This window comes from Rattus rattus, chromosome 14 (assembly GCF_011064425.1).
Source record: "Rattus rattus isolate New Zealand chromosome 14, Rrattus_CSIRO_v1, whole genome shotgun sequence".
In the NCBI taxonomy this organism is placed as follows: domain Eukaryota; kingdom Metazoa; phylum Chordata; class Mammalia; order Rodentia; family Muridae; genus Rattus; species Rattus rattus.
The window spans coordinates 42,138,688-42,210,776 of NC_046167.1; the positions used below are offsets into that span (position 1 = coordinate 42,138,688).

The 72,089-nt window shown below is 39.5% G+C and overlaps 1 protein-coding gene and 1 pseudogene across 1 annotated transcript; one reads left to right on the forward strand and one right to left on the reverse strand.

The window, feature by feature from the left end:
- Positions 1-31,645: 31,645 nt before the first annotated feature.
- Positions 31,646-36,624, reverse strand: LOC116883208 (annotated as a pseudogene).
- Positions 36,625-67,905: 31,281 nt separating this feature from the next.
- On the forward strand, positions 67,906-71,487 carry LOC116883577 (urinary protein 3-like). The gene is made up of 4 exons (XM_032884758.1): positions 67,906-67,997; positions 68,821-68,937; positions 69,402-69,555; positions 71,319-71,487. Exons 1-3 carry the CDS (start codon positions 67,937-67,939, stop codon positions 69,527-69,529), a joined length of 306 nt encoding a protein of 101 aa, XP_032740649.1. The 5' UTR covers positions 67,906-67,936; the 3' UTR covers positions 69,530-69,555; positions 71,319-71,487.
- Positions 71,488-72,089: the final 602 nt, after the last annotated feature.

Genomic DNA, 72,089 nt, shown 5'->3' on the forward strand with positions numbered 1-72,089 from the left:
GGTAAAGATCTTTTCCCAATCTGTTGGTTGCCATTTTGTCCTAACAACAGTATACTTTGCTTTACAGATTTTTTGCAGTTTTGTGAGATCCCATTTGTCGATTCTTGATGTTAGAGCATAAGTCATTGGTGTTTTGTTCAGGAAATTTTCTCCAATGCACATGTGTTCGAGATTCTTTTCCATTTTTTCTTCTATTAGTTTGAGTGTATCTGGTTTGATGTGGAGGTCGTTGATCCACTTGGACGTAAGCTTTGTACAGGGTAATAAGCATGGATCGATCTACATTCTTCTACATGTTGACCTCCACTTGAACCAGCCCCATTTGCTGAAAATGCTATCTTTTTTCCATTGGATGGTTTTGGCTCCTTTGTCAAAAATCAAGTGATCGTAGGTGTGTGGGTCCTTTTCTGGGTCTTCAATTCTACTCCACTGGTCTATCTGTCTGTCTCTGTATTGATACCACACAGTTTTTATCACTATTTCTCTGTAATACTTCTTGAGTTCAGGGATAGTGATTCCCCTGGAAGTCCTTTTATTGTTGAGGATAGTTTTACCTATCCTGGGTTTTTTGTTAATCCAGATGAATTTGCAAATTGTTTTGTCTAACTCTATGAAGAATTGGGTTGGAATTTTGATGGGGATTGCATTGAATCTGTAGATCGCTTTTGGTAAAATGGCCATTGAACCATATCAATCCTGCCAATCCATGAGCACGGGAGATCTTCAACAAAATCATAGAAGAAAACTTCACTAACCTAAAGAACGAAATGCCCATAAACATACAAATAACCTACAGAACTCAAACTGCTCTTTTAAAGCACCAAGAACAATAGACCCAGAGTTGACAACCCAGAATGGGCCAGTCTATCCTCCAGTAATTGCTAATTCTAAAAATGTCCTACAGTGTAGCCTACAGTCAGTTTATAGAGTTATTTTTCTCATTTCAGGTATCCTCTTTTCAGATGACTATAGCTTTTGTTGAGTTGACATAAAACTATCCATGTAAACTTACTATTAAAAGTGTGGTGTTAATTTATATCTTTAATTCTTGTACCATACTTTCATGAAATTGGTTTCACCAGACTATGGTGCAGGACTGTTTATGACAGTAATAATGTCTTCTTAGCTAATTTTCCTCTGTTTATGAGGAAGTGACCTTTTCTATATTTTCTGATTAATATTTGGCTTGACATATTTTTAGATATCATCCTAAGAACACTTGATTTCTTCCTGGTCCATTTTTAATGGAATAATTTTTGAATCCTTTCACTTTAAGATGGTGTCTATTTTTAAAGCTAAGGTGAGTGCATGATAATTTGTTTTTTGTCCCATTCAGCCTGATTGTGTTTTTGACTGATAATTAAGGCCATTGATATTTAAGGTTACTTTTGAAAAGTTTGTTTTTATTGAAGTTATTTATCTAGATAATTATACTGTTTATGTTCTTAGTCATACTTTGTGTTTCCTTAGCTATAGCTTCCTTGTTTTCTATCTAGGTTTCTTGGCAGTGTTTTATCCTCCTTTTAGTCTGACATATGCTTTTTGTTTATTATTCTATTTGGTAGCATGAACGTGTACAGGGGCCCTAAATAAGAGGCAGACTAAAATTTCACTCAATAATGCACTTTATTCCATGCATCAGAATATGTATACTTTGAGTCTTAAGTAAAGACACCTGAAAGTCTATTTTATTAGATACTAGAATGGTTACCTCAGCTTTTTTCTTGAGACTATTTGCTTGGATAATCTTTTTCCAGTTCTTTACTCTTTGATGTTGTTCATCTTTCTATTGTGGAAAATTCTTCATTCTCCTTCAACTATGAAAGATAATTCCATTGGATACAGTAGTTTCTGTTGGCAAGTGTGACTTTCTAGACCATGAGGTGCATTGCTTCAGGGTCTTCTAGCTTTCAAGGTGGCCATTGAGAAATCACCAGTTTTTCTAATGTATTTTCCTCTATGTGTGACTAGTATTTTTCTCTTGCAATTTTTAATATGTCTTATTTGGTTTATATGTTTATGATTTAATCAGTGGTATTCTGTGGGAAAGTGTGTTTTGCTTGGTTGTTTTTAGTTTTTGGTTTTTAACGCCCTTTCCTACTTAGTGTTCTATGTGCTTCTTGTATCTGTATGAGTGTGTAATCATTTAGTTTCAGAATGTTTTTTCCTAGGATCTTGTTGAGCCTTTGCTAGGTGTCATCGAGTTTTCCCCCCATCTACACTTATTAATCAAACTTTTGTTCTTTTCATGCTGTCCCATGATTCTTACATCTTCACTTCCTGTGTATTAAACAATTATTTCTGTATCTTTGCTAGTCTGGTCTATTTACCCTATTTTATGTTCAAGTTCTGATATGGTATCTTCTATTTGATCCATCCTACATGTTAGATTTTCTTTTGAGTTTTCTAGTTGGTATATTTTATTTTTCAACTCCATGTTTATTCTAACTCGAATTCCAATCAATATTCCTCTCTATATATAGAATTTTGTTTTCAAATCCTATAATCACCCTGTCCTTTCAGTCTGTCTTATTTTTCTTTGTTCTTTTATGACCATTAGGCTTATGTTCTGTTTCAGTTCCTTCTGTTTAAGTTCATAGAGCTGTTTCTTTTTATCTTCGTTAAAGTTTTGAATTTCTTGGTTTAGTTTGTTATTGTTCATTTAATTTCCATGTGTGTATAATCATCAAGGTACTTCCCATTGGAGAACATTTTTATAGAACTAGTCAGCTTGGGCTAGGATATGTTATGTTGATTTTATTAAATTTTTTATATGTTCACAATGAAATCTGGGCCTGTGGACATCTTGTATTAGTTCTTTCTCTGATATGGACACAGGTAGGTGGGACAGAGCACAGGTTATGTGTTTAGGTTGGGCCTGAGAGTGGCTTAAATGAAATGAAATCATGTGGACCCAGGTGGCTAGACTGTCTTACAAGATATATGTCCTGGTCCAAACTTTGTGTTTGGAAATAGATAGGCAGAACAGAATGGACTAAGCCAGGGAAGTGGGTGAGGAGCCCAGTGATACTTAGGGTTTTGGTATGGTACTTCTACCATATATCTAACATAATTCAGACAACTAAGCAAGTTGCGTTCTTGTGCTGGGAGGACAGGTTGGATGAAATTCACAAGGGATCATTTCAGGTGGTAAGAGAGGCCTTGTATTGGCACATAGAATGTATTTAGGTCCAAAGACTGCAGGTTGTGTGCAGAGGAATCTCTTGATCAAAGCCTGGAGACTAGGTATAGGCACTGCATGGGGAATCCAGACTAGATCTGGGTTAAGGGGTTGGTATATGAATGAAATAATCTGCTGATTTCCCTGGATTGGCCATAACTCAAGATGTGTCAACATTTATTTTCCTTTTTTTTAATATATAAAGTTTTATTTTCAACACGAAATTTGTCCATTTTTTTCATCTTTATTATATTGGGTATTTCTTATTTACATTTCAAATGCTATTTCCTTTTCCAGTCTCCAGGCCAATTCATCCATCTTATCTAGTTTGGTGGCTGTATATGTATGGGCCACATGTGGGGTAGGGTCTGAATGGGTGTTCCTTCAGCCTCTATTCTAATCTTTGCCTCCGTATCCCCTTCTAAGGACATTCTTGTTTCCCAATTAAAGAAGGAGTGATGCATTCTCATTTTGGTCATCCTTCTTGAGTTACATGTGGTCTGCGCACCTTGGGTAATTCAAGCATTTGGGCCAATATCCACTTATCAATAAATGCATGCATGTGTGTATTTCTGTGATTGGTTTACCTCACTCAGGATGATATTTTCTAGTTTCATCCATTTGTCTATGAATTTCATGAAGTCATTGTTTTTGATAGCTGCATAGTACTCCATTGTGTAGATAGACCACGTTTTCTGTATTCATTCCTCTGTTATAGGGCATGTGGGATTTTTCCAGCTTCTGGCTATTATAAATAAGGTTGCTATGAACATAGTGGAGCATGTGTCTTTGTTGTATGTTGGGGCATCTTTTGGGTATATGCCTAACAGAGGTATAGCTGGGTCCTCAGGTAGTGCAATGTCCAATTTTCTGAGGAACCTTCAGTCTGATTGAAGCAGTCTGCAGTCTCACCAACAATGAGGAGTGTTCTTCTTTCTCCACATCCTCGCTAGTATCTGTTGTGGTTGGAGATTTTGAGCTCAGCCATTTTGACTGGTGTGAGGTGGAATCTCAGGGTTGTTTTGATTTGCATTTCCCTTATAATTAAAGATGTTGAACATTTCTTTAGGTGATTCTCAGCCATTCGATCTTCCTCAGTTTTGAATTCTATGACTACCTCTGAACCTCATTTTTAATAGGTTTTTTTGTCTTCCTGCAGTCTAACTTCTTGAGTTCTTTGTATATTTTGAATACAAGCCCTGTATCAGTTGTAGGATTGGTAAAGATCTTTTCCCAATCTGTTGTTTGCTGTTGTGTCCTAACAACAGTGTTCTTTGCCTCACAGAAGCTTTGTAGTTTTATGAGATCCCATGTGTCAATTCTTCATGTTAGAGCATATACCATTGGTATTTTGTTCAGAAATTTCTTCAGTGCCCATGTGTTCGAGATTCTTTCCCACTTTTTCTTCTATTAGTTTGAATGTATCTGGTTTGAGGTGGAGGTCCTCCACCCACTTGCACTTAAGCTTTGTACAAGGCAATAAGAATGGATCAATTTGCATTCTTCTACATGCTGAACTCCAGTTGAAACAGCACCATTTGTTGAAAATGCTATCTTTTTTCCATTGGATGGTTTTCGCTCCTTTGTCAAAAATTAAGTGACCATAGGAATGGGTTCATTTCTGAGTCTTCAATTCTCTTCCATTGGTCTATCTGCCTGTCTCTGTACCAACACCATACTGTTTTTATCACTATTGCTCTGTAATACTCCTTGAATTCAGGAGTGGTGATTCCCCCAGAAATCACTTTATTGTTGAGGATACTTTTATCTATCCTGGGTTTGTTGTTATTCCAGATGAATTTGCAAATTGTTCTGCCTAACTCTATGAAGAATTGCATTTGAATTTTGATGTGAATTGCATTGAATCTGTAGATCACTTTGGTAAATGTCATTTTTGCTATATTAATCCTGCCAATCCATGAGCATGAGAGATCTTTCCATCTTCTGAGATCTTCAATTTCTTTCTTCAGAGCCTTGAAGTTCTTATCATACAAATATTTCGCTTGCTTTGTGAAAGTCACAACAAGGTATTTTTTATTATTTGGGATTATTATGAAGGGTGGCGTTTCCCTAATTTCTTTCTCAGCTTGTTTCGTGTAGAGGAAGCCTACTCATTTATTTGAGTTAATTTTATACCCAGAACATTGGTTGAAGTCATTCATCAGGTTTAGTAGTTCCCTTGTGTAACTTTTGTGGTCACTCAAATGTACTGTCATTTAATCTGCAAATAGTGATATTTCGACGTCATCATTTCCAACCTGTATCTCTTTGACCTTTTTTTGCCCTCTGGCTAGGACTTAGAACTATATTGAGTGAGTAAGGAGAGAGTGGACAGCTTTGACTAGTCCCTGATTTTAGTGTAATTGTTTCAAATTTCTCTCCATTTAGTATGATGTTAGCTACTGGTTTGATTTATATGGCTTTTACTATGTTTAGGTATGGGCCTTGAATTTCTCTTCTAAGACTTTTATTATGAAGATGTCTTGAATTTTGTCCAATGTTTTCTCAGCACTTAATGAAATGATCATGTGGTTTTTATCTTTCAGTTTGTTTATATAGTGGGTTACATTGATGGTTTTCCATATATTATACCATGCCTTCATCTCTGGTATGAAGCCTACTTCATCAGGATGAATGATTGGTTTGATGTGTTCTTGGATTCTGCTTGCAAGAATTTTATTGAATATTTTCGTGTGAATATCATGAGCGAGATTGGTCTGAAGTTCTCTTTCTCTGTTGAGACTTTGTATGTTTTAGGTGTAAGAGTAATTGTGGGTCCATAGAAGGAATTTAGTAGCCTTCCATCTGTTTCAGTTTTGTGGAGTGGTTTGAATAGTATTGGTATGAGGTCTTCTATGAAGGTCTGATAGAATTCTGCATGGAACCCATCTGGATCTGGGCTCTTTTTGGTTGGGAGAATTTTTTTTTTTATTATTAACTTGAGTATTTCTTATATACATTTCAAGTGTTATTCCCTTTCCCGGTTTCCAGGCAAACATCCTCCTCCCCCCTCCCTTCTTTATGGGTATTCCCCGCCCCATCCTTCCCCCCTTGCCACCCTCCTCCCAACGATCTAGTTCACTGGGGGTTCAGTCTTAGCAGGACCCAGGGCTTCCCCTTCCACTGGTGCTCTTACTAGGATATTCATTGCTACCTATGAGGTCAGAGTCCAGGGTCAGTCCATGTATAGTCTTTAGGTAGTGGCTTAGTCCCTGGAAGCCCTGGTTGCTTGGCATTGTTGTACATATGGGGTCTCGAGCCCCTTCAAGCTCTTCTAGTTCTTTCTATGATTCCTTCAACGGGGGTCCTATTCTCAGTTCAGTGGTTTGCTGCTGGCATTCGCCTCTGTGTTTGCTGTACTCTGGCTGTGTCTCTCAGGAGCGATCTACATCCGGCTCCTGTCGGCCTGCACTTCTTTGCTTCATCCATCTTGTCTAATTGGGTGGCTGTATATGCATGGGCCACATGTGGGGCAGGCTCTGAATGGGTGTTCCTTCTGTCTCTGTTTTAATCTTTGCCTCTCTATTCCCTGCCAAGGGTATTCTTATTCCCCTTTTAAAGAAGGGTGAAGCATTCACTTTTTTATTATTTTTTATTATTAACTTGAGTATTTCTTATATACATTTAATGTTATTCCTTTCCCGGTTTCGGGCAAAGAATGGGTGTTCCCCTCCCAACCCTCCCCCCATTGCTGCCCTCTCCCCAACAGTCTAGTTCACTAGGGGTTCAGTCTTAGCAGGACCCAGGGCTTCCCCTTCCACTGGTGCTCTTACTAGGATATTAATTGCAACCTACGAGGTCAGAGTCCAGGGTCAGTCCATGTATAGTCTTTGGGTAGTGGCTTAGTCCCTGGAAACTCTGGTTGGTTGGCATTGCTGTACATATGGGGTCTCGAGCTCCTTCAAGCTCTTCCAGTTCTTTCTCTGATTCCTTCAACAGGGGTCCTGTTCTCAATTCAGTGGTTTCCTGCTGGCATACGCCTCTGTATTTGCTGTATTCTGGCTGTGTCTCTCATGAGCGATCTGCACTCACATTTTGATCATCCGTCTTGAGTTTCATTTGTTCTAGGCATCTAGGGTAATTCAAGCATTTGGGCTAATAGCCACTTATCAATGAGTACATACCATGTATGTCTTTCTGTGATTGGGTTAGCTCACTCAGGATGATAGTTTCCAGTTCCAACCATTTGCCTACGAATTTCATAAAGTCGTTGTTTTTGATAGCTGAGTAATATTCCATTGTGTAGATGTACCACATTTTCTGTATCCATTCCTCTGTTGAAGGGCATCTGGGTTCTTTCCAGCTTCTGGCTATAATAAATAAGGCTACGATGAACATAGTGGAGCACGTGTCTTTTTTATATGTTGGGGCATCTTTTGGGTATATGCCCAGGAGAGGTATAGCTGGATCCTCAGGCAGTTCAATGTCCAATTTTCTGAGGAACCTCCAGACTGATTTCCAGAATGGTTGTACCAGTCTGCAATCCCACCAACAATGGAGGAGTGTTCCCCTTTCTCCACATTCTGCCAGCATTGCTGTCACCTGAGTTTTTGATCTTAGCCATTCTCACTGGTGTGAGGTGAAATCTCAGGGTTGTTTTGATTTGCATTTCCTTATGACTAAAGATGTTGAACATTTCTTTAGGTGTTTCTCAGCCATTCGGCATTCCTCAGCTGTGAATTCTTTGTTTAGCTCTGAACCCCATTTTTTTAATAGGGTTATTTGCCTCCCTGCTGTCTAACTTCTTGAGTTCTTTGTATATTTTGGATATAAGCCCTCTATCTGTTGTAGAATTGGTAAAGATCTTTTCCCAATCTGTTGGTTGCCATTTTTTCCTAACCACAGTGTCCTTTGCCTTACAGAAGCTTTGCAGTTTTATGAGATCCCATTTGTCGATTCTTGATCTTAGAGCATAAGCCATTGGTGTTTTGTTCAGGAAATTTTTTCCAGTGCCCATGTGTTCCAGATGCTTCCCTAGTTTTTCTTCTATTAGTTTGAGTGTATCTGGTTTGATGTGGAGGTCCTTGATCCACTTGGACTTAAGCTTTGTACAGGGTGATAAGCATGGATCGATCTGCATTCTTCTACATGTTGACTTCCAGTTGAACCAGCACCATTTGCTGAAAATGCTATCTTTTTTCCATTTGATGGTTTTGGCTCCTTTGTCAAAAATCAAGTGGGTTGGGAGAATTTTAATGATTGCTCCTATTTATTTTGGAGTTATGGGGTTGTGTAAATGGCTTATCTGTTCCTGATTTAACTTTGGTACCTGGTGTGTATCTAGGAAATTTTTCATTCCCTCCAGATTTTCAAGTTTTATTGAATATAGTATTTTGTAGTAGGATCTGAAGAATTATTTTAGTATCCTCTGATTCTGTTGTTATGTCTCCCTTTTGATTTCTGATTTTGTTAATTTGGTCATACTCTCTCTGTCCTGTGGTTAGACTGTCTTAGAGTATTTCTATCTTGTTGATTTTCTCAAAGAACCAGCTTTTGGTTCTGTTGATTCTTTGAATCGTGCTTTTTGTTTCTACTGGTTGATTTCAACCATGAGTTTAATTATTTCCTGCTTTCTACAGCTCTTGTGTGTATTTGCTTCTTTTTGTTCTAGAGCTTTCAGGTGTGCTGTCAAGCTGCTGATATATGCTCTCTCCTGTTTCTTTCTGCATACATTCAGAGTTATGAGTTTTCTTCTTAGCCCAGCTTTCATTGTGTCCCATAAGTTTGGGTATGTTGTACCTTCATTTTCATTAAATTCTAAGAAGTCTTTAATTTCTTTCTTTCTCTTGTCCTTGAACAGGTTATCATTGAGTAGAGCATTGTTCAACTTCCATGTATATGTGGGCATTCTTCCCTTATTGTTACTGAAGACCAGCTTTAGCCCATGGTGGTCTGATAGGACGCATGGGATTATTTCTATCTTTCTGTATCTGTTGAGGCCTGTTTTATGACTAATTATATGGTCAATTTTGGACAAAGTACCATGAGGTGGTGAGAAGAAGGTATATCCTTTTGTTTTAGGATAGAATGTTCTATAAATATCTGTTAAGTCCATTCGTTTCATGACTTTTCTTAGTCTGTCTATGTCTCTGTTTAATTTCTGTTTCCATGATTTGTCCATTGATGAGAATGGGGTGTTGAAATCACCTACTATTATTGTGTGAGGTGCAGTGTGTGCTTTGAGCTTTAGTAAGGTTTCTTTTATGTATGTTGGTGCCCTTGTATTTGGGGCATAGATATTTAGGGTTGAGAGTTCATCTTGGTGGACTTTTCCTTTGATGAATATGAAGTGACCTTCCTTATCTTTTTTTGATGACTTTTAGTTGAAAATTGATTTTATTCGATAATAGAATGGCTACTCCAGCTTGCTTCTTCAGACCATTTGCATGGAAAGTTGTTTTCTAGCCGTTCACTCTGAGGTAGTGTCTGTCTTTGTTTCTGAGGAGTGTTTCCTGTAGACAGCAGAATGCAGGGTCCTCATTGAGTATCCAGTTTGTTAATCTATGTCTTTTTATTGGGGATTTGAGACCATTGATGTTGAGAGATATTAAGGAATAGTGATTATTTCTTCCTGTTATATTCATATTTGGATGTGAGATTATGTTTGTGTGCTTTTCTTCTCTTTGTTTTGTTGCCAAGACGATTAGTTTCTTACTTTTTCTAGGGTGTAGCTTGACTCCTTATGTTGGGATTTACCATTCATTATCCTTTGTAGTGCTGGGTTTGTAGAAAGATATTGTGTAAATTTGGTTTTGTCATGGAATATCTTTGTTTTTCCATCTATTCTAATTGAGAGTTTTGCTGGATACAGTAACCTGGGCTGGCATTTGTGTTCTCTTAGTGTCTGTATGACATCTGCCTAGGATCTTCTGGCTTCCATAGTGTCTGGTATGATTCTGATACGTCTGTCTTTTTATGTTATGTGACCTTTTTCCCTTACTGCTTTTAATATTCTTTCTTTGTTTTGTGCATTTAGTGTTTTGACTATTACGTGATGGGAGGAGTTCCTTTTCTGGTCCTATTATTTGGAGTTCTGTAGGCTTCTTGTATGTTTATGGCCATCTCTTTCTTTAGGTTAGGGAAGTTTTCTTCTATGATTTTATTGATGATATTTACTGATCCTTTTAGCTGGGAGTCTTCACTCTCTTCTACACCTATTATCCTTAGGTTTGATCTCCTCATTGAGTCCTGGATTTCCTGTATGTTTTGGACCAGTAGCTTTTTTTGTTTTACATTATCTTTGACCATTGTGTCAATGATTTCTATTGAATCTTCTGCTCCTGAGATTCTCTCTTCTATCTCTTGTATTCTGTTGGTGATGCTTGTATCTACAGCTCCTTGTCTCTTCCTTTGGTTTTCTATATCCAGGGTTGTATCCCTTTGTGCCTTCTTTATTGCTTCTATTTCCACTTTTAATTCCTTCACCTGTTTGATTGTCTTTTCCTGGAATTCTTTCAGAGATTTTTGTGATTCCTCTTCGTAGGCTTCTATTTGTTTATTTATGTTTTCCTCTGTTTCTCTAAGGGAGTTCTTTATGTCTTTATTGAAGTCCTCCATCATCATGATCAAATATGATTTTAAATCAAGATCTTGCTTTTCTGGTGTGTTTGGATATACAGTGTTTGCTTTGGTGGGAGAATTGGGCTCCAAAGATGCCATGTAGTTTTGGTTCCTTTTGCTTGGTTTCCTGTGCTTGCCTATCACCATCAGGTTGTCTCTGGTGTTACCTTGTTCTGCTATTTCTGACAAGTGGCTAGACCGTCCTATACACCTGTGTGTCAGGAGTGCTGTAGACCTGTTTTCCTGTTTTCTTTCAGCCAGTTATGGGAATAGAGTGTTCTGCTTTTGGGCATGTAGTCTTTCCTGTCTACTGGTCTTCAGCTGTTCCTGTGGGCCTGTGTCCTGAGTCCAACACACAGGTCGCTTGGAGCAGAAAAGTTGGTCTTACCTGTGGTCCCCACCTGAATTTGTTCATGGGGAGCTCCTTTTGAGCTCTCCATGAGGGCAGCAACCAGGAGGGCCTGTGCCGCCTTTTCCTGGGGCTTCCATGCACTGGGGTCCCAGATGGCATTAAGTGTTTTCCTCTGGAGTCAGAAATGTGGGCAGAGTATAGTCTCTTCTGACTTCCCAGGCGTGTCTGCCCCTCTGAAGGTTTAGCTCTCCCTCCCATGGGGTTTGGGTGCAGAGAACTGTTGACTGGGTCCCTTCAAGTCAGAGTAGTGTCTGGACCGCAGGGGACCTGCCTTCTCGAGTGCCCCTATCTTCTGGTTCTCAGAGGCCCTATACAGTTTCCTCTTGGACCAGGGATGTGGGCAGGGGTGGGCAGTATTGGTGGTCTCTCCTGCTCTGCAGTCTCAGGAGTGCCCACCTGTCCAGGTGGTGAGCTCTCTCCCCCAAGGGGTTTAGGAGCAGTGTGTAAATAAATATTATGAATTATAGAAAATTCCAAAGAACTGAAATATACAATTGAAGAAATGCTCTGTCTGCAAGATCAGATGCTGTTATTAGAAATTATTTCTCTGCATTATGTCTGCATTTTTTAGATATTTTTATAAAACAATAGTTTTTGTATAGTAGCTGCTGGGTACAACATACAATGAAAGGGACTGCCAGCAGTAGGCTGAGATGGAGACATCTCAGAACCCGCAGCATCTCCTTGTAAATAGGGTGTTGTCTGGGACCCTGAGATGCAGGAGACACATCAGTCCAGGGGACCCGCCAAATGAAATAAGAGGCTGCCTGGAGTAGGCCAGGAGGGAGACATCTCAGTAGCCTGCAGCACCTCTTAATAAACACTGGATGTTCCCATTTGTCCTAACCTTAGCCCTGGACAATGGCTGTATAGAATTCATTTGTGTGTGACTGCCATTCAGTTGGCCTTGGTGTGCATAATTGTTGTATTATATCAGACATTCCTACTTCTTTCTCATTCTTTTTTTTATGAAGTCTGTGAAACTAGATGTTCCTTGATGTTATGATTCTTAAACAATTTGAAATTGAGGCATAGGGACACAACAAAGCACAGCCCTAATGGCCCAGGTGCATGCTGTGTATTCTCATCTTGGAAACAATGTTTAGCCAGAGCGATCAGACAACAAAAGGAGGTCAAAGGAATACAAATTGAACAGGAAGAAGTCAAAATGTCACTATTTGCAGATGATATAATAGTATATTTAAGTGATCCCAAAAGTTCCACCAGAGAACTACTAAAGCTGATAAACAACTTCAGCAAAGTGGCTGGGTATAAAATTAACTCAAATAAATCAGTAGCCTTCATCTACACAAAAGAGAAACAAGCCGAGAAAGAAATTAGGGAAACAACACCTTCAAAATGGTCCCAAATAATATTAAATACCTCGGTTTGACCTTAACCAAGTAAGTGAAAATCTGTATGATAAGAACTTCAAGTCTCTGAAGAAAGAAATTGAGGAAGATCTCAGAAGATGGAAAGATCTCCCACGCTTATGGGTAGGCAGGATTAATATAGTGAAAAGATCCATTTTACCAAAAGCGATCTACAGACTTAGTCCAATCCCCATGAAAACTCCAATGCAATTATTCATAGATTTAGACATAATGATTTGCAAATTCATCTGGAATAATAAAAAACCCCGGGTAGCTAAAACTATCCTCAACAACAAAAGGAATTCCAGGGGAATCACCATTGCTGACCTCAAGCAGTATTACAGAGTAATAGTGATTAAAAACTGTATGGTATTGGTACAGAGACAGGCAGTTGGACCAGTGGAATAGAATTGAAGACCCAGAAATGAACTCACATACCTATGGTCAGTTGATTTTTGACAAAGGAGCAAAAACCATCCAATGGAAAAAAGATAGCATTTTCAACAAATGGTGCCGTTTCAACTGGAGTTCAGCATGTAGAAGAATGCAAATTGATCCATTCTTATTGCCTTGTACAAAGCTTAAGTGCAAGTGGGTGGAGGACCTCCACCTCAAACCAGATACATTCAAACTAATAGAAGAAAAAGTGGGAAAGAATCTCAAACACACAGGCACTGGAGAAAATTTCCTGAACAGAACACCAATAGCTTATTGTCTAAGATCAACAATTGACAAATGGGATCTCATAAAGCTGCAAATCTTCTGTAAATCAAAGGACACTGTCGTTAGCACAAAATGGCAACCAACAGATTGGGAAAAATTTTTTCTAATTCTACAACTGATAGATGACTAATATCCAAAATGTACAAAGAACTCATGAAGTTATACTGCAGAAAGACAAATTACCCTATTAAAAATGAGGTACAGAGCTATACAAAGAATTCACAGCTGAAGAATATTGCATAGCCAAGAAGTACCTAAAGAAATGTTCAACATCTTTAGTCATCAGGGAAATGCAAATCAAATCAACCCTGAGATTCCATCTCACACCAGTCAGGATGGCTAAGAGTAAAAAGCTGTGAGGATGTGGAGAAAGAGGAACAGTCCTCCATTGTTATTGGGATTGCAAACTGGTACAACCATTGTGGAAATCAGTCTGGAGTTTCCTCAGAAAATTGAGAATTGCAGGACCTGAGGACCCAGCTATTCCTCTCTTTGGCTTATAACCAAAAGTTGCTCCAACATACAACGAAGACACATGCTTCACTATGTTCATAGCAGCCTTATTTATAATATCCAGAAGCTGGAAAGATCCCAGAAGCCCTCTAACAGAGGACTGGATACAGAAAATGTGGTGCATCTACACAGTGGTGTACTACACAGCTATCAAAAAGAATGACTTCATAAAATTCACAGGCAAATGGAAAAAAACTAGAAAATATCATCCTGAATGATGTAACTCAATCACAGAAAAACACACATGGTATGCACTCATTGATAAGTCAATATTAGCCCAAATGTTTGAATTACCCAAGATGTACAGACCACATGAAACTGAAAAAGGATGACTAAAATGTGGATTCTTCACAGTTTCTTTAAAGAAGGAAGAAAAATACCCATAGGGAGTTATAGGGAGGCAAAGTATAGAGCAGATACTGAAGGAATGGCCATTCAGAGCCTGCATCACATGTGGTTCATACATCTACGGCCACCAAAACTAGACCAGATAGATGAAGCTAAGAAATGCAGGCTGACAGGATCCAGATATAGATCTCTCCTAAGGGACACAGCCAGAATATATCAAATACAGAGGTGAATGCCTGCAGCAAACTACTGATCTGAGAACCGGACTCTGGTTTGAGGAATTAGAGAAAGGCCTGAAAGAACTGAAGGTAGTTGAGACCCCTTTAAAAAAAACTATGCCAACCAACCAGAGCTTCCAGTGATTAAACCAGTACCAAAAGACTATACATGACTGACCCTGTGCTCCAACTGCATAGGTAGCAGTGAATAGACTTGTTGTGGCACCAGTGGAAGGAGAATCCCTTCATCCTGCCAAGGATGGATCCCCAGTGTACGAGATTGTTGTGGGAGGTATTAATGGGGGGAGTGGATGTGCAGGGGAAATCCAATCTATAAGGGGAGTTGGAAGGGTTAGGTGGCTGATGGACTGGTAACCAGGAAAGGGAATAACCTTTAAAATGTAAATAAGAAATACCCAATTTATCAAAAATGGAAGATAAAAATTAAAATAAAAATAAAATGGAAAGAAAGAAAACAAGAAGAAAAAGGTCCAAATGAATGCATTTGTAATTTATTTTAGAGTTCAGTGAAATTTTAGGGTTTTGAATTTTTTTCCAAATAGCTATTTCTAAAACCTTTCATTCAATAGTATCAGAACACATTTAATAGGCCTCATTTTTCATGAAATGTATTAGTTATTCTTCTGTTGACATGTTAAATATCCTGAACAATAGACAACTTTAAAAATAGAGTTCCTTTTTGCGTTTGGTTCCACAGAGATGGCTCTATCCTTCCATGGGGGCATGGATCTATCCTGGAAGTGGGGTAAGTGCAGTCTTGGCAGCAGGAAGTTGAGAGCTCCTTATCTTCAACATCTTTAATTTCAAGTTGAAGCACAGGGAAAATGGGAGAGTAGGGAAAAACTTTAAACTCTCAAAGTCCACCCTCCTAGTGACATACTTCCTCCAGCAGGGCTGAACTTCCTGTAACAGGGTCTGAGCCAATTGGATTAAATGTTCCAGTGCCTGAGCCAATGGGAGACATTTTCATTCACACCATCCAATGAAATGATTTTTCACTTTCTCCCTCCTAACAATGTAATTTCAGTATCTATTAAATTAAGAAACGTCCTTTAAAAAAAGAAACAGTGATTGCTTATATGAAAGTCCGTTCTTATTTTCTGCTCTTCATTTCTTCAAAACAAGCTACACACAGTACAAACCATTCTGTCTGCCCACCAACACTAGCCCCTACCACCTGTCAGGATCTGACTTTATAGGACGTCTACCAGGAAGGAGAGCCCCAGCATAAAAAATAGGATCCCATGGGAGTGGGATCTTAAGGTGAGCTGAAGCAGATCAAATTTCAAGACCAATCTCAGTTGGTCAAGCACCTACAAAAGCCAAGGCATGGAGAGGAAGCAACTGGGATTTCAGGCCAGGAAATGAGCAGGTAGCCTGGGGGGGGGTAAGTTCATTTAGTAGCTCTACATTCTTCACTGGCTCTACTCTACTCTACCATATAGCCATAGACCAGGTATTTCTGGCTTCCTTCCCACAAATGTTTTACCAATATTCAAGTGAGGATTTATGGTCATAAGATTAAAAGAATTCTGAGATAATGAGCCATGGAGGTGGGAGTACCACACACTTTGCCCTGATTATCCAGCAAGATGGAAATCTTTTCCATAAACCTGCTACATCTAGATATTAAATCTCCTGCCTCCATGTAAATGGTATGCACTGCTATTCTATACAACTCAAAAATTACAATATCAGATATTGCCTTTTTTCCTCCTTGCAGGCTTTAACTACTCTTTCTAAGCTGGATAGAAACATAGGGAACTATATGGAAGTATGTAAAAGCAGGAGATGAAAAATGGTTCCTTCATGATCAAGCTGTTTTCTATGTAAAATAGAAATGATCTCACTCTTTGAAGTCTGTATTCTGTATTTGTATCATACAGAATAGGAACAGTATCCAAGGTACGTTATGTAGAAAGCATGGTATGGGCTGAAGGTTTTGAATTTGTATGATTCTTGGTACATGATTCTTCAGTACAGCAGATGTCAGTACTGTGCTCCTTCAATATTAGCTGGAAAGAAGCTCCAACATAAGGAAAAACATGTGGGCAAGAGGGGATGCAGTTGAACTGGCAGAGGTGAATCCATAGCACTACACGGAAATGGGTGATAAATCCCAAATGTAAACTCAGCACTGAGGTAGAGGCCAGAAAATAAGTTCAAGGTAGTTACGGAGAATGTAAGAGACCAGTGTAGGCTAATATAACTCTACCTCAAAAAAATAATTAACTAAGTACGTAAGTGAATCATTGAATAAATAAGTTCACAGTAATGAAAAAATGCATAAAATAAGAAGAGACCAGCACTCAGAATCCACAAGTTGTGAAAAACAACAAACATTTTGTTTTTTCTTCTACAGAAAATAGTAGAATATTTATTGAAAAATGCAACCACTAATATTTTTAAAAGTAAATGCAAAGCAAAAAACACAGATCCAGGAAAACTGAAGAATCCAAATTAGGATAAATACTTAAAGCTATAATAGCCTTAACCTCGTGAAAATAAGTATAAAAACAGAAGATCAGCTTATTTGGTGATCAAAATCAGGAACTAAGCCAGGACTTTCATAAGAAACACTGGTAAAAGACAATAGACTGACAGATTTCAAATTCTGAAAGGTATAAAGGAAAAAAAATATAACAAGCATGCACACACACACACACACACACACACACACACACACACACTCACTCACTCACTCACACGTCCTCCAGTCAGAGCGCTACACCCACCAAATACAGTTTTTAACTAAAAGTAAAAATTTCCTATGCATACGATATATCAGCTTATCAATTTATTATCATAGACGTTGTTTCAGAAGTTTCACCTTACATGAAAGAGACCATGAAAACAAATGAAAATTGGGGCCCATATAAATTTAGAGAACAAATTGTAGAATGAAGATGAATATAGCAAACATGATTTCCCTCATTATTAGTTGTTCCAGAGAATAATTTCTAGTGAAAGCAAAACAATAAGGCTTAATCATGCTATGTGTAGCACATGCAAAATCAAATGCACAGCAACTGCAGAAAGAATACAAGGGCCTATAGGTTGTCTTCATTATGTAGTGTCACTGTATTCCTTCCACATTCCTCTATCTACAGTGCCACTGTAGTCCTGCCATAGAACTTCAAATGTAGCATTATGTAGCCCTTCCAAGTTACATTATCAACAATGTCAATATAGCTCTTCCACTCATCAGTCTAGTCCTTCATGTACCTGATAATTTGAATATGCATGCTATTAGAAGGGGGCATGACTGACAATAGTACAAAATCAGGCATACCTAATTTGCTCAATAGTAAAAATAAAATGTGATCTTGAAAATATTTACAGTTAAATAACGTAAGACAATGAATTTTTCTGTATTATTCTATAGAGTAAATGGCAAAATGGTACAAGGGTTGTAAAATTTTTTTATTTATTTTTTTATTACCTTGAGTATTTCTTATTTACATTTCGAATGTTATTCCCCTTCCCGGTTTCAGGGCCAACACCCCCCTAACCCCTCTCCCTTCCCTTCTATATGGGTGTCCCCTCCCCATCCTCTCCCCATTACCACCCTCCCCCCCAACAATCACGTTCACTGTGGATTCAGTCTTAGCAGGACCAAGGGCTTCCCCTTCCACTGGTGCTCTTACTAGGCTGTTCATTGCTACCTATGAGGTTGGAGCCCAGGGTCAGTCCATGTATAGTATTTGGGTAGTGGCTTAGTCCCTGGACGCTCTGCTATTTGAAGGGGACATGACTGAGAATAGTACAAAATCAGGTATACCTAATTTTCCCAATAGTAAAAACAAAATGTGATCTTGAAAATACAGTTAAATAACTCAAGACATTGGATTTCTCTGTATTATTCTATAGACTAAATGGCAAAATGCTACAAGGGTTGTAAATTTTAACTTTGAAATATATTTAGTTTTTTTTTGATGGTTTCAAAAATATTTTGGGGTTGAACTCAGGCTATCAGAACTAATAGCAAATACCTTTACCTAATGAACTATCTTACTGGTCATTTTAAAAACTGAGGGCTGATAAGATGATTCAATTGATACATTTGAATTGAAGTCTGACATCCATAATGCCAATAATTCAGAATCAGAATGGTGGAAAGGTAACACTGCTTTCTCCAAGTTGAACTCTGACCTGTAGACATGGGCACTTAAATATGCATACCAACACACATACAAATAAATAAGTGTAAAACAAACTGAACTGAAACTATCCAAGAAATCATATTGAACAGTGGAACCAGTTCAATGGTTCTATAGGCATATATATATATATATATATATATATATATCTATAGGCATACAATATATGTCAGACTACCCAATGAAAAACAGAGGTATATGTATCATGCAAAATAGGAACAGTATCCAAGGTACGTTATGTAGAAAGCATGGTATGGGCAGAAGGTTTTGAGTTTGTATGATTCTTGGTGACATATTCTAGGGCAATAACTGAATGAGCATCTCTGTGGGATGATGTCACAGGTGAGGCAGGTATAAGATAGAATGAGTTCTGTCATTGGACAAGAAGGAAGGATGGGCAGGAGAAAAATTTGAGGGAAGGGGAGGAGACTGGAAAAGAAAGGAGGAAAAGACAGGAGGAACAGGAGAAGCCACCACTGAAAGAGAACATATAGACTGATGTTAAGATTCCACGCTGTTACTTCACAGGTTGTTATGAATGTTCTAATTTTTTTTTTTTAAGAAAGGCAGCTTGCATTGAATCTGTAGATCGCTTTTGGTAAAATGGCCATTTTTACTATATTAATCCTGCCAATCCATGAGCATGGGAGATCTTTCCATCTTCTGAGGTCTTCTTCAATTTCTTTCTTCAGAGGCTTGGAGTTCTTTTTTTTTTTTTATTAACTTGAGTATTTCTTATATACATTTCGAGTGTTATTCCCTATCCCGGTTTCCGGGTAACATCCCCCTCCCCCTCCCCTTCTTTATGGGTGTTCCCCTCCCCATCCTCCCCCCATTGCTGCCCTCCCCCCAACAATCTAGTTCACTGGGGGTTCAGTATTAGCAGGACCCAGGGCTTCCCCTTCCACTGGTGCTCTTACTAGGATATTCATTGCTACCTATGAGGTCAGAGTCCAGGGTCAGTCCATGCATAGTCTTTAGGTAGTAGCTTAGTCCCTGGAAGCTCTGGTTGCTTGACATTGTTGTACATATGGGGTCTTGAGCCCCTTCAAGCTCTTCCAGTTCTTTCTCTGATTCCTTCAACGGGGGTCCTATTCTCAAATCAGTGGTTTGTTGCTGGCATTCGCCTCTGTGTTTGCTGTATTCTGGCTGTGTCTCTCAGGAGTGATCTACATCTGGCTCCTGTCGGCCTGCATTTCTTTGCTTCATCCATCTTGTCTAATTGGATGGCTGTATATGTATGGGCCACATGTGGGGCAGGCTCTGAATGGGTGTTCCTTCAGTCTCTGTTTTAATCTTTACCTCTCTATTCCCTGCCAAGGGTATTCTTGTTCCCCTTTTAAACAAGGAGTGAAGCATTCACATTTTGATCATCCATCTTGAGTTTCATTTGTTCTAGGCATCTAGGGTAATTCAAGCATTTGGGCTAATAGCAACTTATCAATGAGTGCATACCATGTGTGTTTTTCTGTGATTGGGTTACCTCACTCAGGATGATATTTTCCAGTTCCAACCATTTGCCTACGAATTTCATAAAGTCATTGTTTTTGATAGCTGAGTAATATTCCATTGTGTAGATGTACCATATTTTCTGAATCCATTCCTCTGTTGAAGGGCATCTGGGTTCTTTCCAGCTTCTAGCTATTATAAATAAGGCTGCGATGAACATAGTGGAGCACGTGTCTTTTTTATATGTTGGGGCATCTTTTGGGTATATGCCCAAGAGAGGTATAGCTGGGTCCTCAGGCAGTTCAATGTCCAACTTTCTGAGGAACCTCCAGACTGATTTCCAGAATGGTTGTACCAGTCTGCAATCCCACCAACAATGGAGGAGTGTTCCTCTGTCTCCGCATCCTTGCCAGCATCTGCTGTCACCTGAGTTTTTGATCTTAGCCATTCTCACTGGTGTGAGGTGAAATCTCAGGGTTGTTTTGATTTGCATTTCCCTTATGACTAAAGATGTTGAACACTTTGTTAGGTGTTTCTCAGCCATTCGGCATTCCTCAGCTGTGAATTCTTTGTTCAGCTCTGAACCCCATTTTTTAATAGGGTTATTTGTCTCCCTGCTGTCTAACTTCTTGAGTTCTTTGAATATTTTGGATATAAGCCCTCTATCTGTTGTAGGATTGGTTAAGATCTTTTCCCAATCTGTTGGTTGCCGTTTTGTCCTAACCACAGTGTCCTTTGCCTTACAGAAGCTTTGCAGTTTTATGAGATCCCATTTGTCGATTCTTGATCTTAGAGCATAAGGCATTGATGTTTTGTTCAGGAAATTTTTTCCACTGCCCATGTGTTCCAGATGCATCCCTAGTTTTTCTTCTATTAGTTTTAGTGTATCTGGTTTGATGTGGAGGACTTGATCCACTTGGACTTAAGCTTTGTACAGGGTGATAAGCATGGATCAATCTGCATTCTTCTACATGTTGACCTCCTTGAACCAGCACAATTTTCTGAAAATGCTATCTTTTTTCCATTTGATGGTTTTGGCTCCTTTGTCAAAAATCAAGTGCCCATATGTGTGTGGGTTCATTTCTGGGTCTTCAATTCTGTTCCATTGGTCTATCTGTCTGTCTCTGTACCAATACCATGCAGTTTTTATCACTATTGCTCTGTAATACTGCTTGAGTTCAGGGATACTGATTCCCCTTGAAGTCCTTTTATTGGTGAGGATAGTTTTAGCTATCCTGGGTTTTTTGTTATTCCAGATGAATTTGCAAATTGTTCTGTCTAACTCTTTGAAGAATTGGATTGGTATTTTGATGGGGATTGCATTGAATCTGTAGATCACTTTTGGTAAAATGGCCATTTTTACTATATTAATCCTGCCAATCCATGAGCATGGGAGATCTTTCCATCTTCTGAGGTCTTCTTCAATTGCTTTCTTCAGAGTCTTGAAGTTCTTATTTTTTTTTATTAACTTGAATATTTCTTATATACATTTGAGTGTTATTCCTTTCCGGTTTCGGCAAACATCCCCTCCCCCTCCCCTTCCTTATGGGTGTTCCCCTCCCCACCCTCCCCTATTGTCGCCCTCCCCCAACTGTCTAGTTCACTGGGGTTCAGTCTTAGCAGGACCCAGGGCTTCCCCTTCCACTGGTGCTCTTACTAGGATATTCATTGCTACCTATGAGGTCAGAGTCCAGGGTCAGTCCATGTATAGTCTTTAGGTAGTGGCTTAGTCCCTGGAAGCTCTGGTTGCTTGGCATTGTTGTACATATGGGGTCAAGCCCCTCAAGCTCTTCCAGTTCTTTCTCTGATTCCTTCAACGGGGGTCCTATTCTCAGTTCAGTGGTTTGCTGCTGACATTCGCCTCTGTATTTGCTGTATTCTGGCTGTGTCTCTCAGGAGCGATCTACACTTCTGCACTTCTTTGCTTCATCCATCTTGTCTAATTGGGTGGCTGTATATATATGGGCCACATGTGGGGCAGGCTCTGAATGGGTGTTCCTTCTGTGTCTGTTTTAATCTTTGCCTCTCTCTTCCCTGCCAAGGGTATTCTTGTTCCCCTTTTAAAGAAGGAGTGAAGCATTCACATTTTGATCATCCGTCTTGAGTTTCATTTGTTCTAGGCATCTAGGGTAATTCAGGCATTTGGGCTAATAGCCACTTATCAATGAGTGCATACCATGTATGTCTTTCTGTGATTGGGTTACCTCACTCAGGATGGTATTTTCCAGTTCCAACCATTTGCCTCTAATTTCATAAAAGTCGTTGTTTTTGATAGCTGAGTAATATTCCATTGTGTAGATGTACCACATTTTCTGTATCCATTCCTCTGTTGAAGGGCATCTGGGTTCTTTCCAGCTTCTGGCTATTATAAATAAGGCTGCGATGAACATAGTGGAGCACGTGTCTTTTTTATATGTTGGGGCATCTTTTGGGTATATGCCCAAGAGAGGTATAGCTGGGTCCTCAGGCAGTTCAATGTCCAATTTTCTGAGGAACCTCCAGACTGATTTCCAGAATGGTTGTACCAGTCTGCAATCCCACCAACAATGGAGGAGTGTTCCTCTTTCTCCACATCCTCGCCAGCATTTGCTGTCACCTGAGTTTTTGATCTTAGCCATTCTCACTGGTGTGAGGTGAAATCTCAGGGTTGTTTTGATTTGCATTGCCCTGATGACTAAAGATGTTGAACATTTCTTTAGGTGTTTCACAGCCATTCGGCATTCCTCAGCTGTGAATTCTTTGTTTAGCTCTGAACCCCATTGTTTAATAGGGTTATTTGTCTCCCTGCGGTCTAACTTTTTGAGTTCTTTGTATATTTTGGATATAAGGCCTCTATCTGTTGTAGGATTGGTAAAGATCTTTTCCCAATCTGTTGTTTGCCGTTTTGTCCTAACCACAGTGTCCTTTGCCTTACAGAAGCTTTGCAGTTTTATGAGATCCCATTTGTCGATTCTTGATCTTAGAGCATAAGCCATTGGTGTTTTGTTCAGGAAATTTTTTCCAGTGCCCATGTGTTCCAGATGCTTCCCTAGTTTTTCTTCTATTAGTTTGAGTGTGTCTGGTTTGATGAGGAGGTCCTTGATCCACGTGGACTTAAGCTTTGTACAGGGTGATAAGCATGGATCGATCTGCATTCTTCTACATGTTGACCTCCAGTTGAACCAGCACCATTTGCTGAAAATGCTATCTTTTTTACATTGGATGGATTTGGCTCCTTGTCAAAAATCAAGTGACCATAGGTGTGTGGGTTCATTTCTGGGTCTTCAATTCTGTTCCATTGGTCTATCTGTCTGTCTCTGTACCAATACCATGCAGTTTTTATCACTATTGCTCTGTAATACTGCTTGAGTTCAGGGATAGTGATTCCCCTGAAGTCCTTTTTTTATTGTTGAGGATAGTTTTAGCTATCCTGGGTTTTTGTTATTCCAGATGAATTTGCAAATTGTTCTGTCTAACTCTTTGAAGAATTGGATTGGTATTTTGATGGGGATTGCATTGAATCTGTAGATCGCTTTTTGGTAAAATGGCCATTTTTACTATATTAATCCTGCCAATCCATGAGCATGGGAGATCTTTCCACCTTCTGAGGTCTTCTTCAATTTCTTTCTTCAGTGTCTTGAAGTTCTTATTGTACAGATCTTTTACTTGCTTGGTTAAAGTCACACCGAGGTATTTTATATTATTTGGGTCTATTATGAAGGGTGTCGTTTCCCTACTTTCTTTCTCGGCTTGTTTCTCTTTTGTGTAGAGGAAGGCTACTGATTTATTTGAGTTAATTTTATACCCAGCCACTTTGCTGAAGTTGTTTATCAGCTTTAGTAGTTCTCTGGTGGAACTTTTGGGATCACTTAAATATACTATCATATCATCTGCAAATAGTGATATTTTGACTTCTTCTTTTCCGATCTGTATCCCCTTGACCTCCTTTTGTTGTCTGATTGCTCTGGCTAGAACTTCAAGAACTATATTGAATAAGTAGGGAGAGAGTGGGCAGCCTTGTCTAGTCCCTGATTTTAGTGGGATTGCTTCAAGTTTCTCTCCATTTAGTTTAATGTTAGCCACTGGTTTTGCTGTATATGGCTTTTTACTATGTTTAGTATGGTCCTTGAATTCCTATTCTTTCCAGGACTTTTATCATGAAGGGGTGTTGAATTTTGTCAAATGCTTTCTCAGCATCTAATGAAATGATCATGTGGTTTTATTCTTTCAATTTGGTTATATAATGGATCACGTTGATGGTTTTCCGTATATTAAACCATCCCTGCATGCCTGGGATGAAGCCTACTTGATCATGGTGGATGATTGTTTTGATGTGCTCTTGGATTCGGTTTGCCAGAATTTTGTTGAGTATTTTTGCGTCGATGTTCATAAGGGAAATTGGTCTGAAGTTCTCTTTCTTTGTTGGGTCTTTGTGTGGTTTAGGTATAAGAGTAATTGTGGCTTCATAGAAGGAATTCGGTAGTGCTCCATCTGTTTCAATTTTGTGGAATAGTTTGGATAATATTGGTATGAGGTCTTCTATGAAGGTCTGATAGAATTCTGCACTAAACCCGTCTGGACCTGGGCTCTTTTTGGTTGGGAGACCTTTAATGACTGCTTCTATTTCCTTAGGAGTTATGGGGTTGTTTAACTGGTTTATCTGTTCCTGATTTAACTTCGGTACCTGGTATCTGTCTAGGAAATTATCCATTTCCTGCAGATTTTCAAGTTTTGTTGAATATAGGCTTTTATAGTAAGATCTGATGATTTTTTGAGTTTCCTCTGAATCTGTAGTTATGTCTCCCTTTTCATTTCTGATTTTGTTAATTTGGACACACTCTCTGTGTCCTCTCGTTAGTCTGGCTGGGGTTTATCTATCTTGTTGATTTTCTCAAAGAACCAACTTTTGGTTCTGTTGATTCTTTCTATGGTCCTTTTTGTTTCTACTTGGTTGATTTCAGCTCTGAGTTTGATTATTTCCTGCCTTCTACTCCTCCTGGGGTATTTGCTTCTTTTTTGTTCTAGAGCTTTTAGGTGTGCTGTCAAGCTGGTGAAATATGCTCTCTCTCCTGTTTCTTTCTGCAGGCACTCAGCGCTATGAGTTTTCCTCTTAGCACAGCTTTCATTGTGTCCCATAAGTTTGGGTAGTTGTACCTTCATTTTCATTAAATTCTAAAAAGTTTTTAATTTCTTTCTTTATTTCTTCCTTGACCAGGTTATCATTGAGTAGAGCATTGTTCAATTTCCACGTATATGTGGGCATTCTTCCCTTATTGTTATTGAAGACCAGCTTTAGGCCATGCTGGTCCCACAGCACGACATGGGATTATTTCTATCTTTCTGTACCTGTTGAGGCCCATGTTTTTGACCAATTATATGGTCAATTTTGGAGAAAGTACCATGAGGAGCTGAGAAGAAGGTATATCCTTTTGCTTTAGGGTAGAACGTTCTATAAATATCCGTTAAGTCCATTTGGCTCATGACTTCTCTTAGTCTGTCTACGTCTCTGTTTAATTTCTGTTTCCATGATCTGTCCATTGATGAGAGTGGGGTGTTGAAATCTCCTACTATTATTGTGTGAGGTGCAATGTGTGTTTTGAGCTTTAGTAAGGTTTCTTTTACGTATGTAGGTGCCCTTGTATTTGGGCCATAGTTATTTAAGATTGAGAGTTCATCTTGGTGGATTTTTTCCTTTGATGAATATAAAGTGTCCTTCCTTATCTTTTTTTTGATGACTTTTAGTTGAAAATTGATTTTATTTGATATTAGAATGGCTACTCCAGCTTGCTTCTTCGGACCATTTGCTTGGAAAGTTGTTTTCCAGCCTTTCACTCTGAGGTAGTGTCTGTCTTTGTCTCTGAGGTGTGTTTCCTGTAGGCAGCAGAATGCAGGGTCCTCAATGCGTATCCAGTTTGTTAATCTATGTCTTTTTATTGGGGAGTTGAGGCCATTGATGTTGAGAGATATTAAGGAATAGTGATTATTGCTTCCTGTTATATTCATATTTGGATGTGAGGTTGTGTTTGTGTGCTTTTCTTCTCTTTGTTTTGTTGCCAAGACGATTAGTTTCTTGCCTCTTCTTGGGTATAGCTTGCCTCCTTATGTTGGGCTTTACCATTTATTATCCTTTGTAGTGCTGGATTTGTAGAAAGATATTGTGTAAATTTGGTTTTGTCATGGAATATCTTGGTTTCTCCATCTATGTTAATTGAGAGTTTTGCAGGATACAGTAAGCCTGGGCTGGCATTTGTGTTCTCTTAGGGTCTGTATGACATCAGTCCAGGATCTTTTGGCCTTCATAGTTTCTGGCGAGAAGTCTGGTGTGATTCTGATAGGTCTGCCTTTATATGTTACTTGACCTTTTTCCCTTACTGCTTTTAATATTCTTTCTTTATTTTGTGCGTTTAGTGTTTTGACTATTATGTGACGGGAGGTGTTTCTTTTCTGGTCCAATCTATTTGGAGTTCTGTAGGCTTCTTGTATGCCTATGGGTATCTCTTTTTTAGGTTAGGGAAGTTTTCTTCTATGATTTTGTTGAAGATATTTACTGGTCCTTTGAGCTGGGAGTCTTCACTCTCTTCTATACCTATTATCCTTAGGTTTGATCTTCTCATTGAGTCCTGGATTTCCTGTATGTTTTGGACCAGTAGCTTTTTCTGCTTTACATTATCTTTGACAGTTGAGTCAATGTTTTCTATGGAATCTTCTGCTCCTGAGATTCTCTCTTCCATCTCTTGTATTCTGTTGGTGAAGCTTGTATCTACAGCTCCTTGTCTCTTCTTTTGGTTTTCTATATCCATGGTTATTTCCATGTGTTCTTTCTTGATTGCTTCTATTTCCATTTTTAATTCCTTCAACTGTTTGATTGTGTTTTCCTGGAATTCTTTCAGGGATTTTTGCGATTCCTCTCTGTAGGCTTCTACTTGTTCTCTAAGGGAGTTCTTCACGTCTTTCTTGAAGTCCTCCAGCATCATGATCAAATATGATTTTGAAACTAGATCTTGCTTTTCTGGTGTGTTTGGATATTCCATGCTTGTTTTGTTGGGAGAATTGGGCTCCGATGATGCCATGTAGTCTTGGTTTCTGTTGCTTGGGTTCCTGTGCTTGCCTCTCGCCATCAGATTATCTCTAGTGTTACTTTGTTCTGCTATTTCTGACAGTGGCTAGACTGTCCTATAAGCCTGTGTGTCAGGAGTGCTGTAGACCTGTTTTCCTGTTTTCTTTCAGCCAGTTATGGGGACAGAGTGTTCTGCTTTCGTGTGTGTAGTTTTTGTCCCTCTACAGGTCTTCAGCTGTTCCTGTGGGCCTGTGTCTTGAGTTCACCAGGCAGGTCACTGAAGCAGAAAAGTTGGTCTTACCTGTGGTCCCGAGGCTCAAGTTCGCTGCTGGGTGCTGCTGCAGACGGGTTCTCTCTTGTGGCAGCAACCGGGAAGATCTGGCGCCGCCTCTTCTGGGAGCCTCCGTGCACCAGGGTTCCAGATGGCCTCCGGTGTTTTCCTCTGGAATCAGTAATGTGTGCAGAGAGCAGTCTCTTCTGGTTTCGCAGGCGTGTCTGCCTCTCTGAAGGTTTAGCTCTCCCTTCCACGGGATTTGGGTGCAGAGAACTGTTTATCCGGTCTGTTTCCTTCAGGTTCCGGCGGTGTCTCAGGCAGGGCTCCTGCCTCACCTGGGCCCTCTCCCACGGGAGCCCAGAGGCCTTATACAGTTTCCTCTTGGGCCAGGGATGTGGGCAGGGGTGGGCAGTGTTGGTGGTCTCTTCCGCTCTGCGGCCTCAGGAGTGCCCACCTGACCAGGCGGTGAGAGCGAAGTTCTTATTGTACAGATCTTTTACTTGCTTGGTTAAAGTCACACCAACATACTTTATATTATTTGGGACTATTATGAAGGGTGTCGTTTCCCTAATTTATTTCTCGGTTGTTTCTCTTTTGTGTAGAGGAAGGCTACTGATTTATTTGAGTTAATTTTATACCCAGCCACTTTGCTGAGGTTGTTTATTAGCTTTAGTAGTCCTCTGGTGGAACTTTTGGGATCACTTAAATATACTATCATATCATCAGACAATAGTGATATTTCGACTTCTTCTTTTCCTATCTGTATCCCCTTGATCTACTTTTGTTGTCTGATTGCTCTGGTTAGAACTTCAAGAACAATATTGAATAAGTAGGGAGAGAGTGGGCAGCCTTGTCTAGTTCCTGATTGTAGTGGGATTGCTTCAAGTTTTTCACCATCTAGTTTAATGTTAGCAACTGGTTTGCTGTATATGGCTTTTACTATGTTTAGGTATGGACCTCGAATTCCTATTCTTTCCAGGACTTTTATCATGAAGGGGTGTTAAATTATGTCAAATGCTTTCTCAGCATCTAATGAAATGATCATGTGGTTTTGTTCTTTCAGTTTGTTTATATAGTGGATTATGTTGATGGTTTTCCGTATATGAAACCTTCCCTGCATTCCTGGAATGAAACCTACTTGACATGGTGGATGATTGTTTTGATGTGTTCTCGGTCTTGGTTTGCCAGAATTTTATTGAGTATTTTTGCGTCGATATTCATAAGGGAAATTGGTCTGAAGTTCTCTTTCTTTGTTGGGTCTTTGTGTGGTTTAGGTATAAGAGTAATTGTGGCTTCATAGAAGGAATTCAGTAGTGCTCCATCTGTTTCAATTTTGTGGAATAGTTTGGATAGTATTGGTATGAGGTCTTCTATGAAGGTCTGATAGAATTCTGCACTAAACCCGTCTGGACCTGGGCTCTTTTTGGTTGGAAGACCTTTAATGACTGCTTCTATTTCCTTAGGAGTTATGGGGTTGTTTAACTGGTTTATCTGTTCCTGATTTAACTTCAGTACCTGGTATCTGTCTAAGAAATTGTCCATTTCCTGCAGATTTTCAAGTTTTGTTGAATATAGGCTTTTGTAGCAAGATCTGATGATATTTTGAATTTCCTCTGATTTGTAGTTATATCTCCCTTTTCATTTCTTATTTTGTTAATTTGGACACACTCTCTGTATCCACTCGTTATTCTTGTTAAGGGTTTATCTTTGTTGTTGATTTTCTCAAAGAACCAACTTTTGGTTCTGTTGATTCTTTCTATGGTCCTTTTTGTTTCTACTTGGTTGATTTCAGCTCTGAGTTTGATTATTTCCTGCCTTCTACTCCTCCTGGGCATATTTGCTTCTTTTTGTTCTAGAGCTTTTAGGTGTGCTGTCAATCTGCTGACATATGCTCTCTCCTGTTTCTTTTTGCAGGCACTCAGAGCTATGAGTTTTCCTCTTAGCACAGCTTTCATTGTGTCCCATAAGTTTGGGTATGTTGTACCTTCATTTTCATTAAATTCTATGAAGTCTTTAATTTCTTTCTTTATTTCTTCCTTGACCAGGTTATCATTGAGTAGAGCATTGTTCACCTTCCACGTATATGTGGGTGTTCTTCCCTTATTGTTATTTAAGACCAGCTTTAGGCCGTGCTGGTCTGATAGCACACATGGGATTATTTCTATCTTTCTGTACCTGTTGAGGCCCGTTTGTTGACCAATTATATGGTCAATTTTTGAGAAAGTACCATGAGGACCTGAGAAGAATGTATATCCTTTTGCTTTAGGATAGAATGTTCTGTACATATCTGTTAAGTTCATTTGGTTCATGACTTCTCTTAGTCTGTCTATGTCTCTGTTTAATTTCTGTTTCCATGACCTGTCCATTGATGTGAGTGGGGTGTTGAAATCACCTACTATTATTGTGTGAGGTGCAATATGTGTTTTGAGCTTTAGTAAGGTTTCTTTTACATATGTAGGTGCCCTTACATTTCGGGCATAGATATTTAGGATTGAGAGTCTGGAGGTTCCTCAGAAAATTGGACATTGAACTACCTGAGGATCCAGCTATACCTCTCTTGGGCACATACCCAAAAGATGTCCCAACATATAAAAAAGACACATGCTCTACTATGTTCATAGCAGCCTTATTTATAATAGCCAGAAACTGGGAAGAACCCAGATGCCCTTCAACAGAGGAATGGATACAGAAAATGTGGTATATCTACACAATGGTATATTACTCAGCTCTAAAAAACAATGACTTTATGAAATTCATAGGCAAATGGTTGAAACTGGAAAATATCATCCTGATGTGGTAACCCAATCACAGAAAAACACACATGGTATGCACTCATTGATAAGTGGCTATTAGCCCAAATCTTGAATTACCCTAAATGTACAGAACACATGAAACTCAAGACGGATGATCAAAATGTGAATGCTTCACTCCTTCTTTAAAATGGGAACAAGAATACTTTTGGCAGGGAGTATAGAGTGAAAGATTAAATCAAAGGCAGAATGAACAGCCATTCAGAGCCTACCCCACAGGTGGCCCATACATATACTGCCACCAAATTTGACAAGATGAATGAAGGAAAGAATTGCAGGCCGACAGGAGCCTGGATGTAGGTCTCTCCTGAGAGATACAGCCAGAATACAGCAAATACAAAGGCAAATACCAGCAGCAAAGCACTGAACTGAGAACAGACCCCCTTTGAAGGAATCAGAGAAAGGACTGGAAGAGCTTGAAGGGGCTTGAGACCCCATATGAACAACAATGATAACCAACCAGAGCTTCCAGGGACTAAGTCACTTCCCAAAGGCTATGCATGGACTGACCCTGGACTCTGACCTCATAGGTAGCAATGAATAGCCTAGTAAGAGCACCAGTGGAAGGGGAAGCCCTTGGTCCTGCTAAGACTGAACCCCCAGTGAATGTGACTGTTGGGGGGAGAGCGGTTTAAGTTACATCATCTGGGTCCTAGTCATCTCTTAGCCCACCTTCCTTTCATTGGGCCCAAGTCTCCCAACTCCCAGATCATCTCTAAACTAGGTAAGGTCTTCTGTGTTGCTCATTTGGTTTTGCACTCCTTATTAGGCCACTGAGAAGAGTGGCTCTGCCGCAGTTGACATAGAAGAATTCTTTTGCATGGATACTGTGCCCAAAATCCTTGTGATCTCACTCTCCTTCAGTCACTGGTGAGAGAAGTGGGCCTCATGGTTAAGCCTTGAAAGCCAAGGCAGAGCCCCCTTGCTACCCCTCAGGGCAGAGGCCACCAGGACAGCGGCTTTTTATTCTAACCCATCTTCTTCCTTTCCCTCCCACACAACCATCCCTCTTTTCCTCCACCAACCTCCTTCCCAGCCAGCACTCGGTGGGGTTCATCTTTGCCAGGCTACCTGAAGGAGCTGCCAGCCCCCAGAGCAGATCCACAAAACAAAACAACTATTGGCAAGCACAGAAAAGAAGAAAATCACAAAATTCAGGGTTGTCTTTGTCTACAAATAATTGCAGCTCCTAGAAGAGGAGAGGTTGTTTTCCACATGAAGTTGGACATTCTCTTGTGGTTAGGATAGTTCACCTCACCTCTCCGCACTGACTTCCCTGTCTCCAAGAACATAGCAAGAATACCATGTGTACACACACAGAGGTGCTCTTTATGGGTATGCCTCTATGCTGTTTGTTGGCATAACTTCTTGGGGAGAAGGAACTAGGTGTAAGAGAAGTGTCCCTTCTTGGGGCTTTCTATTTACCAAAGTCCTGTGCACACATACATATACAGGTAAGAGTGTGCATGAGCACATGGTGCAAGCACACACATTGACACACACTAGATTATAAGGGAGGGTGAGGGTCAGACTCTCTAGGCCTGGGCTGGGCTCTTGCTGGAGTAGCTCAGACAGGGGTGACAGAGAGCAGAGGGTTGTAGATCCTTTTCCCATCAGCTGAGTGGGCACCATGTGCCAGCATCTCCTTGATGGTGATCCAGTGGTCCAAAATCTTCTTGTTTCACTTCTTCATGGTCTTACAGTGGCTCAGTGCAATGCTGTTGAGCTTAGGTTTGCTGTCGCCATTCTGCTGCTCCCTTAGACACTCCAGATAGCTCTGCATCATGAACTCACCATGCTTCCTTTGCTCCGGTGCTCGAATAAGGTGTTGCTTCCTCTCTTCTTTGCTCCAGTAGCGGCCCATCTTCATCACATTTACTGCATCATCATCAGTGGTCATACCACTGCACTCCTCTCGGATCTTCAGGCCTCTGGCCTTCAGCAGCTGATCTTGTACAGGCCGCTTGGCCACATAGTGGGTCCCATCACTTAGCACCTTCACTTTCCACTCCATGCGTGGTGCTTCTACAGCTGCAGCCACCACCCCGCCCACCCGAGGACCACTAGCCAAGCTCAAGGAGCCATGGCTCAGATCCTCCAGGGTATGTGGCGGGGCCAACTGCACACAGCTATGGTACTGCTCGAACTCCTGGCCACGGTGGCGCCTGAAGAGGTAAAGGCTACCTTCAGGGCTCACACGCTCCAGAGAAACACTTGTCTTGGTGCTGCGGCAGACATGCTCTTCTGTGTGTTGTCTACGACCCCCTTCAGGATCCCGGAAAGTTATCGGAACTTGGCTGGGCTCCCTGGTGAAGGAGCACCCTTTAGGTGGGTGGTGACAGGAGGGCCAGAAGGGGTCCGGTTCAAGTTGGAATTGGTACCAGCAGATCGCTTCAGGGGGCTCTCAGGTAGAGGTTCCACAAGCAGTGGAGTGCTGTGGCAGCTCTCTCCAGTGTTGTAGGCTCTGGTGCTATCCTTGTCTGATTTCTCTGGCAGTTCAGAGATATCAGATAGCTCATGCTTTTTGGGCTCACTGGCTGCCAGGTCATAGGGACTCTCCTCTTCCAGCAGCCAGACCTTCATAAAGGGCTCCCGCAACTGCTGCATCTTCTGTGCCCACAAGATATTGCGACACTTGAACTCTAGGTGCTGAAGCTCTTCCTCCAGCAAGGCCATCTTATGGACTAGGCTCTCATTGCGTTTGATATCTAGGGCACTGTTGCCACTGGAGGCCCGGGAGAAGAAGATACCCAGCTGGTTGCCATTTTCCAGGTGGCACTTGATCTCCAGCAGCTCCCCGTAGCGTTCATACTCCTCATCAGTGAGCCCAGGCAGGTCAGCCACTCCCAGCCCTGCCCCCTCAGCTAGCAGAGAATTATGCTGAAGTAGAAGTCCCTGCTCTGTAGGGCATCCCCTTGTAGACCGAAGTTGCGCAGGCTTCCAGGGGTGTTGGTGGTGCTGTGAGGTTCATCCCTGAGCAAGTCATGTTCAGAGCTCTCTTCTTTGTGGGTACTCCCATTAGTCTGGCCTACCCCGCTGTCCAGGTCCTGGCTGTTGCTCAAGCCAGGACCCCCATCAGGAGCCCCCTTCTCATCATTTCCAGTCTTCTGGGCAGAGGGGTTCTTAAGGGGTGGATGTGTACAGGATGTGTATGATTAGGTGGGCAATGTTATCTTATCAATTAGATCAAATGTTTTTGTGTTGTATGTTTTTTCTTGTGCAGATTTAAGTGTAAGAGAGTGTGTGGCAGCTAATCGGGGCTGCCAAGGACTTGGGGTGTGTTTCTGTCCTGGAAACGTCCCTTGGGAATTAGATAGCTAGAGAGATTTCTGTCAGGCTCAGAGAGAGGCCTTCAGCAGTGTGATATTGGATGGAGCAGAGCGGATGAGATGCTTTGCTCACTGAGTCAAAGATATCTACCAGATATCTTGGAACACTGTGGTGCTGGCCCTAGAGCGGGTCAAAAAGACTGCTTTATTTTTATAATATTACAACAACACATCTTGGAAAAATATTTTCAGTAAATATACTAAACAAACACTTATGTTTTAAAATGTACATATTCACATTGTGACCTAGTCATAATTCTAAAGCTTTTAAATGTCCACCTAAAATGTAAAGAAACCTTTAAAAAGATCTTTGGAATGGGATCACTAACAACATTTCCTCCAAACAGCACTGTGAACATTTTCTTAGGAGGATGAAAAATATAAAAATAAATATCTGAAACACCCCCCAATTTTAAAAATTATGGAATTTACTATGGAAAGCAAAGCTAAATAGTGGAGGTTTCCAGAAGTATAAAGAATCACTTGTGTGTGAACACAGTGGAAAAGGACACGGTGGTGTATGAGCACCTTCACCTGTGTTGTCTCATCTTCGTCACTTGATGGCACTGAGGATGTCTGAGAGATTTTGTAAGCACAATTCTTATTTTATGACACAATTAGCCTGTGTTGTCTCTGTCTTATCCATGGTTTAAGACATTAATGCATTTTAACAGTTGGCATATTGTTAACAGATGGGGAAGTTTTCTTGGGGTGGAAGTATCAAACTAGGAATGTTTGTTTGAGAGATGTACTTTTTTCCTTGATTCCTTTCAATTTTACTCAGTTCTTCTGCTTCCCAAATGCCATGAGTTTAATAACTATGTTCTCCTGCATCCTTCCATCATGGTGGTAGAAACCTCTGAAATCATGAAATAAAATTCTTTTATTCTTTCATTGTTTTACTCTGGTTACAGTCATGGAAAGCTGTCTCACATGTGCCCTGTGTTGTCTGAGTAAGAACGAAGTGAGATGCTGGAGCTCTTGTTTGCTGGTCAGCCTGACAGAAAAGGTAATGCAGAAGTAAAGCTGGTCTGTTATATTCACAGGGAAACCACCCCTATTTACAATATTTATCAGATAAGACACATGTGTTACAAAAGGTAACAATAAAGGGAGGAAGGGGAGAGTGCACATGTAAGAGCAATGGCTAATCCTGTTTGTAACTTGACTATATCTGGAATGAATTCCAATCCAGATTTGGAGGGCTCAACTGTGATCCAAATCTCAACTGTGATCCAAATCTTGAGCCTGGGAGACACACGTTTTTGACTTTGACATATGCCTGAAGATATTGAGGAATAGAGGCTATGAAAAGCTTAGGACCAGTCAAGGTAGTACATGCCTTTAATCGCAGGAGATTAAGGCACTGAGATCTTTGAGTTCAAGGTCAACCTAGGGCAAAACAAGGACCAGAACCAGGATGTGGTGGTACATACCATTAATCTGGACTACACCTGTTGAATATTTACTTAAGTATATTGATAGAAGGAAGATTAGCTCTTCTTCATCTGCTTGCATTTACTTTCCACAATCTGTTGGAATCTACAGGAGACCAGATGAAACAACTAGCCTTGTAGGACTAGGAAACTACTAGATTCTTGGACTTCTCATTCGCAGCTGTCTGTAAGTCATCCTAACAAATTCCATTTCCATATAGAGACTATCTATTAGTTCTGTGACTCTAAGAATCCTGATTAATACAGTAAATGGTGAAAGTATGCGTTAAGAAATGTAAAGAATCCAGAATCCTAGAAATGGAGAGTGACAATTCACCTGTCAATTACCAAAACCTGATGCTAAGCCAAGGCAGGTATCAGAATCTACACAGTTGTAGATATTGATGGTCTCACATCATTTGGCTATAAGGTACATGGATGGGTTAAAGGCTTACTTAAGTACAACACAGAAAGCAAGTCTTAAGCCTTTAAATCCTGTTACATAAAGATTGGTCATTATAACATACATATTCCCTATTCAGATTTTTGTTATAAAAATCCTTAGTGAAATTTGAGAGTAAATAATCTATAAACCATGATTTCATTCATCAATCTGGTCATGAAGACCACCAAGAGAATCCTCCCTGCCCTCCAGTTATTTTCTCAGAACTGGATTATTGTCCTGACCTACAGTTATTTGCAATCAATTCCAGAAACAGAAGAATTCTTTCCAAATTTTACATGGAGTAACATTCTCCCATGCTCAACATCTTTTCCAAAGATCACAGAGAACTTTATGTCTCATGGACATGCAAGAATACCCTAAAATCTCCAAGGACTTACATACCCATTGAGACTATCCATTAGAGATGCTTCTGATCTTTTGTAGGTTTACAGGTACTTAACTCCTGTTTTACAAATCCTGGAAGAATTGATCAGTTCAAAGTGAATACGATTTAGTGTTGAAAGGATGAAACTGAGTGTATGAGGTTCATTTTGAGCCCAGCTTCAAACACTGTACAGGAACTGAGCCCATGGCTCTGTATAAGAAAAAAAATGAGGAGAGAAGTCGGATGTATATTGAACTTACCTCTGCAGGGAAATCATTACCTTTGACTCTTAAACAGGATGGTTTAAGTAGGACAAACATCTTTCCCCAACCTAAATCAAGGTAATGGACACACTTTAAGGGTGAAAATAGGAGATGTGATGCAGCCTGCTTGAGCTGGCCCTATAGGATTGGACAGTTCCTCCATTTTTCATCATCCTATTAAGAACTCTTCTTGCCCACCTTTTATACTACATTTAGTGCAGGAACAAGTAAGTTAAATAAAAAGTGAAAATGTAGTATAAAAGAAACAAAATGAGGAGAAAGAAGATAAGCAATTTGACAGTGACTAGGAACAGGAAAAAGAGAAAAGCACTATGATTGTCATATCAGTGGCAAGGGCAGAAGGAGAATGTACAGGTATGGAAATGAAGAGTTCATTTAAACATAGTCAAATCCCATCTATTGCAGATCTCCCAAAAGCACAAAACATAATCTGTATGTTTACTCACAAGCACTGGTTCCTACCATCTGCCATGAACTCATTTCCAGGAAGTTCACCAGCAGAGGCTCCAAGAAGTAATTTCTTATTATACTGAGATTCTAAAACTGGAGAGTAGCAGGGAGAAGACAGAGAACTCAGGAAGTAGCATGCACAGGCAAGGAAGGAAATGCAGTGGGATCCCAGGCTACGGATTGAGCAGTTTGCCTGGAAAGAATCCAGATTCCTCATTGCTACTTTGTGACCCAGTAGGATATATTCTTCTGGCTTCTTTCCCATGGGCTTTATTGTCAGATTTGTGTGTGAGATACTCAAAGAATTGTGAAATCTAGTGAATGATGAATGCAGAGAATAAGTGCAAAGGTCTAATCTAGAAGCAAAGCAAAAAGAGAACAATAATCAGAACCACTGATGGAACCAAGCCAGAGACAATATCAGGCAGTGGTCAAGAATAGTCCTCAGAACCAGAGATGACAAGAATATAATTATGCATAATAGCAGTCATATATCTCTCAAAAGATAAAAAGCAAAAAAACAAATGGTGGAATAATGAAAGGATACTGAAAGCTACAAGAGGAAGGAAAAGAAATGGTCTATTTATCAAAAAAGTGAGCACATGAGAATAGTGTGTGATTATTCCACAGAAACTTTAAAAGAGTGAAGGTTCTAGAAGATGTATGCCAAGTTCTAATACATAAGAACCATTACACCAAACAAAGCTACCTATTAAAATTGAAGGAGAAACACATTTTTCAATGATAAATACTGACTAGTTAAATTCTACAGAAGATATGAGAAGAAATACATCATTCTGAAGAGAAGGAAAAACACACCAAGCACACACATGGAAATTACAATGCCAAGATGGTTAATAAAAATGTATATCCCTGCACCCAAATCCCAAGGGGGAGAGGGATGGACCTTCAGAAGTGCAGACACTTCTGAGGAATCAGAGGAGACTATCCTCTGCCCACATTCTGGACTGAAGAGAGAATCACCCAGTGACAGCTGTGCCCTTGGGCACAGGGACCTAGGAGCAGTCAGGGGCAGGACGCTTCTGATTTCTGCCAGCACCAAGAACAGAAAGACAGTTACCAGAAGCACCTACACACCTGAGAGCAGAGGTAAGACCAACTTTTCTGCTCTAAGTGACCTGACTGATGGATTCAGGACCCACAAAGGCAGAAGTCATAAGGGACAGGGCACTTCCAGTTTCTGGCCATGCCTGGAACTGAATTGATTTCATTCCACAATTCCCTGCTCCCAAATGCCATGGGCGAAAGAGATGAACACCCTGAAGTGTGGACCATTCTGAGGCTGAAGGACAGACTGCCTCTTCTGCCCAACTTTGCCCACATCCGTGACCCAAGAGGAAATTGCATAGTGCCTCTGAACATAAGACTAAAGGAGCAGTGAACAGCAGGAGCCTGCTGTTCCGATCTGCTCCTGGAGCTGAACTCAACTGGTCAAACAGCTATGTGTACCAAAATCCCATGGCGGAGAGAGCTGGATCCTCAGAAATTCAGACACTCCTGAGAAATCAGAGGAGACTACTCTCTGCCCATATTCACCACCCAAGAGGAAATCACCTAGTGCCATCTGTGCTACCTATGCACAGGAACCTAGGAGCAGTAAGGGGCAGTATCCTTCAGATTCCTGCATGTGCCAAGAGCTGAATAACAGTTACCAAGAGTGCCTACACGCCTGAGAGCAGAGTACTCTAAGTTCCAGGTGAAAGAATGCAGGAAAGGAGGTTTACAGGAGTGTTGACATAGAGACCTACAGAAGGGTCAATCCACTGTCAGAAATGGCAAGACATGCTGACACCAGAGAAAACCTGATGGTGAGAGGCAAGCATAGTAACCTAAGCAAAAGAAACCAAGCCTACTTGCCATCATCAGAGCCCAGTTTTCCGAACAAAGCTAATATTAAATATCCAAAAACACCAGTAAAGCAATATTTAGATTTAAAAATTACATTTTATGATGATGAGGGAGGACTTTAAGAAGGATATAAATGGCTCCCTTAAAGAAGTACAGGACAATACAAGTAAATACACAAAAGCCATTAAAGAGCAAACACAAAAATCCCTTAGAGAACCCCTTAAAGAATTATAGGAAAACACACCCTAACAGGTGAAGAAATTGAATAAAACCATCCAGGATTTTAAAATGGAAATAGAAACAATAAAAAAGCACAAAGGGAGGCAAGCCTTGAGATAGAAAACCTAGGGAAGAGATCAGGAGACAAAGATGCAAGCATCACAAACAGAATACAAGAGATAGAAGAGACAATCTCAGGGACAGAAGATGCCATAGAAAACAACGACACAAACATCAAAGACAATGTAAAATACAAAAAGCTCATAGGCCAAAACATCCAGGAAATCCAGGACACAATAAGAATATCAAATCTAAGGAAAATAGGTATAGAAGAGAGTGAAGACTCCCAACTTAAATATCCAGTAAATATTTTCAACAAAATTACAGAAGAAAACCTCCCTAATCTGAAAAAGGGATGCCCATAGACATAAAAGAAGCCTACAGAACTCCAAATAGATTGGACCAGAAAAGAAATTTCTCCCATCACATAATAGTCACAACAAAAAATGCACAAAACAGAGTAAGAATTTTAAAAGCAGTAAGGGAAAAAATGTCAATTAACATATAAAGGGAGACCTACAAGAATTACACCAGACTTCTCACCAAGAGAGTATGAAAGCCAGAAGATCCTGGGCAGATGTCATACAGACCCTGAGAGAACACAAGTGCCAACCCAAATTACTATATCCAGCAAAACTCTCAATTAAGATAGATGAAGATAGAGATAAGGGCACAGAAGCAGCAGATCCCCTGCGTGTGAGACACTGCCAAAACCTGAAGGGATGGACTGAATAAACAGTTCTCTGCACCAAAATCCCATGGGAGGGAGAGGTAAACCTGCAGAGAGGCAGACACACCTGGGAAACCCGAAGAGACTACACTCTGCCCACCTCTCTGACTCCAGAGGGAAACATCAAACTCCATCTGGGACTCTGGTGCACAGGGGCTCCCGGAAAGGGCGGCACACGTCCTCCTGGTTGCTACCCCCGTGGAGAGCTCATAAGCAACAACCCACGAGCTAACTTGAGCCTCGGGACCACAGGTAAGAACAACTTTCCTGCTCTAAGCGACCTGCCTGGTGCACTCAGGGCACAGGCCCACACGAACAGCTGAAGACCTGTAGATAGGAAAAACTACATGCCCGAAAGCATAACACTCTGTTCTCATAACTGGCTGAAAGAAAACAGGAAAACAGGTCGACAGCACTTCTGACACACAGGCTTATAGGACAGTCTAACCACTGTCAGAAATAGCAGAACAAAGTAACACTAAAGATAATCTGATGGCAAGAGGCAAGCACAGGAACCCAAGCAACAGAAACCAAGACTACATGGCATCATTGGAGCCCAATTCTCCCACCAAAGCAAACACGGAATTTCCAAACACACCAGAAAAGCAAGATCTAGATTCAAAATCACATTTGATCATGATGCTGGAGGACTTCAAGAAAGATATGAAGAACTCCCTTAGAGAAACAAAGGAAAACATAAATAAACAAGTAGAAGCCTACAGAGAGGAATCACAAAAATCCTTGAAAGAATTCCAGGAAAACACAATCAAACAGTTGAAGGAATTAAAAATGGAAATAGAAGCACTCAAGAAAGAACACATGAAACAACCCTGGATATAGAAAACCAAAGGAAGAGACAAGGAGCCGTAGATACAAGCATCACCAACAGACTACAAGAGATAGAAGAGAGAATCTGAGCAACAGAAGATTATATAGAAATCATCTACTCAACTGTCAAAGATAATGTAAAGCAGAAAAAGCTACTGGTCCAAAACATACAGGAAATCCAGGACTCAATGAGAAGATCAAACCTAAGGATAATAGGTATAGAAGAGAGTGAAGACTCCTAGCTCAAAGGACTAGTAATTATCTTCAACAAAATCATAGAAGAAAACTTCCCTAACCTAAAAAAAGAGATACCCATAGGCATACAAGAAGCCTACAGAACTCCAAATAGATTGGACCAGAAAAGAAACTCCTCCCGTCACATAATAGTCAAAACACCAAACGCACAAAATAAAGAAAGAATATTAAAAGCAGTAAGGGAAAAAGGTCAAGTAACATATAAAGGCAGACCTATCAGAATCACACCAGACTTTTCGTCAGAGACTATGAAAGCCAGAAGATCCTGGACAAATGTCATACAGACCCTAAGAGAACACAAATGCCAGCCCAGGTTACTGTATCCTGCAAAACTCTCAATTAACATAGATGGAGAAACCAAGATATTCCATGACAAAACCAAATTTACACAATATCTTTCTACAAATCCAGCGCTACAAAGGATAATAAATGGTAAAGCCCAACATAAAGAGGCAAGTTACACCCTAGAAAAAGCAAGAAACTAATCATCTTGGCAACAAAACAAAGAGAAGAAATGCACACAAACGTAACCTCACATCCAAATATGAATATAACAGGAAGCAATAATCACTATTCCTTAATATCTCTCAACATCAATGGCCTCACCTCCCCAATAAAAAGACATAGATTAACAAACTGGTTACTCAATGAGGACCCTGCATTCTGCTGCCTACAGGAAACACACCTCAGAGACAAAGATAGACACTACCTCAGAGTGAAAGGCTGGAAAACAACTTTCCAAGCAAATGGTCTGAAGAAGCAAGCTGGAGTAGCCATTTTAATATCAAATAAAATCAATTTTCAACTAAAAGTCATCAAAAAGGTAAGGAAGGACACTTCATATTCATCAAAGGAAAAATCCTCCAAGATGAACTCTCAGTCCTAGACATATATGCCCCAATTAAAAGGTCACCTACATACGTAAAAGATACCTTACTAAAGCTCAAAACACACATTGCACCTCCCACAATAATATTAGGTGATTTCAACACCCAACTCTCATCAATGGACAGATCATGGAAACAGAAATTAAACAGAGACGTAGACAGACTAAGAAAAGTCATGAACCAAATGGACTTAACAGTTATTTATAGAACATTCTATCCTAAAGCAAAAGATATACATTCTACTCAGCTCCTCACGGTATGTTCTCCAAAATTGACCAAAGAATTGGTCAAAAATCGGGCCTCAACAGGTACAGAAAGGTAGAAATAATCCCATGTGTGCTATCAGACCAGCACGGCCTAAAGCTGGTCTTCAATAACAATAAGGGAAGAACGCCCACATATACGTGGAAGTTGAACAATGCTCTACTCAATGATAACCTAGTCAAGGAAGAAATAAAGTAAGAAACTAAAGACTTCTTAGAAATTAATGAAAATGAAGGTACAACATACCCAAACTTATGGGACACAATGAAAGCTGTGCTAAGAGGAAAACTCATAGCTCTGAGTACCTGCAGAAAGAAACAGGAGAGAGAGCATATTTCACCAGCTTGACAGCACACCTAAAAGCTCTAGAACAAAAAGAAGCAAATACACCCAGGAGGAGTAGAAGGCAGGAAATAATCAAACTCAGAGCTGAAATCAACCAAGTATAAACAAAAAGGTCCATAGAAAGAATCAACAGAACCAAAAGTTGGTTCTTTGAGAAAATCAACAAGATAGATAAAGTCTTAACCAGAATAACGAGAGGACACAGAGAGTGTGTCCAAATTAACAAAATCAGAAATGAAAAGGGAGGCATAACTACAGATTCAGAGGAAATTCAAAAAATTATCAGATCTTAGTATAAAAGCCTATATTCAACAAAACTTGAAAATCTGCAGGAAATAGACAATTTCCTTGATAGATACTAGGTACCAAAGTTAAATCAGGAACAGATAAACCAGTTAAACAACCCCATAACTCCTAAGGAAATAGAAGCAGTCATTAAAGGTCTCCCAACCAAAAAGAGCCCAGGTCCAGACGGGTTTAGTGCAGAATTCTATCAGACCTTCATAGAAGACCTCATACCAATACTATCCAAACTATTCCACAAAATTGAAACAGATGGAGCACTACTGAATTCCTTCTATGAAGCCACAATTACTCTTATACCTAAACCACACAAACACCCAACAAAGAAAGAGAATCTCAGACCAATTTCCTTTATGAATACCGACGCAAAAATACTCAATAAAATTCTGGCAAACCAAATCCAAAAGCACATCAAAACAATCATCCACCATGATCAAGTAGGCTTCATCCCAGGCATGCAGGGATGATTTAATATAAGGAAAACCATCAACGTGATCCATTATATAAACAAACTGGAAGAACAAAACCACATGATCATTTCATTAGATGCTGAGAAAGCATTTGACAAAATTCAATACCCCTTCATGATAAAAGTCCTGGAAAGAATAGGAATTCAAGGCCCATTCCTAAAAATAGTAAAAGCTACATACAGCAAACCAGTTGCTATCATTAAAGTAAATGGAGAGAAACTTGAAGCAATCCCACTAAAATCAGGGACTAGACAAGGCTACCCACTCTCTCCCTACTTATTCAATATAGTTCTAGAAGTTGTAGACAGAGCAATCAGAAAACAAAAGTAGATCAAGGGGTTACAGATAGGAAAAGTAGAAGTCGAAATATCACTTTTGGCTGATGATATGATAGTATATTTAAGTGATCCCAAAAGTTCCACCAGAGAACTACTAAAGCTGATAAACAACTTCAGCAAAGTGGCTGGGTATAAAATTAACTCAAATAAATCAGTAGCCTTCCTCTACACAAAAGAGAAACAACCGAGAAATAAATTAGGGAAACGACACTCTTCATAATAGTTCCAAATAATATACAGTACGTCGTTGCGACTTTAACCAAGCAAGTAAAAGATCTATACAATAAGAACTTCAAGACACTGAAGAAAGAAATTGAAGAAGTCCTCAGAAGATGGAAAGATCTCCCATGCTCATGGATTGGCAGGATTAATATAGTAAAAATGGCCATTTTACCAAAAGTGATCTACAGATTCAATGCAATCCCCATCAAAATGCCAATCCAATTCTTCAAAGAGTTAGACAGAACAATATGCAAATTCATCTGGAATAACAAAAAACCCAGGATAGCTAAAACTATCCTCACCAATAAAAGGACTTCAGGGGGAATCAGTATCCCTGAACTCAAGCAGTATTACAGAGCAATAGTGATAAAAACTGCATGGTATTGGTACAGAGACAGACAGATAGACCAATGGAACAGAATTGAAGACCCAGAATGAACCCACACACCTATGGGCACTTGATTTTTGACAAAGGAGCCAAAACCATCCAATGGAAAAAAGATAGCATTTTCAGCAAATGGTGCTGGTTCAACTGGAGGTCAACATGTAGAAGAATGCAAATCAATCCATGCTTATCACCCTGTACAAAGCTTAAGTCCAAGTGAATCAAGGACCTCCACATCAAACCAGATTCACTCAAACTAATAGAAGAAAAACTAGGGAAGCATCTGGAACACATGGGCAGTGAAAAAAATTTCCTGAACAAAACACCAATGGCTTATGCTCTAAGATGAAGAATCGACAAATGGGATCTCAGAAAATTGAAAAGCTTCTGTAAGGCAAAGGACACTGAGGTTAGTACAAAACGGCCATCAATAGATTGGGAAATGATCTTTACCAATCCTACAACAGATAGAGGGCTTATATCCAAAATATACAATGAACTCAAGAATTTAGACCGCAGGGAGACAAATGGGGTTCAGAGCTAAACAAAGAATTCACAGCTGAGGAATGCCAAATTTCTTAGAAACACCTAAAGGAATGTTCAACATCTTTAGTCATAAGGGAAATGCAAGTCAAAACAACCCTGAGATTTCACCTCACACCAGTGAGAATGGCTAAGATCAAAAACTCAGGTGACAACAAATGCTTGTGAGGATGTGGAAAAAGAGGAACACTCCTCCACTGTTGGTGGGATTGCAGACTGGTAAAACCGTTCTGGAAATCAGTCTGGCGGTTCCTCAGAAAATTGGACATTGAACTACCTGAGGATCCAGCTATACCTCTCTTTGGCATATACCCAAATGATGCTCCAACATATAAAAAAGACACGTGCTCCACTATGTTCATCGCAGCCTTATTTATAATAGCCAGAAGCTGGAAAGAACCCAGATGCCCTTCAACAGAGGAATGGATACAGAAAATGTGGTACACGTATAGAATGGAATATTACTCAGCTATCAAAAACAATGCCTTTATGAAATTCATTGGCAAATGGTCGGAACTGGAAAATATCATCCTGAGTGAGGTAACCCAATCACAGAAAAACACACGTGGTATGCACTCATTGATTATTGGCTATTAGCCCAAATGCTTGAATTACCCTAGCTGCATAGAACACATGAAACTCAAGACGGATGATCAAATGTGAATGCTTCATATCTTCTTTAAATGGGGAACAAGAATACCCTTGCCAGGGAATAGAGAGGCAAAGATTAAAACAGGGACAGAAGGACCACCCATTCAGAGCCTGCCCCACATGTGGTCCATACATATACAGCCACCCAATTAGACAAGATGGATGAAGCAAAGAAGTGCAGGCAGACAGGAGCCGGATGTAGATTGCTCCTGAGAGACACAGCCAAAATTCAGCAAATACAGTGGCGAATGCCAGCAGCAAACCACTGAACTGAGAACAGGACCCCCGTTGAAGGAATCAGAGAAAGAACTGGAAGAGCTTGAAGGGGCTTGAGACCCGCATATGAACAACAGTGCCAAGCAACCAGAGCTTCCAGAGACTAAACCACTACCTAAAGACTATACATGGACTGACCCTGGACTCAAACCTCATAGATAGAAGTGAATATCCTAGTAAGGTCATGAGTGGAAGGGGAAGCCCTTGGTCCTGCTAAGACTGAACCCCTAGGGAACGTGATTGTTGGGGGGAGGGTGGCAATGGGGGGAGGATGGGGAGGGGAACACCCATAATGAAGGGAAGGGGTTAGGGGGATGTTGGCCTGGAAATCGGGAAAGGGAATAACACTTGAAATGTAAATAAGAAATACTCAAGTTAATAAAAAAAAAGATAGATGAAGATACCAATATAGTTCATGACAAAACCAAATTTATACAGTATCTTTCTACAAATCCAGCTCGATAAAGGATAGTAGATCAAAAACTCCAACACAAGTAGGGAAATTACACTGTAGAAAAAGCGAAAAAGTTATATCCTGCAACGAAACCAAAAGAAGAGAGACACACAAACATAATTCCACCTCAAACAACAAAAATAACAGGAAACAACAATAACTATTCCTTTATACCTCTTAAAATCAATAGACACAATAGACATAATTCCACAATAAAAAGACATAGACTGAACGACTTCATATGTAAAGAGGACCCAGCATTTGGCTGCATACAGAAAACATAACTCAGAGACAAAGACAGACAGTAACTCAACGAAAAAGGCTGGAAAACAACTTTCCAAGCAATTGATCAAAGAAAAAACCTGGAGTAGCCATTCTAATATCCAATGAAATCAACTTTACATCAAAAGTTATCAAAAAAGATAAGGAAGGATACTTCATATTCATCAAAAGTAAAACACACCAAGATGAACTCTCAATCCTAAATATCTATGCTCCAAATGCAAGGGCACCTACATTCATAAAACAAACCTACTAAAGCTTAAGGCACACATTCTACTGCACACAATAATAGTAGATTTCAACTCCCCACTCTCATCAATGGACAGAATATGGAATCAGAAATCAAAAAGAGACATAGAGAAAGTAACAGAAGTTATGAACCAAATGGACTTAACAGATATTTACAGAATATTCTTCCTAAAACAAAAGGATACACCTTCTTCTCTGAACCTCACTGTACCTTCTCCAAAATTGACTGTATAATAGGCCACAAAAGAGGCATCAACTACTGCGAGAAGATAAAATAATCCCATGCAACCTATCACATCATCATGGACTAATACTGGTCTTCAAGAGTAATAAAAATGACAGCAAGCCCACATATGCATGGAAGTTGAACAATGCACTACTCAGTGATAACTTGGTCAAGGAACAAATAAAGAAAGAAATTAAAGACCTCTTAGAATTTAATGAAAAGTAAAGCACAATGTATCCAAAGTTATGAGACACCATGAAAGCATGGTGAAGAGGCAAAATCATAGCTCTGAGTGCCTGCAAATAGAAACAGGAGAGAGCACACATCAGCAGCTTGGCATCCCAACTAAGAGCTCTAGAACAAAAAGAAACAAATACACCCAAGGGGAGTAGACATCAGGAAATAATCAAATTCAGGGCTGAAATCAATCACATGGAATCAAAAGGACTATTCAACAATCAACAAAACTAGGAGTTGGCTCTTTGAGACAAATCAAAAAAATAAAAACATCCTTAACCAGGAGAACCAGCGAGCACAGAGAATGTATCCAAATCAACAAAATCAGAAAAGGGAGACATAACAACGGGATCTGAGGAAATTAAAAAAATCGTCAGATCATAATACAAAAGTGTATATTCAACAAAACTTGAAAATCTGGAGGAAATGGACAATTTTCTAGACAAATATGAGATATCAAAGTTTAATCAAGAACAGATCAACCATCTAAACAACCCCATAAATCCTAAAGACATAGGAGCAATTATTAAAATTCTCCCAACCAAATAGAGCCCAGTTCCAAATGGGTTTAGTGCAGAATTCCGTCAGAACTCCATAGAAGACCTCAAAACAATGCTGTCCAAATTATTTCACAAAATAGAAACAGAGTACTACCAAATTCCTATTGTGAATGCACAGTTATGCTTACACTCACACCACACAAAGCCCCAACAAAGAAAGAGAACTTCAGACCAATTTTTCTTATTATTTACATATTATCAAGCAAAAATACTCAATAAAATTCTCACAAATGGAATCCCAGAACACATCAAAACAATCATACATCATGAACAAGTATGCTTCATCTCATGGATGAACAAATCCTTCTTATATATGGAAATCCATCAATGAAATCTTCTATATAAACAAACTCAAAAAGCACATGATCATTTCATTAGATGCATGGAAAGCACTGTACCAAATAAAACACACCTTCATGATAAAAGTCCTGGAACGTCGAGGAATTCAAGACCCATGGCTAAACATAGTAAAAGCAATATATAGACAAACAGTAGCTAACACAAAACTAAATCAAGAGAAACTTGAACAATCCCACTAAAATTAGGGACTAAACAAGGCTGCCACTCTCTCCCTACTTATTCAATGTAGTACTCAAAGTACTAGCCAGAACAATCGGACAAGGAAAGGATGTCAAAGGGATAGAAATTGTGGAAGAAAAGAAGTCAAAATATTACTATTTGCAGATGATATAGTAGTACATTTAAGTGACCCAAAAAGTTCCACCAGAGAATTCCTAAGCCTGATAAACAACTTCAGCAAAGTGACTTGGCATAAAATTAACTCAAACAAATCAGTAGTCTTCCTCTACTGAAAGAATAAACAAGTTGAGAAAGAAATTAGGGAAATGACACCCATCATAATTATTCCAAATAACATAAAATACCCCCTTGTAACCTATCCAAGCAAGTGAAAGATCTGTATGACAAGAACTTCGAATCTCTGAAGAAAGAAATTGAAGAAGATCTCAGAAGATGGGAAGTCCTCACATGCTCATGGATTGGCAGGATTAATATAGTAAAAATGGTGATTTTGCCCAAAGCAATCTACAGATTCAATGCAATTCCAATCAAAATTCCAACTCAATTCTTCATAGAGTTAGAAAGAGAAATTTGCAAATTCATTTGGAATAACAAAAATTCCAGGATAGTGAAAACTATACTCAACAATAAAGGAACTTCTGGGGGAGTCACAATACCTGACTTCAAACAGTATTATAGAGCTGTGGCCATGTCAATGATACACACCCACTCAGAACTGTAACCATTCCCCACATCTAAACAAATAGAAAAAAGAAACAAGCCAGCATAGCTCTTGTAATAATTGACAAAATAAAGTTTGGACAAAAAGTAATCAAAAGTGGTTATTAAATGTCCCTACATATGTATTAAAGGAATATCCATTGACAGAATATTGCAATTTTGATTATATACTAACCAACTCCTAAAAGACATAACAATTGATCTAAAATCCAGATTAACCCCAATACGATTGTTGTAGATGAGCTTAATATTCCACTCTGACTAACATACAAGTCATCTGAAGGAATCTAAACTGGGAAACATTAGAGTTCAATGGTTCATAAAGTAATTAGACCTAACAGAATATTCCACTAAAAATTCAAAAAGAATAATAGTGAATTCTTCTCATTAGCATATAAACTTTCTCCAAAATCACCCACACAATAGTATTCAAATCCACCCCAACATAGAAAAAATGAAATAACATGCTGTATTCTATCAGACTATATTGGAATAAGCCTGGAATAAGCCTGGCTGCCAACATCAATAGAAACAATAGAAGTACACAAACTCATGAAAACTAAAAAGCACAGTACTGAATGATAATTGTGACAGAGAAGAAGTCAAGCAGGGAATTTTAATAAAGTTCCTAGAATGTAACGAATATGAAAACACAACATACCAAAATCTACATGATGCAATGGAGGCTGTGCTAAAATGATATATTATATGTGTAAGTTGTAAATATATAAAAAATTAAAAACCTAAAACTAATAGCACAGCTATGATAAATGTGCTATGATAGCACTAATGATAAATGTGAAGGTCTTGGAAATAGGGCTATCTTCTACAGCAGTAGGCAGAGGTACATAGAAATAAAATCATAGATGAAATTAAGAATATATAAAAATACAAAGATTTAACCCAAAAGTTTTATCTTCAAAAGTATTAAAAATATCGACAAACTATTAGCAAAATTAGCCGAACAAGAAGACCCAAATTACCAATAGTAGACATGAAAAGGGAAACCATTCAACAATGAGATAATTCAGAAAATAATGAGAAAATACTTTAAAATTTTATGTTCCACTGAACTAGATAAATGTACCAGAGATAATAATTTAAACAAATAATTTAATAACATAAACAAATGTGTAACACTTACCAATACAGAAGCTGTAACTAAAGTCTGCTACTCAAATAAAACCAAGCAACACTTAAGAGAAAAACAAATAAAAGAAGAGACAGATGGATTCAAGCACAATACTACCCAGCCTTCAAAAAACTAACATTAATATTCCATAAAATAGTAAAAGAATGAACTCATTCAAATTAATTTAATGAATCCAATATTAGCCAGATATGAAAACTAGAAAAAGACAAGACAAAAAATATTTGAGTCCATAATCCTACAATATTCAAGTTTAGATAAATTAGTCAAGATATATATGTGTGTGTGTGTGTGTGTGTGTGTGTGTGTGTGTGTATGTGTGTATTTATGTAGGTAGAGAGACAGACAGACAGACAGATAGATAGATATAGATATAGATATGCAGATGTATGAAAAATAGCATCTTTATCAAGTGCATCTGCTCAAAATGGAGAAGTAAATTTAAATGTAAAAGAATTAAACTGTGCTCTTACTGGGATTCCTAGCAAGGAGGGACCTAATGAATCTAGATCACCCTGAAAAAAAACTCATTTCCAATGAATCGATTGTCATTATAAAATATGGTACTCAGATGCTGTTCGACAAAACTTTTCCTGGGAAATGCGACACACACACATATCTATTCACCTCAGATAGTAAACTCCCAGTAGACCAAAGTATGGATACCTCTAATGTCCAATTTGGGGAACCAAAAATTTTTCTGGGGGTTATTTACAGAAATATGGGTGAGGGGTGATTTACAGGGGCAGAAATGAGTAGCATATGTCTTAGAAGCTGATTCTAGGTATTGGTGAAGGTCATCAATTCATTAGAGAATCATAGTCTTTGCACTCTCACTCTATACTGCTAACACTGGTATCCTTCCACATGAGAAATGAAACCACCCTCCCCTTTCTTTCGGTCTTTCTCTGTCTCTTTTTGTCTCCTTTCTCTCTCACCCCACCTTTTCTCATGCTATCCACAGTTCCTATTTCTACTATTATTTCACTACTAAGTTAACTTTTTAATGTCTTGGTTGTATTGGTAATGGTCTCCAGCAGAGAGATGCCATGCTGCTTTGAATGTGATATTTTGTCATGACACCTCTCAGTCATCAGGTCTTCTTCTCACTAAAGGGCTTTACTGAAGGCTCTTTCATGTCTGCTAATTTTCAGAACTTCTAATCCTTTGTCTTTTAACAAAAATGTCTTATTTTCATGAGCACCTCTCTACTAATACCTATCCTGATAATGCATGTTTAAAAAAAAATGCTGCGTAGAGGTCTGGCCACTGCTCTGCCTGCCTTTACCAGGCCTACTACACCAGGAAAAATCAGTTTATATCCATTTTCTCCCCTAATATCCTGACCAAAATGTCCTCTATGGCACACCCTGCTGCCCTAAACTACCTGTTGTCCCTTCCGAGCTCCATAGTCTGTCCATCACTCCATCTGAACTCATAAGGACTGCTGCATTAGGAGCATCCAGGTTCCAACTTTTCCACCACAAAACCCCTGCCCACAGAGCACCCAGGGGCCTGACACAGATCCCCTGAGCATCAGGCTGTCCCTACAAGCTCCATTGGTTCGTCAACTTTCTGACCTACTTCACCAAGTCTGCTGCAACAGAAACATGCAGCACAAGATTTCCCACACAAGGCCTTACTGCTTCAGAAACATGAAAGATGGGCCAGCCTTCACGGAAACCTGTTATACCAAAATTATAGAAGAAGATTCCCCCATCCTAAAAAAAATGCTCCTACACAAACAACCAGATGGCAAAAGAATACAGTAAAAGAACACAATAAAAAATAACCAGTGCAATTTGAAACATCCAGAGCCTCCAGTTCTACTACAACAAGACCTAGATAGCCTAATACAACCAATGTACAAAAAATGACCTAAAATCCAATCTTTTAAAGATGATAGAGGCCTAAATACCATCAAATATGGGAAATAAATGAATAAAACTCTTCAAGAGCTGAAAACGAATTTGAAGAAAGAAAACACAATACAAAGGAATTCTGGAACTAGAAATATCAGGAAAGAGACCAGGAAAAATAGAGCAACAGAATCTTAGAGATGAATAGTGAATGTCAGGAAAAGATGATGTGATAGAAGAAATGAGACTTTAATAAAAAAATGTTCCATTTAAAATATTCATGACACAGAATGTCCAGGAAATCTAGGATACTGTAAAAAGATGGAACCTAAAAACAATAGGAAAAGAAGAAGGTGAAGAGTCTCAGCTTCAAGGACCAGAAAATATTTTCAACAATGTCATAGAAGAAAATACTCACACCCAACCTTCAAAAATTACTCTAAATATACAAGAAGCATACAGAACACCAATTAGATTGGAGCAGATAAGTAGATCCTCCCAATATATAATAACCAAAACATTAAATTGTACTAGGTTGGACTGAAGCTGTTTGTATTCTCATGTTAATAATGTTTCGTGAAGAAAGGTTGCCCCTGAAGAGCAGGTTATGTCATGTGAATTTCCTCCCCATATTAACTGGTAAATCAAAAGTGAAAGCTAATTATTGGGCAGTGGATGGGAAGATTGAACTGGAGGCTTAAGTGTAGGGGACAGGTAGAATGAAAGGAGGAAAATGAGAGGAGATCGGAGGATGTAGGAAGTGAAGGAGATGTTGCAGTGGTGGTCAGGGGATACTGCAAGTAGCAAGGGGTCTTATAGTTGGGGAATAAGTTATTATAGTTATATATTTGACCAATCTAACCATATTGCTTATAATAACTGGATGGTTTTTTCTTTATGTGGCCTTGACAGGGTTGGGAATTCCAGCAAGAAATTGGGGAAGCTTAAGTCAGCCTTAGAATCAAACTAACTTGAATTAATTGTCTACATCCTCTCCTCACATAAACAACTAGAGTTATCCTCTATAGCATCAGGGTGGAAATTAAACATCCAGTGGGATTAGGAGGTCTACAGAGAGCTAACTGAAAAGTTCCCTCCCTAATATCTAAACAATTCTCAGTAACCAGAATTGGCACCCCAGCCAGAGTTGGGACACAGGTAGCACCAGTGCTGGAACACAGTTGGGGTTTCCAAAGCCTAAAGAAGGACCAAGGACCTGGGGACATGACTGCTTGAAATTCAACCTTCACAGCTGTGGATAAACAGCCGAAAAAATGGCAGTTAGCTATAGCCTTCTCACAGGCTGATCCGAACATCTCCACCTGGAGCCAGATTTCCTGTACTTGCTTTCATGAATGTCCAGATACAGGACAACTACTGGTACTACAGGCTGCATGAGGTGGGTGCCAATGCTGTGGGTTGGAACCCAAACACAAAACAGAAATTGCTCAGAATCACAGAAAAGGCGGATCTTTCTACAGTTAGCCTTTTTCTGTGAATTAAAGTATCAGAGAGGACTGAAGTGTTCTGAATCAAATACCAGAGGGAGACAAAGGAACAAGAATCTTCAGATCTGGGAATATGAATTTTAAATTTATGATGATAATATTTTTTAGACACTTTAGATGAGAAACAATAGATTCCTTTTGAGTTTTATGCGATGCTATTTTAAACAGTGTGAAATGGATGGATTTAAATGAAATTGATACCTTGCCGGTTATCATTATTATAATGTTAAGTGCCTTGTTTTACTATGTCTTCTTAAAAAACTGGTCCGTAGAGAAAATTTTAGTATCCGTACAAAGGAAATTAGAAGATTTAGTAAAACAGAGTGAGAAAAATACCAAGACACAGAAAGAGGAAAATGAAGGTTAGAGAAGGGAAGTGGAAAAGACCCTAGAACAAAAAGTACAGAAAGAAGAAAATAAGGATTGGCGACAGGAGCTACAGAATGTCCTAGAGCAAAAGCTAGAACAGCTGACAAATCAGACTGAGCACCAGAGAGAAAAAAAAATGAGGATTGGAAGAAAGGCTTGGAGGAGAATCTTTTAAAATTAATCAATGAAAATAAAATAGACATCGAATTATCAAAATTAAAACATATAAAGATTAAAATGTGGAAACAGAACCTTGAACAGAGAATACAGGAAACTTATGGAACAGGATGAGAAACAAGTATGAAATATTTGCAAATACCTTGAGAGGAACTGAAAATATTATTTAAGGAAAATGCTTAGTTAGAGACAGAAGACAAAATTGAAGGAAACCAATGAAAGGTTGTCCAAAAACAAACTTTTTTTATTTAGTTAGTATTAAACAAAGTCCAGCAGATGATGATCATTCACAAAATTATCAAGAATTTGAATGGTAGCCAGTGGATGTGTTAGAACTGTCAACATTTAAGGAAAGTGTCACTAATTTTGGAATGCTTTTGCTGTTTTTAAAGCAAATCCTGACTTTTTGGGGTATTTAAAATAGAATAATGTCCCAAGACTGGAAGGACATGGCAAAAGCCATATTAGAACCTGGTCTACCTTTATAATGGTTCTAATGGTGGAGATAAGATGTGAATGAGATAATGCAACTATATAAAGTCAGAATTATCAATATTTCTAATGATCAGCTGCATGGTGAATGTTAATTTTTAAGGTAGAGGTGCATGCTGAATATGATCAAGAAACTTTGTCATTATGTCCTACTACAAAGAATGTTAAACAGTTCTACTTTGCATCAATATATGAATGCCAATATCATCACAGTCATTGGATGATATCCTATTGACTGATTTGGGTATAAATACCCTGGAAAAAATGCTTGTTGAAGAAAAATCCTTGGCTTGTTGAGGATTGCAAATTTCCTCTGAAAAATACAAAGAGGGGATTCTATTAGTTATCTCAAATATAGAAGTCTACAAACTGTTAGGCTACAAAAGGTGCAAATCCGAAGAAACCAATTAATGACTCAATGATTTCCAGAAGCTACTAGGGAAATAATAACAGGTGGTGGCCTGTAATTGGTTTGCCTTCTGAAGAGCTAAGCAATATATTTCAAATCTTACAGGGCGATAAAGATTTAAATAAATAAATAAAAAACTATCAACCATGGGTGAGAAGAAGTTAGCGTTCGTACAAAGACAATTACAAGATACACATTTAAATCATACTGATCCATGGATGTCCTTCATCTTAGTTATCTTGCCTTCTACTTCTTAGTCCCCTATAACAATTCTTTATACAGAGGGAAGATTATATTTTAGAATTGATATCTTTAGTGCAAAGAGTAAGGAATCGAAAACCTAAAGATAAAGGTTTCTGAATTGATATTAAAGAAAAATGAGACTTTGACAATTAGTTGGAAAGGATGTGGTAGAGATTGTGGGACATTTTACTGATGCTGAGATTGTCTCATTATCGATACAAAATGAACATTGGCAAAGAGCTTGCAGTAATTTCTTGGGGAGAGATTAACAGTGAATACTCTAAGAGCAAATAATTTCAGTTCATAAAAAGAACTAATTGGATTCTACCTTGTATAACAAAAGGATTTCCAATATCTGGAACCCCGACATTTTATGCTGATGCAAATAAATCAGAAAAAGCAGGATATAAATCATATCTAAGTAAGGAGGTTAAGAGTCCTTATACATTCATTCAAAAATCAGAATTATATACAATTATTACAGTGTTACTAGATTTTTTTACAAGAGTCTCTTAATCTAGTACCTGAATCTCAAAATGCAGAAAGAGTGTTTTACACATAGAGACTGCCAAACTTTTTCAGGATGATTCTGAATTGACTTCACTGATTATTAAAGTACAATAAATGACCAGAAATAGGAATTATCCATTGTATATAACACATACCAGATCCTACACAGGTCTGCCAGGCCCTCTGGCACAAGGTAATTATAAAATTGATCAGCTATGGATAAGAGAGAACTCACCATATTTTTTATTAACTTGAGTATTTCTTATATAAATACCTTTGGAGGGCAAACAGTAAATTTTCCTTCCCCCAGCCCTCCCCCAACAATCTAGTTCACTGGGGGTTCAGTCTTTTCCACTGGATATTCAAAAGGGTGTCCATTATAGTCTTTAGGAGTCTTAGTCCCCCTGGAAGCATTGTTGTACATATGGGGTCCGAGCCCCTTCAAGCTTTTCCAGTTCTTTCTATGATTTTCAACGGGGGTCCTATTCTCAGTTCAGTGGTTTCTGCCATTATTAACCTCTAATGTATTCTCTGTGTCTCAAGGAGCGATCTACATCCGCTCCTGTTGGGACTTTGCATCATCCATCTTGTCTAATTGGATGGCTGTATATGTATGGGCCACATGTGGGGCAGGCTCTGAATGGGTGTTCCTTCAGAAAACTCACCATATTAAGAGCAAAGGTTTAAAGATAATATTCTCTATAACTTGGCAATAAGCCAAGGAAATTTTGCAGCAATGTTCTACTTGTGCATTATATCACCAAACTCCATTACCTATAAAAAATATTCCTAAGGGTACCCAAAGAAATGAAATTTGGCAAATAATTATTTTCAATTTTACAAATTTAGTATGCTAAGATATGTGTACCATATAATGGACACATGTTCAGGGTGTTAATGAGCAACGGCCAAACTTCAGAATCAGCTGATTCCAACATCGTGCATTTGTTGGAAGTTATGGCCATTATGGAATACATATAGACATGTAAACTGACTTCAATCTGGCTTATATCGCTAATGAGATGAGACAATTTTTTTTTACATAGTATAACACAAAGTATGTTACAGGCTGTGGACTGCGCTCGGTGTCACCTTCTAAGAATTTGGCAAGAATTTGACATTGGCTATGACAAAGAAGTAGACTCAAGATGAATACAGTTGAGGAATGTGTTCTTTGTATCTTGATGGATCTTGTTAACACTCTGAATACTGAAATCATGGGAACTTTGTTTATGCTTTGTACTTTGACTATTTTGTATATGCTTTAGAACTGACCATAGCCTTTGTATATATCTAGAATGATCTGAAAGCAGCCTGGAAAAAACTAAACCTGCTTCAGGTATAGGCTCAGAACTGGCTGGAGTCATGTTATAATGTTGCTGAATTGTTTTTTTCTTTTCAATCCTCACTCCTTTCCCTAGACCCTGTTTACTGAGAGCTGGCTTGGAAAACAGGCATACCAGATAATGCTATAGGACAGTAAATTGTGGAGATAATCTAGTTGTATTTTAAACAGTAACAGACAATAGGGATCAACAAAGACACTCCCCAGAGATAGATTACATAGTGCTTTACTAACCTTAAAAATTTTAAATGCTAATGAACAAAAAACTATGACTTCTGAAAATCATTGGATTTGGAAAACACTGCTGAGCTAAACTAGCCTGTTTATTTTTAGGATATTCTCTCTCCTCCACCACCCATTTCTTTCTCTTTTTAAATTGATATTACATACCCACAATCCTCTTTGCCTATGAGAGTGTTCTCCCCTACCACTACCCTTTTCTTTTTCTTTTCTTCTTCTTTTTTTTTTAATTAACTTGAGTATTTCTTATATACATTTTGAGTGTTATTCCCTTTCCTGGTTTCCGGGCAAACATCCCCCTAATCCCTCCCCCTCCCCTTCTTTATGGGTGTTCCCCTCCCCATCCTCCCCCCATTGCCGCTCTTCCCCCAACAATCTAGTTCGCTGGGGGTTCAGTCTTAGCAGGACCCAGGGCTTCCCCTTCCAATGGTGCTCTTACTAGGATATTCATTGCTACCTATGAGGTCAGAGTCCAGGGTCAGTCCATGTATAGTCTTTAGGTAGTGGCTTAGTCCCTGGAAGCTCTGGTTGCTTGGCATTGTTGTACATATGGGGTCTCGAGCCCCTTCAAGCTCTTCCAGTTCTTTCTCTGATTCCTTCAACAGGGGGTCCTATTCTCAGTTCAGTGGTTTGCTGCTGGCTTTCGCCTCTGTATTTGCTGTATTCTGGCTGTGTCTCTCAGGAGCGAGCTACATCTGGCTCCTGTCGGCCTGCCCTTCTTTGCTTCATCCATCTTGTCTAATTGGATGGTTGTATATGTATTGGCCACATGTGGGGCAGGCTCTGAATGGGTGTTCCTTCTGTGTCTGTTTTAATCTTTGCCTCTCTATTCCCTGCCAAGGGTATTCTTGTTCCCCTTTTAAAGAAGGAGTGAAGCATTCACATTTTGATCATCCGTCTTGAGTTTCATTTGTTCTAGGCATCTAGGGTAATTCAAGCATTCGGGCTAATAGCCACTTATCAATGAATGCATACCATGTGTGTTTTTCTGTGATTGGGTTACCTCACTCAGGATGATATTTTCCAGTTCCAACCATTTGCCTACGAATTTCATATAGTCATTGTTTTTGATAGCTGAATAATATTCCATTGTGTAGATGTATCACATTTTCTGTATCCATTCCTCTGTTGAAGGGCATCTGGGTTCCACTACCCTTTTCTACCCACCCACTCACCCCAAAATTCCCCCAGCATCCCCCTTTTCTGGGACATCAAGTCTCTATAGGATTAAGCATATCCTTTCCCACTGAGGTCAGACAAGGGAATCCTCTGCTACATATGTGCCAAGGGGGCACAGACCAGCCTATGTATGCTTTAAAGTATGTAGTTGGTGGTTTAGAGTTGGGGTCCAGTTGAAGGACTCGGGACTTTTGCCAGCCTTACACCCACTGCCTCAGGTGAAGACTAGGCTAAGTACCAGCTTCCTCTCTTGGGTCAAGACTAGGCCAAGTTTCATTTTCCACCTACAGTTCTTGGGAAGAGCAGGAACATTCTAAAAAACTCATAGTATGTACTGACTGATAGTCACCTGATTCTCTGGTCCCAGATAGAGTTCGAAAGCGTGTCATCTCGTTGCTAGCCAATAGATTCAAAGGTCAATATGCTTAGCCAATAAGTTTAAACTGTAACCTTTCTGTTGTAAGCTGTACCCGTTAAAGTATAAAAAGTGGTTGTTAAAGCCATTGGGGGTTGCCTTCTAGTTACTCACTACAAGGGGCTGATTGCATGGAGCTTTGTTCTCATGTCTCACGCGGGGGGTCTCCCAGAAGTTAAGACTCACTTTGAGCCTTATACAGTTTCAATGACACTGGATTTGCATTCTCAACTGGAAGCAGCGGTATCTGTAAGGTGCATAATAAAAACACACAAAAAACTTTTTTTGGGGACAAGCTGACAGTCAAATTTCAAGGTTTGCAGTTTTTCCCTCTCTCTCTCTCCCTTTCTTTCTCTCTCTCTCTCCCTTTCTTTCTCTCTCTCTCTCTCTCTCTCTCATATATATATATATGAGAGAATATATGCATATTCTGTCTTTCTGTCTCTCCCCTCTCCCTTTCTCTCTCTACTCACTCACACAAAGTTTGAGACTGCAGTGATTAGAATCAAGTTATCCCTTAACTCTGCAGTTCTGCTAGCTTCTGATTCTGTAAATTGTACACAAGACTCTCCTAAGAGTCTGAGTGTATTGACATAGTTTTATTAATATATAATTTTATGCATTCGATAATTTCTTATCCATACATATCCAAAGGAGACAAGGAACTGTGGAACTGTAAAAGGTGGCCTGGTTTCTGGAGGAGCTCAGCTAGAAATTCCCCAGTGACCCTGAAAGGTCAGTAGGCATTTTGCCTGACTCCTATGAAACCAGGCCCCCATCACTAGCCACATACTTCCATAAATTAGTGGCCATCAGTCATGTAAGGGCAATCCTTCAAGGCTCTCCACAGGTAGAGGATGTGGCCACAGGTCACAAAAGCTCAAGACAGATCTATATTATAATGAGGCACCTAAATACCTGGAGGCTTAGCCAGTAAATTTTCCTTCCCAGAAATTCTTTCTGGAAAAGGTGTTTAATCTCTGATCCACCCTGAGAAGTGGGGTACAGTTTTACTCATCCACTCTCTGCCATTATAATAATGTCTTCAACCATGGACTGACTCTTTTTATTGGGATACAACGTGGGGAACAACAGAGAAGGCCTTTGCCTACAGAGCCACTCTCTAATCTTCCAAAGAAGGCCTCCCTGTGCTCCTAGCTATGACTGCCACTACAACCAAGCCAAACCAAGCTTGCCACTGTCAAGCCAAGAATTATTCTCATGGGACCATCTAAAGCTCCCCTTGATCCCCTTCTACCTCAGGCTAGATCCAGCTGTGGAATCCCAATCCTCTGTTATCAGCTCTCCTGGGGCTTCCAGCACTGCCTGGATCCCCAAAAATCAGAGAACCAGACAGCCCCAGTTGGAGTAATCTGAAGAGCCAGTGCCAAGATTTTCTCCTGTTATCATCTAAGAATAAACACAGCAAAAGCCAATTCCAATTTCTGTCTGGCAAAAAAAGTTCCTCTCAGTCTTCTGAAGACTCTTTCTAAAACTACAGGGACTCCTCTGCCCTCTAACCTGGGACATTTTTACCAAAGGGGCAGGAACTGACTGCTCTGGGGATAGGATCAGAGTCAGTCTCTATGTCAATGATGATTTATGGGGAAGGTGACTTAATGCTAGACACCAACTCCTCTCTTGGAATAGGGCCAGCAGATAAGGCAGGCTCCATCAAAGAACTTCTCTTAATGAATGCTCTCCTTCTGTGAGCAAGTGTTGAAGGTCTGGCCACTGAAGGGAGTGACTGGAATGTTTTTCACGGTCAAAGGTCTCGTAATAGTCTTTAAAATAATCACTAACTCACCACTATCTTTTTGGTGTCAAACCTTCAGCCCCAGCTGGGCTCATCACCTTGAAACTCCTCTTATGCAGACTTGACCAGAGCTTTGCCACTGCCCGAGTACAGCCTGCAGCTTGCTTGCTAGCAGGTATGCTTGCCTGCCACCCTTAAACCCACACTTCCTCACTCTGTGCTGTCCCTTCCTTAGAAGTTCGAGTGTCCAAGCAACAGGTAGATCCTTTCTTCAGGATCCAAGGCAAAGGTTTCAGGTTCTTGTTAATACCTGTTTCAGACTGGATCACTCAATAACTTGGAGTCCTTCATACACATGTGTGATGAACTGCTAACAGCAGCTAGACTGGACAAGGGGAGCAAAGGGGGGCATCTCTCCTTGGGGAGGAGGCTCAAGAGAGAAAGACAAAACTCCCTGGCAGAAAACAATTTCTCTCAACCAAATCATTCCCAAGTTAAGCACCAAGAGGACCAAGTAAAACTCTTTGACAAACAAAACAGGCAGTTCTATGATTCAAATATAGTCGTCAGTCCATGATTTCGAACACAGTCATCAGTCCAACTCCAAAAATGAAACCAAGGCCAAAACGACATGACAACACCACTGAAAACAAACTAGACAAACAAGACCAAGACAAGGCATCCTAACAGATGCCTGATACCTTTCAGTACTTGGCCCAAATTGCAGCTTAACCTCAGCTGCTTCCTGGATGAGCTGGACTGTCTGATCTCACCTCCCAATCGGATTCTAGAGTGCCTTGTAGATTTTTTCTCCTCCTAGAACATCCTCTAGGGCCTGTGGCCTGTGACAACTAGCACGTATGCCTCTCACAGCTGTAAGCCCTTCAAAGGGACCCATAGCAACCACTGAGGGGAGTCTAACCCCTCTCTTGGAGGGACTTGACACCCCCTCTGAAGGGACTTGAACCCTTCATACAGCAGAACCCACAAGACAACAGAAACAAAGATGAGACAACATGACAGAGAGACAAACAGAAAGTAAAACAGAACACAAAAAAACAGATTTGCTTGAGCTTACCTCTGATCTCTTTGCTAATTGTGGTCGGGTGGAGCATAGTTCCCAGCTGATGCACCAAGACCCCATAGTGGCCTTACCTCGGAAGCACCACCCACAGAGCACAGGTTGACAAACTGACCGCTGCAATAGCATGAGGGTATAATGCTTTTAATCCACGTATGTGGGGTTGCTCATCATGCAGGGAGAGGCAACCTTGAACCCAAAGAGCACACAACTTCTATTCAGTAAGGAGTGCAGACTTCAGCAACAGGGTTGGCTGGCCCATAAAATAATCACTAACTCTGCACTATCTTTTGTAACAATTGTTCCCTCCTGGGGGAACTGTGGACAAATATTTCCTATAAAGTATAAGAATTTCTTTAAATCTTTTTCCTTAACCGTATTCTTCACATTCTGAATGACTCCATGAGTCCTGTCACAAAAGGTGACTGTAGAATGCTTGTCCCATCACTCACCACTGAGATCTGTGTCATCTGGGTAGAAACACACCAAGCCTCTGAACCTAGGTCAAGTGGTCCATGGTTGCCAGAAGCTGGGGAACAAAGGCTCCAAGGGGAAGCAAAGGCTCTGATGAAGAAGGAAGACAGGCCTGTCTATTCACGGGGACAATGTTCTCCTCCAGGAGACCTCTAAACTGCGGCATGCTAGGTGTCATTTGTCAACGAGGGTGCTGAGGTTACCTGGAAGAGAATTGGGGACAAGAGACACAAAGAAGTATGTCAAGACAAGAGTCTGATCAAGACAACAATTTTATTTTTTCCCAAGGATGAATTTATACGATAACAGGGGTAACAGAGAGAGGGGGCAAGTGGGAAACATTTATGCAGGCCAAAGACACAGTATTCGTGTGGTCAGCTGATGTCAACATGGTGTTGGTTTTTCAGAGAGGTCATCACTTTCGGTATGTTGACATCAGGTGTATTTCTCAGCAAGGTCACAACTTTAACATATCATTATTAATACCATCAGATTTGTATTAGTCTTGTGCAGCTGGCTGGGGATTTTCCATGGACCTAGTTACACTTAACTCTAACCATAATAACATCAATAATGGAGGATTTCAAGGGCATCACTCACAACAGTTTAGTACCTATAAGCTCTGGTCGGTTGGCATTGTTGTTCTTATGGGATTGCAAGGCCCTTCAACTCTTTCAGTCCTTCCTCCTGTCAAGAAGGAGTGGGAGCATGCACATTTTGGTCATCTTTCTTCTTGAGGTTCCTGTGGTCTGTGGATTTCATCTTGGGTAATTCTAGCTTTTGGACTAGTATCACCTTATCAATGAGTGCATACCAAGTTTTTTTTTCTGTGATTGGGTTACCTCACTCAGGATGATATTTTCTAGTTCATTCCATTTGCCTATGAATTTCAAAACGTCATTGTTTTTGATAGCTGAATAGTACTCCATTTTGTAGATGTACCACTTTTTTTTTAATCCATTCCTCTGTTGAAGGGCATCTGGGTTCTTTCCAGCTTCTGGTTATTATAAATAAGGCTGTTATGAACATAGTGGAGCATGTGTCTTTTTTTTTTTTTTTGGAGTATCTCTTGGTTATATGCCCAGGAGAGGTACAGCTGGATCCTGAGGTAGTGGTAGTGCAATGTTCAGTATTCTGAGGAACTTCCAGACTGATTTCCAGAGTGGTGTACACCAACAATGGAGGAGTGTTACTTTTTGTCCACATCCTCGTCATCATCTGTTGTCACTTGAGCTTTTGCTCTTAGCCATTCTGACCGGTATGTAGTGGAATTGTCAGATTGTTTTGCTCAGGAATTGGCAAGATTAATATAGTAAAAATGACCATTTTGCCTAAAGCAATCTACATATTCAATGCAATTCCCATCAAAATTCCTACTCAGTTCTTTATAGAGATGGAAAGAGCAATTTTCAAATTTATTTGGAATAACAAAAAACCCAGGATAGTGAAAACTCTACTCAACAATGAAAGAATTTCTGGGGGAAACCACCATCCCTAACTTCAAGCAGTATTATAGAGCAATAGTTATAAAAAACTTTAAGGAATTGGTACAGAGACCAGCAGATAGGTCAGTGGAACAGAATTGAAGACCCAGAAATGAACCCACACACCTACGGTCACTTGGTATATGACAAAGGAGATAAAACCATCCAATTGAAGAATGATAGTATTTTTCAAAAAATGGTACTGGTTCAACTGGAGGTCTGCATATAGAAGACTGCAAATCAATCCATTCTTATCACCATGTACAAAGGTTCAGTCCAAGTGGATAAAGGACCTCCACATCAAACCAGATACACTCAAACTAATAGAAGAAAGAGTGGGGAAGTGTCTCTAACACATGGACACTGGGAAAAATTTCCTGAATAAAACACCAATGGCATATTCTGTAAGATCAAGAATAGACAAATGGGACCTCAGAAAACTGCAAAGCTTGTGTCAGGCAAAAGACACTGTCATCTTGACATAACGGCAACCAACAGTTTGGGAAAGATCTTTACCAATTCCACAACTGATAGAGGGCTAATATCCAAAACATACAAAGAACTCAAAAAGTTAGACTCCAGAGAACCAAATAACCCCATTAAAATGAGGTACAGAGTTAAACAAAACATTCTCAACTGTGGAATATCAAATTGATGAAAAGCACCTAAAGAAATGTTCAACATTTTTAGCCATCAGGGATGCAAATCAAAACAACTCTGAGATACCACCTCACACCAGTCAAAATGGCTAAGATAAAAAACTCAGGTGACAGCAGATGCTGGCCAGGATACGGAGAAAGAGGAACACTCCTCTATTTTTAGAGGGATTGCAAACTGTTGCATCGACTCTGTAAATCAGTCTGGATGTTCCTCAGAAAATTGGTCATTCCACTACTTGAGGACCCAGCTATACCTTTCTTGGGAATATACCCAAAGATGCTCCAAAATACAACAAAGACACAAGATCCATTGTGTTCATTCCAGCATTATTTATAATAGCCAGAAGCTAAAAAGATAGCATTTTCAACAAATGGTACTGTTTTTACTGCAGGTCACCATGAAGAAGAATGCAGACCAATTCATTCTTATTTCCCTGTTCAAAATGTAGGTCCAATTGGATCAAGGACTTCCACATAAAACCAGATACACTCAATCTCATAGAAGTAAAGTGGGGATGAGTCCTGAACACATGGACACTAGGGCAACTTTCCTAAACAGAACACCAATGGCTTATGCTCTAAGATCAAGTATCAATAAATGGGCCGCACAAAGTATCCTTTGTCTTGTTTCTGTAAGACAAAGGACACTGTCAATAGGATAAAACAGCAAGTAAAAGACAGGAAAAAGATCTTTACACGCCCTACATGTGATAGAGGGCTAATACTCAATATATAAAAAGAACAAAAGAACTTAGAATGCCGAGATTCAAATGACTCTATTAAAAATATGGTATACACAACAAACAAAGAATATTCATGTAGGGATATTGAGTGACTGAAAAGTACCTAAATAAATGTTCGACATCCTTAGTCATCAGGGAAATTCAAATCAAAACAACCCTGAGATTCCACCTCATGCCAGTCAGAGTGGCTAAGATGAAAAACTCAGGTTACACAGAGGCTGGCAAGGATGTCTAGAAAGAGGAAAACTCCTCCATTTTTGGGAGGATTTTAAACTAATACAACCACTCTTGAAATCAGTCTGGTGGTTCCTCAGATATTTGGATATAGTACTACCTCAGGACTCAGCTATACCACTCCTTGGCATATACCCAAATGATGTTCCATCATATAACAAGGACTCATGATTCTTTGAGTTCAAAGAAGCCTTATTTATAATAGCCAGATGCTGAAAAGAAAACCCAGAGGCATGTCCACAGAGGAGTGGACATAGAAAATATGGTACATCTACACAATAGAGTACAACTCAGCTATTAAAAACGACGACTTCATGAAATTCATAGCCAAATGGATGGAATTAGAAAATATAATCCTGTGTGAGATAACCCAATCACAAAAGTCACACATGGTATGCACTCACTGATAAGTGGATATTAGTCAAACAGCTCAATTTTCCCAAGACAAAGACCAGAGGCCATGCGAAGCTCAAGAAGGACTAACATAATATGGATTCTTCACTTTTTCTTAAAAGGGTTAACAAAAGTATTCCTAGGAAGAGATCTAGAGACAAAGATTGTAGAGGAGAGTGCAGTAATGGCCATTCTGAGCTTGCCTATCCTGGGGATCCAGCGCATATATATACAGTCACCAAACCCGTACAATGTTGCTGATGCCAAGAAGTGAATGCTGACAGGATCCAGATACAGCTGTCTCCTGGGAGGCTCATCCAGTGTGTGACAAGTACAGAGGCAAATTCTAACATGAAAACATTGAAATGACATTAGGATCCCCTTTGGAAGAGTTAGAGAAAGGATAGAAGGAGCTTGCAACCCCATAAGTACAAGAATTCGAACTAACCAGAGTTCACAGAGACTAAACCACTACCCAAAGAGTACACATGCACAGGCCCATGGCTCCAGCTGAATATCTAGCAGAGGATGGCCTTGTTGGTCACCAGTGGGAGGAGAAGTCCTTGGTTCTGCTAATACTGGATTCACAGTGCTTTTGAATATCAGGGCAGGGAGGCTGGAAGCAAGGGAGTTTGGAGAAGGGAACACCGTTATAGAAGTAAGGGGAGGGAGGATGGTATAAGGGGCTTATGGATGGGAAATCAGGTAAGGGTTTAACATTTGAAATGTAAATAAAGATACCCAATAAAAATATAACACTGACTCTAAATTAGGTTCTTTATAAAGAAATTCTCTCAGGAAAGACCTGGACAAAGTTCCACTGAGTCCCATACAATAATCTAAAGAGAGTTTCATCTTTATCCAATCTTTCCTTTTGGCACAATGTGCCTCTGTCTCTGTCTCTGTCTCTGTCTCTGTCTCTGTCTCTGTTCCTCTCCCTCTCCATCTCCCTCCCTCACTCCCTCCCTTTCCCCTTTCCCTCCTCCCCTCTCTCTTTGTGTGTGTCTTTGCTTGGGGGCTGTTGTGTTTGGGTGTGAATAATTCAGTTAGATTGATTAAAATTTGAAAACGTACTTGTATAATGTTTTCTGGAGGGCAGGAAGCTTGGCCAGAGCTAAAATCTACTTTACAGGAGGTAATCCAAACTGTTTCCTCCTCCCAGAGAAAAGCAATCATATATTTTTGATAATCCCGCTACAGTCTTAGTTTACAGAGAAGCATGGGAAGGTTAGCATGAATCATGTCCTGATATTTTCTTTTTGCACATTTTAAAATAGAAAGCTTGTGTTTTCACAATACAAATGTTTGTAAATGGGCTCCTTGAGGGAGTGTCTGTGTAAATTGTATTTAAAGTGAATTAATTCAGGATATTATTTCCTAAAAGGAGAACCATATACCTTTAAACATTTTTCAGACTACAGTTTACTACAATGGTAAATATTTAGAAAAATTTCATATGAAACAAAGATGTCAGGTGGATTTTCCAATGTAAAAATTAGAGGGAAATATGAGAAACTCATTGTTATATATCATTTGGGTGGTAAAAGTGAAGTTAATTTATCATCTTTCACATCTTTTCCAACTTTTTTTTCTGTTGCTGTGACAAACACTATCACCAAATGCAGTTTGAAAGAGGTAAAGGCTTATTTTTGGTTACATTTCCAGGCCATGGTAGTCCTTGAAGGACTTAAGAGCAAGGGCTGAAGAACTGAAACAGAAATCATGGAGGCACATTGCTTCTTGGTTGACTCACTCATTTCTCTCAGATAGATTATTCCTGCCTAAAGTTGATACTATTTGTGTAATACTGTGCTCTCCTACATCAACTGGACAACAACAACAACTCAGTCATAATCATAGACCAATATGATTCAGGCAATTTTTCAATTGACATTCCCTTTTCTAGGGTATGTCAAGTTTGCAAAAAAGTCTAACTAGGGCATCAGATACATTCTAAGAAAATCTATTGTCTTGTGAGAGTTTACCCATCCTTCCTGAAGCTTGCTGACTCATCAACAGAAAAGGAAAACCAGACCCTCAATGAAGGGCTGTTTTCTTTCTCACACTTTCCCCAAATATCTTTAATTTTCCTTTTTTGATAACCTTTCATAGAAGAATGACTCTGGAAGACAAACATAAATATGCTATTTTACAACTGTTTTATTGAACTATGAAAATTATATGTAGGCATATATCCCATTTCTATGAACACAGAATTTGAAAAGTTTGATGTATCAGGTTGAAACAAGTAGTTTTCTTCTGCGTGGAAATTCAGAGTAGCGTGCACATCAGGCTTCAAATGTATTGGCCATCAGATCACAGGAGTGAATCTCAGAGCCATGAGTACCTATTTGAAAGTTTTTGTGGAAAGTGCAGCAAGAGCTAAAACTTTGATTACCTAGATGCATTGATTAAACACAGAAAGAGATACTGATTATCAATTTTTGGGTTTTGGCTTGTTGTTTTGCCTTCTGCTATTAAAAAGAGTATACCATATTTCAGCTTAGTATTCTAAATGGGGAGAGCAGAGTTGCTTGGATACTGGGAGTATCAGGCACAAAAAAAGTACCTGAAGACAATTTTCCTTCTGGCCAGTTGGTTGCACTGCAGGTTCCTGAAAAGACCTGGAGGCACGAAGGGGAATATTAACTCTGACGCAGTTTTCCTTGAATTTAAGTTTTCCCTAAATGGAAGTTTTACAGATGATAATTTTAGCATCACAAAGTTAATAAAAATCTGTGCTCCCCTCTGGCTGTATGCTCAGTCCATTTCCTGGTATCCCATTGGCTGCTCATCCTAACCTAGGTTACAATATTTACCTGCCTTCCTGATATGGGTCCTGTGTACTCTGTCTTCTTCTCTGCTGATTTCTGGTTTGAAGATCAATCTCACTGCAATGGGAAAGCATATCTTGCTGCTCCCACTGGGCCTGTCTTTGCTCATGAGCTCCGTGCTAGGTAAGGTACTGGCAGATGATAGTGGTTGCCACTGTTAGGCAGACACACTGATTCTACAGTTTAGGGGATGTGATTAGCATGAAATAGGATAACATTAGAACTGACCCTGCTTCATTCTGATATCTATATCCACTTCTTCCCCTTGCTTCATCTGTTCACACTCAAAGATACTTTCCTTTCCTTCTCTTCATACTTTCTCCTGCTCCATGTCACCATCTCTCTCTCTTTCTCCTTTCCACCTCTCTTCATGTCTGTTCTCTGGAGTGCTTAAGCATGTTCAGTTCCTCAAGTTTACATGCACATGGGCTTATATTTGGATTGTAAGTGGGAAAGGAAATTCATTACCAGGATGAAAACAGTAAAAATATTGATTCATCCAATCCAGTATGATAGAATACTAACTTTAAAAATGGATTCCTGTGAGGATTTCCTGTATCAGAGATGCTTCCCTTTGTTGTTTGTGCATTGAACACAATACTGTCTGATAATGTCAGACTCTTGTCCCTTTCTGCCATCTCTCTCTCTCTCTTAGATGCCCTGGAATCATAATGCTGTGTGGTACTTTAGGGACCCCACATCAGAACTCCTATTTTTCATTCTGATAACTTGGTCTATTCTCATGGTATGAGGTTGCATTGATTTTCCAACTTTTTTTTTGTAGATTCCTGTGGTCATGAACCTTCATGAATGTGTTATCTCAGCATACAGCCAGCTCTTTTCCTGACTATTGCTCATTTATTCACCAGAGCCACAAACTCAGCTCCAATTGGTGCTTGAGTTTGGAGCCTGAATGAGACCCTTACATTGGCTTTTGCCTTTTCAGCTTTGCAGTGCTTCAGATGTGAAAGCTTCGATTCTACAGGAATTTGTTATTCTGATGTATATTTATGTCTGGCTTATCCTGGTGAGGTTTGTGCCTCAGTTGTAATAACCACTCGAGGTATGTAAGCTCTGGGAGCTCTGAACGTAATCTTGCTTGCCCTACAGCGTTGAACCCATCTCCACGATGCTGATGGCAAATGCAGAAACTGAAGGAAGATGTCTTTGCCGGTAAAAGTATGAGGGAAAAGTTCTTTTCCTTCTCTTAATGGCTCCCACCGACTGATAGTCAGACCAACAAATAAATGATGAAAAAAATATTATGAAAGATGTCTAGGTGATCCTTAGGCAAATTCAGGGTGAATATAGTCTAGTATGATAGGAATTGGATTTTAAAATTCCATTCAGCACTCTTGGAAATGAAGTCCCACCAGTGGGTTAGATTAATGGTTGAGGCATCGTGTCCCAGTGAGCCCATTCACTTATGGTTGTATTTCTATTGTACTTTCCATCTGACTCTTCAATGACTCATCAACTCTTTCCACTGATATTCACATTCTGCCTCTTGACTTTCTTCTTCTACAGATGGAAAATTTGTATATGGAAACCAGAGCTGTGCTGAGTGCATCGGTGAGACTATTGAGCAAGGAGATCTGTTAGTATCAACAAACTGTTGCTGGGCCAGCTCTTTCTGCAATGAAGTACATCGCTGATACTTTATTGTACCGAAGGATTTTAGGTGAGTCCCTACTCCTTCCCTGTGCTCCTGTAACCTCATAGCCCTGGTCAGCATGAATTGCTGATGTTTCAAAAGTTCAACAGACTGGAGTGATGTTCTCTGCTTCCCACCAGCCCTGGCACTCCCTCATTCTCACATCATGGTTTCCTTTTATTTTCCCCTCTGTCCCTCCAACAAAATAGATAAATGGCACAAGTTGCTTCTTCTACTCTCTCTGCACTGATTTAACAAACACTTTCTGTTTGTTGAACGCAGCACTGGGCACTGAGCACTGATTTTTGAAAAGTATTGAAAAAGAGAGTCCAGTCCTGAGACTAGTCTTCTATGAAGATTCTGTATCTGACAGGGTGGCCAGATAACTATAACTTCCCTGTCTTCAATCTAATCCATACACTGAGGAGGATATATTAGGAAGTGTTTGATTCCTGTGACTTTAACAAACTGCTGTTTGAGAGAAAGAATTTATTAAGGTCATTATTTGAGATAGTTTTACCTTATTATGTTAGGCTATATTGGAACAGAGATGTTCAACTCTTGGCTTTCCGGAAGCAGGGTAAAATAGGAAGGGAGCAGGACAAGATTCAACCACTATGGGTTGACCCTAAGTGGCTTATTTCCACAAAGCAAGATATATATCTATCAATAATCTATTCAATTTTCAAATGCATTATTAGGTCAGAGATATCTACCGCATCTCTGGAAACGATCTCAAAGACACAGACAGATTTTAATGTGATAGATCAGACATTCTCAGTTTCATGTACTGACTAGAATCAGATACCACAGGCTGAGAGTGCTTCTTTTCCAGTGTTCATTTCCCCAGTGTGGTCACATGGACATGTGCTTCTTTATTCTTCAAGAAATTTCTAATTTTTAGCTTTACTCCTACTAATTCCATAGATTTTGAAGTTCTATTTCGAATTTTTTACTTTTATATTTGTACCTGTATGTTTACATTTTTGGACAACCTAAACAGTGCAGACAATACTGTAAACAATTTCTAGGAATCCCATTCCACTCTGCCAAGACATAACTTTTTAATATGTCATACAGGTGAAGGCACGTACAAGATAGAACAAAGTATATCATTGGACTAGAAGGAAAGATGAATGGCAGAAAGGTTTCATAGAGAGGAGGAGACTGGTGTGAGGCATGAGAAGAAGCAGCAGAGAGAACATGGAGGCTGATGTTGAGATTCATCTCTGCATATTTACAGGGTGTTAGTAATATACTTAAGGGATGGATGCGTATAGGGCTTTTTATGTCTAGGTGGGCAATGTTTTCAATCTTACCAATTTCGTTAGAGGTTATGGTGTTGTGTGTTCTTTCATGTGGTGATTTAACTTCAAGCGTATGTGGTGGCTGGTGACACTAGGCTGCCATGGAATTGGAATATATATTTTGGGCATGGTGGCAACCTGCTTTGGGAACTAAATGAGTAGAGAGATTGTTACGAGTCTCAGAGAGAAGTCATCAGCACTGTCATATGGGATAGAGCAAATCAGGTTAGAGGCTTTGCTGACTGAGATGAGGATATCTACCAAATATCTTGGGGCACTGTGGTGTAGGATCTAGTGCGGGGTAAAAGACAGTATCAGTTTTTATAATTTTATAGCAACTTAGCTTGCTTACTCTATTTCGTATACAGTATACATTTGATGCCTTCTAAATTTTTGAGTAGGTCATAATAATTTTTTATTTATTATAAATTTTAAAGTCATATATTTACAAACAGTGACATCATTTTAATGCTCTTTTTTCAGTGCTGTTTATTGAGTCTTGACACTGGAGCATGCCAGAAAGAATAATCTACTGACCATGTCTGGACAACTCACTATGATTTCTACATCGTGTTTTCTGACTACATGTATATCATATGTTCTTGGGTGATCTGTAATAAATTGAAAGCCTTACATATTTTAATTTGAACTATATGCTGTTTAAATTATTTTTTGAACTTTATTTATTTACATCCAAACTGTTGCCATTCCTCCTTGTACCCCCTTCAGGGTTCTTCACCTTATCCACCCTATTCTGTACTTCAGAGAAAATGTTCCCCAATTCATGGCAACCCTTACTCTGGGACATCAAATCTCTACATGATTAGGTACATCCTCTTACACTGAGGCCAGGCAAGAGAGTAAGGTCTTCTGCTACATATTCTCTAGGAGCCTCAGAATAGCCCATGTATGGTCTTTGGTTGTTGGTATAGTCTCTAGGAGTATCCGGGATCCAGGTTAGTTGACAGTGTTTCACTTCCTATTGGGGTTGCCATTCCCTATGGCCCCTTAAATCTTTTTCCTAGTTCTTCCATAGGGGTTGCTGACCCCAGACCATTGGTTGGCTATAAGTTTCTCCATATGTCTTAGTCAGGCAGATGTACAACCTATCAAAGGACAGCCATGTTAGGCTCCAAAATCGCATGTTGGACCAGTCATAGACAAGCCATTCCTTCACTCTTGGGTCCATTTCTGTCCCTGCATTTCCCATTGATAGGAACAATTCTGGGCCCAAAAATTTGAAAGTGGTTTGGT

Excerpts from the sequence above, each read along its gene's own strand:
- LOC116883577 (XM_032884758.1), top strand. The coding sequence starts at position 67,937 with ATGGGAAAGCATATCTTGCTGCTCCCACTGGGCCTGTCTTTGCTCATG. Across the intron at positions 67,998-68,820 it reads GCTCATGAGCTCCGTGCTAG|CTTTGCAGTGCTTCAGATGT; the intron begins GTAAGGTACTGG and ends TTGCCTTTTCAG. Across the intron at positions 68,938-69,401 it reads AGTTGTAATAACCACTCGAG|ATGGAAAATTTGTATATGGA; the intron begins GTATGTAAGCTC and ends CTTCTTCTACAG.